Source organism: Lygodium microphyllum, chromosome 18, assembly GCF_053477565.2.
Source record: "Lygodium microphyllum isolate KBCC chromosome 18, Lygodium_microphyllum_v1.1.10, whole genome shotgun sequence".
Classification (NCBI taxonomy): domain Eukaryota; kingdom Viridiplantae; phylum Streptophyta; class Polypodiopsida; order Schizaeales; family Lygodiaceae; genus Lygodium; species Lygodium microphyllum.
Genome location: NC_141152.1, coordinates 83,357,560 through 83,429,648, shown reverse-complemented (window position 1 = coordinate 83,429,648; position 72,089 = coordinate 83,357,560). Strand labels below are relative to the sequence as shown.

Genomic DNA, 72,089 nt, shown 5'->3' with positions numbered 1-72,089 from the left:
AAGCACATATCAGGAACAAACTGTTTGTATCTCCAAAGCCAAAGCAGGGTATTAAATTGTCTTCATCAAAAGATGAGAGTATTTATTTCTGAGAGAGGATAGGCAGGCACTTCTCTTAAGCCACAAACATGGGCTATGGCTCCTGCAAGAGCTCACGAATCGTCTTTGTAAGCTCAGAACTAAGCCAATTAGATTTTTCCTACAGTGTTTCCAAGCCTGCTCGCTGGTCTCTGCATTTGTTCAAATTAATCAGGTGATTCCAAAGGATTTCACTATGGCTGTGGAACTCAGTATATAAGGTATTCCAAGAAGGGTGACTGTATTACTCCTTCCAAAAATTCAAACAGAGGCATCAGAGACTCTGATTCTAACATCATAACTTTACAACTGGTACAGATGTGCATCAGTTTTAAAATGGTCAAAAGTCAAAGTTACCTCCCTCCAGTTGTAAAGAACTGTGACGGTGAACCATAAACCAGTGGGGCCGTGATGGAATTCAAAGACATTAGTAGTCAACAAAGGTTCTATAGATGAATTAATGTACTCTTTCATAGTCACCCAAGCCATGTGACCAAAAACCCTCACACGTTCTTCTTGGAGATCAAAATCAAACCTTTGATTCCAGCTAAAAATCGTCTACCAGTTCTCCATAACATTCTCATAGCCATACAACAGCTCTCCGCTTGGATGGATACATTTAACATAGTCAGACTGTAACCAGATACGGCTCATGCCTTTCAAAGACTGAGCATGAAAGCTTTTGTAAAAGTTTCTGTTGGTTTCCAACACAACCTTAGTAGCAGCATAGTGAGCCTTCCACCCACACGGCACAATGACACCACTCTGTTCAGCTGCAAAGTCCTTGTGAAATAAGGCCTTCCAGGCACTGTCATCATTAGCAGCCCTCTGTTCCCCTTGCCATCATCTTCCACAGTTACAAGCTTGTTTTCATCAATCTGAGGAACAGCTATTCATTCTAAATTGGCAGCGTAAGGCATAGGTACATCTGCACCTGTTATTCACTCGACAGGTGCATCCAAATAATCAAAGCTCTCTTCCACAACTCTAGTGCATATCTCCATACCAATTCCTTGTTGTCCATCCTTCTTCCACGACTCATAACGTCTGTTGATCCCAAGCTCCTCGATAAACTATTAATTATCGTATGCTTCTCTTTCTATTTAGCAAAGGTACCTGAAACCTGTATCTGTCAAAACACCTTGCTTCCTTCTCCACAATCAGAGACCATGTCTTTTGCCTGTCAAACTGTCTCCGCGCTCAATTTTCACTTTCTCGAAGCCAGGCGGCAGATCTATTGCGAACCAATATCTAGGTCCGAAGATATTGAAACTAGGAGTGGAAGACTGTGATGCCAAGAAGCCTTAAAAACTCGTTTTTGATGTGCTTTGATGCTCTAGAAGGGCTCTTTTGAATTGTATTTTATGTCGAAACTGTGAATTTTGGGATCAGCTGAACCAGCGGCAATACAGCGACCAACGGAGGACCAGGTCTGATTTATGAGGGATGATTGTGATTCACTACTATCTTGGGTCCAACCAAAGACATGAAGTTCAGAACGCTGCTTTTGTCGATGATGAAGCTGCTTCTCCATCACCAACTCGAATGATCAACTGTCACCAGCTCAACGCCATATTGTTTTTCCCAGACGAAGCCTTCCTTCAGAAAGAATGCACAACAACAACTCCTTTTTTTGGTAGGCGGCAAAAAAGCATGCAATCCAAACTGTTTGAATCCTTTGAGGTACAGGACGCTGCTGAGTTTTCCCCCCAAAAATGGTTCAGACCCCCAAAATTAGTCTCCCCTTCTCCTCTTTTAGCTGAGCTTTAAAAAAATTCCTCTTTGACAAGAATAACTCTAGTTTCTTTACACCCATAGGAGTTCTATGCACCAACTTTGATTTTAACCTTGAGGACTAACGTAGGGTATCTTTGGAGTCATGAATTGCCCCATTAACAGTCAGCTTTATGATGGGTGATTTGCGCAAAACTTTGACTTTGGCCTTAAGAAGTGGGTGGCATAATGCTCTCTCGGTGCTTCACTGGTGCTTTACTCACTTAAGCAGCTTTTGAGAGACTTCCTTCAACTCTATGTCATGGGAACTTTTGAACTTAGATGATCGGCTTCCACAAAGCTTCCTTTGATTCCATAATTCCCTGCACTTTTCTTAGAGATCATCATTGAAATTATCAGCTTGATAATGTCCTTTGGCATAATTTTTTTCATATTTTTCTAACACACACACATCATGCATCGAAACAGAAACACACACACACACACTAGCGGAATATATACATTGGATGCGGGTACTAAAAAGACGGATTATCGTAATGCATCAATCACACACAATGAAACTCATGCGGAAAAATAACACAAATGCACAACAAAAGAAATGGAGGTGTATACGGCTCGGATGCGTAGCAGCACGACATCCACCCCCTCTAAACTTGTGCATCCTCCGGATGAGCCAACTATCCAGGATCATTCAAGTCCACAAACAGCTGGAGTCCTTCATCAATTTCTAGTAGACCTGTTTCTCCATCAGCTTCATCATCCATATTCTCTGCTTCTTTTGCTTGACTTTCTTCTAGTTGCTCTTCTTCTGCCAATGCTTCAAGTGAATATTCTTCATCTTCTCTTCTCTTGAAAATCTTGACCCATTTTCCAGCAATGGGCACCCTCAATACTGTTCCATCTAATTCAGCCAACTCATAGGTACCATTGTCAAAAACCTGTTTCACCTCATACGGTCCAAACCATCTTTGAACCATTTTTCTCATACTATTATGCTGATTCTCTAGACTACTGTCGTAGACTAGAACCCAATCTCCTTCTTTTATGGCTCTAGGCCTCAAGCGATGCCTCAAATCAAACTTGTCCTTGTTTCTGAGTCGGGCTGCCCTCACACGATCAACTGCTAGCTACACATCTTTTGTCCTTCTCTTTAGTTGACGAATCCGAAGAGCTAGAAGCTCCTCCCTTGATAAATTCTCATGCCATGGAAGAACACTCCACGTGAGAGCACAAATTTCTGTAGGCATGACAAGTTTTTGCCCATACATCAACTCTACAGGCATATATCCAGTAGTCACGCTATGTGTAGAGCGGTCTGCCCACAATGCAAAAGGTAGTAATCTCGGCCAATCCCCAATCCGACCTCTACAAGCTTTTGCCAATGCTTTAACTATCGGCGGATGTCCTCTTTCGCTCTTCCCATTTCCCTCTGGATTATAGGCAGTAGTAAGATCCAACTTAATCCCAAGCCGTGAGAAAAATTCTCTAGCTTCGTCTGCATCTAGCTCTCCACGATCAGCTGTAATCTTGCCTATACATCCATACCTGCAAAATATTTCTTCCAACAAGAATTTACATACTGTAGTGGTGGTCTTCATCCGCAAAGATCTGCCTTCAACATAGTTTGTAAGATCCTCCCTAGCCAAGACAAGATATCTCATCTGCCAAAGTCCCACTGGCAAAGTAACCAAGTCTACCACCCACTTATAATGCATACATATTGGATAGGTCAGATGCAACTCATCACGATGCCGCACTAAAGAGTAAAGCTGACAGTCCCTGCAAGTCTCCACAAAGTCAGAAACATCTTTATACATCCCTTTCCACTAGTATCTTTCTTTGATTTTCTCATAGGTAGCCCAGACATCTCTATGACCAGCCCATGAGCTCTCATGAAACTCTCGCATAATCTGTATTTGCATCGCTACCTCACAAACTACTCTCAATGGTAGGCCACCTCTCTTCTTTGGATGCTTCTAAAGAAAACCATCTTTCAAGAAATACCCATAAGCCTTCCTTCTAATTTTCTTGAATTCATCATTTCTCCAATCAGCTCTTCGAGTCAATGAACTTAGATACTGTCCAATTTGCAGCCACTCGTCAACATAAATCTCTTCAATAAAGGCTTCAACAGTAGATACATGACAATCATGAACAAGGACAGAAGCTGCAAACTCTGTCTCATCATCTTCCATAAGCATTGACTCCTCATCCTCAAATCTCGCTCTAGATAGCATGTCAGCAACTGGATTATCTTTCCCTGCTATGTGTCGAAATTTTGGATTCAATGATTTGATATAGGCAATCCACCGAAGCATCGCTATATCTGGAGTCGAGCAGCTAGTAATCATGCCAAGCAAAGGCAAACAATCTGTTTCCACAACAACTGAAGCTCCAATAAAATACCCTTTATCACACTTCAGTGCAGTGACTACACCCCACAACTCTCTTTTAATCTGTGGATATGTCCTCTGTCACTCATTAAGAACTTTAGTTCCAAAGCGGATTGGATATCTATTTCCATTAGCATCATCCTATCCCACTGCCCAACCTATGCCAATAGGGCTAGTATCAACTATCAACATGATTGGCCGTCCACACTAATAATCCGCCTTGCGAAGAGTAGGAGGTGACTGCAACAGCTTCTTGAGATTACGCATGGCTTTCGAATGCTTCTCATCCCAATGAAATTTCTGCCCCTTTCGAAGCAGCTGATAGAGAACATCTGCTATATGAGCAAAATGAGGAATCCAAATCATGTAAAATACACAAGCTCCCACAAATCTCCGCACCTCTGAAGTAGTCGAGCAATACTCTGCAATCCTCCTTATGGCATCCACCTTTGTAGGTGAAGGCTTCCTGCCATAATAACCAACCATATGCCCAACTATGATGACTTCATTAACACCAAAGACAGATTTCAGTCCTGAAAGAGTCAAGTTTACCTCCTCTAATCCTGTCAATATTTGCTCACAAGCATCCAAGTGTTTAGCCACAAACTGTCTACATCCTCGCAAATCAAGACTTTCATTGTTTTCTTCTTCTGCACAACCCTTAATAGGCACATTATCTAGGAAAGGCATGGTATACTGCGGAATATAGTCTCGTAGAACTCTATGCATAGCATTCATCATATGAGCAACTGAGTTGGTGGCACCTTGAGGCAAGGTACACATCCTCACAAGACCAATAGGTGTCCGCATAGTAGTAATATCCCTGCTTTCCAAGACAAGCTGAAACTGATCATAACCAGAATACAAGTCACCTAGAGAATAGATGGCTCGTCCTACAAAAGCCTTAGCAAATTCATCCACAACTGGACCTGTTCCCACATTCCTGATTGTCACTTTGTTCACGGGCTGCATATCCTGAATAAATCTCAAAGTACCATTCTTCTTTCGTAGAGTAAACCACCTGTTAGAATAGGGCGCAGAAGAGGGTTCCAAAATCCCCATCTTAATCTTCTCATTCAGCAACTCTATCAGCTTTGGCAAGTGTGCTTTAGGCACAGGTATAGGATGTATATTCCATGGTACATGAGGGACAGTGAAGATGACCATAGGCGCAACCAATTCGGGACTAATGCAGCCAATTTCATGAGGAAAGAAAGCAAATGCCTTACCATGACGTCCAAGCATCTCTCTAAAACATTCTTTTTCCACTTGAAGCAAGAAATCATAATTTCCAATCTTCAATTCTCCAAGAGTTTCAGTAGTAAATTTATGTCCAATATTTGCAGGATCTCTCAACATAGGCTACTTCATAGGTTTTTCTATCTGCTCATCACTATCAGGAGGAAGCCGCCCTGCAACCGGCTTAACCTTCTTATCAACTATTTTATACTTCGTGTCAACCTTGGCATCAGTCAAGCTCTCTTTTCTTTGCTGCAATTTCTGCAAATTTTCAGCAACTCTCAACTCTGTTGGCTGAAAGATTTCAGCCCTTTACTCTATGGACTGCATGGGTGCAGCCTGAAACTCTGTATGCTGAAATTTTTCAGCATTAAACTCTCTTGGCTGAATGAATTCAGCCCTCGGCTCTATGGACTGCATGGGTGCAGCCTCATACTCCATATGCAGAATTTTCGAGCATTTAACTCTGTTGGCTGAAAGGTTTCAGCCCTCTGCAACTTTGTAAGTTGATCAAGATCAGCCATAAATTCAGTTTGTTGAGTTATCTTAGCCTCTAACTTTGTTTTCAGCATAAAATTTGAAATTTCCTGAAACATATCCAAGGCTTGCACATGTGTGATCTTTGAACCCTTACATACATCAGTTTTCAGCATTATTCCCATCTCAAACAATGTATCTGCATAAGACATCCCTTCATACAATCCATCTACATGCTCTTCTGCTTGCAAAATACCTGCAATCTTCAACTCTTTCTCCTTACAACCAATGTACTCCCTGGCAGTTTAGGCAAATCTGAAATTCTCTAATATCTCACTGAACTATCTGAAGAAAAACCCACAAAATTAGTGGAGAAAGATTGGCTGTCAGGAGGTGAGATCTCCTCTTTTCTCCGCTCCGTACCACTGGCGTCTCGCAAGACAGCGGTACTTAATGAAAATCCAACTCCTTCGCAGGTAGTGGTGCCTCACGCAAGGAGTCCCTGTTTCTCAGATGATTTACCCCAACAGCCATAAACTGAACAACTCGTATACCATCCTTACTGCGTATTCGTGCATAGGCTGAGCCATCATCCATCACTTTCATCTCCATTCTTTCTTCTGTAATGAAAGGCTGCCCAAGAATAATCGGATAAGAGCAAGAATCCTGAACAAAGCAATGATAATCGTCTTCAACATTTCCAATAGAAATTTTGATGCTCAGACAAGCAGCATACATATCACCAAAAGTATTATTGCTCTCATGCGCCAGCCATGCTCTGCATCCATAGGGCACTTGCCACTCTCATAAACACCTCGAGCAATAAGATTAATGTCGGAACCATGATCGACTAAAGCGACCAAAGGAATTTGTTTCTCTCCAATCCTTACCACCGTCTCAGTGGTTGATCTAGCCCAATGACTTCGTGGAAAATGGCTGCGAGGAATGAGAATAGGGGTATCATAATCTTCATACTGCATAGGCTGAACTATTTTCTCCTATTGCGGATTGACAGAAGCATTCTCAACCATCACTGCATCATCATACTCTTCCCCAAGAGCTCCATGCCATAATCCCTGTAAAGCAAGTCCTTTCATCGCATGTCGTTTCCTCCGCAAAAGATCCTACCTCTGATCCTGTATTTCTCTTCTAGCAATCCCAAGAGCTTCTCCAACAGTAAAAGTGACTTCACTATTCAAAATTCTTTCATGAAAAATCTTACTCATATCCGTCTGCATATCAAGGTCTGACAAGAGCTTGAATCATGGCTCCTTTCTTGGTTGCTTCTTCTCTTTCATCTCCTTGTCTCCCATAGGTTGTTCAGGACCTGATTGAGCTGGAGAACTCGTCATAGGTGGACCTGTAATAGGTGGTGAAACAAAGTCACCCCCTCTAGTCTTTTTGGAGGTGATGAGACCCTCCTCATCTCTTCTTCTCTTTTCCTCAACCATGGCATCTAAACCCTGTGTTTTCACCATATAAGCAAAAATAGAATACCTCTCAACAGGCGAATCCCATCCTGTTTCTCCTCGAATGCTGGAGCCCACACAAGTCATAGTAGATGCCTGAACTTTCCCTCTTCTCGCTATCTCCAAGGCAGAGGACCATAAAGCAGAGTCTCCATATGATTTCTACTCAAGCTGGACTCCATAAGCTGAAGCATCTCCTCTAACACTCACATAAGCTAATCGCTCAGCCATATCATCAACGAGCTTCTTCATCTCTCCCTTACCAAAGTTCGTGTCAAGAGGAGCACCAGTCTCTGTCAACCATATCTTCCCATCTTGTCCCCAGAACACTACATTCTTCTTACGCGCTTCGTGAAAAGCATCACAATCTCTGGAGTGTTGGTGCTCTGTACTCTCGCACCAAATACATCGTCTCCCTTTTCTTTTGCCAGCAAGAAAAGCAGTCGCTGGAGCAGGTGCTACAACAGGTATTGACATAAGTTGCTCTTTTAACTTACCAACTTCAGCTTTGACTGCTTCAATCATCAAATCTGCCAAGCCTTTAATAACATCATCTACAGATAAGGGCATTGAAGCAGCAGAAACTGGTGGATTTACAATAGGAGGAGTAGGCTTAGACATAGAACTTGCAGCAGGGGTAGAAGAAGAAGTCTCCAAGGATTTTTCAGAAGCAGATCCCACATTACGATGCAATTGTACTCTCCTGCGCTGCTTCTTAACAAGAACATTCACAGCATCAATGACATGTCTCCACTCGGTCTTTAAACCTGAATCGGTAGCTTGATCTTCCAAAAGATCATCCAACTTTTCCTGTAAATCAGCATCAGCGGCTTGTAAAAATAATTCCACTTTCTGCATCTCCAAATCGTGCTGCTCAGTTCCATCCAACTGATCATAACGACCCTCAAACTCTGGCAGAAAGGCGGTAACTAAAAGTCCCTTATTAGGCATAGAAACCCATGCTAAGAAATTCCTGCAGTTCATAAGACGTGTATCCTCCAGGAAATATTCATCTTTTAATGCCTTCTTAAACTCTTCCCAACCTGCATGTGTTTCTTGAATTGCTGAAATTCGGACTTCAAGAGCACGCACCACGATCCGCAAGAAGTAGTGGCTCTAAACATCTTGAGAAACCCCAAAAAACTTCATCTTTTCTTCATACAAATGCAGGTAAGTTGACACTTGTTGGCCATTAAACTGCTTCGTCTCCTGTCGGACAACTTTCAAGGCATCCATGGCATCACTATCACGTTTCGCGTGACCTTGCTGCTGCATATAGGTTGTAAATGACTGAAACAGGTTCTTCATGAAATTGTCATCTGTCATCTCTTCTTGCGAGTCTCCCATCTTGCTGAAAATTGACGCAACACTTTCACGTCGGGTTCACCAGAAATGTCGTAGATTTCAGGTAAGGGCTGTTGAACACAGAGTTCAAGTTGCAACAAGTGAAGAGACTAACAAGAAGAAATCAAATTTTTGATGCCAAAGTTCACTATATTCCTTGTCAAGAGAGTTACATGAGGTCCATGTTTAGAAAAAGCTGTACATATCCAGCTTTACATTTAGATGCTTGAGTTGAGTTTTGCCATCGGCACTTGTTAAATTCTGTGGGTAATAATACCTGCGAACAAATTTTCAGGATTCCATACAAACTCAAAACAAAGGAGTTCTGTAGGTAGCAAAAGATGTGTGCCAAGCACATATGAGGAACAAATTGTTTGTATCTCCAAAGCCAAAGCAGGGTATTAAATTGTCTTCATCAAAAGGTGAGAGTACTGAAAAGACGGATTATCGTAATGCATCAATCACACACAATGAATCTCATGTGGAAAAATAACACAAATGCACAACAAAAGAAATGGAGGTGTATACGGCTCGGATGCGCAGTAGCACGACATCCACCCCCTCTAAACCTACGCATCCTCCGGATGAGCCAATTATCCAGGATCATTCAAGTCCACAAACAGCTGGAGTCCTTCATCAATTTCTAGTAGACCTGTTTCTCCGTCAGCTTCATCATCCATATTCTCTGCTTCTTCTGCTTGACTTTCTTCTAGCTGCTCTTCTTCTACCAATGCTTCAAGTGAATATTCTTCATCTTCTCTTCTCTTGAAAATCTTGATCCGTTTTCCAGCAATGGGCACCCTCAATACTGTTCCATCTAATTCAGCCAACTCATAGGTACCATTTTCAGAAACCTGTTTCACCTCATACGGTCCAAACCATCTTTGAACCATTTTTCTCATGCTACTATGCTGATTCTCTAAACTACTGTCATAGACTAGAACCCAAACTCCTTCTTTTATGGCTCTAGGCCTCAAGCGATGCCTCAAATCAAACCTGTCCTTGTTTCTGAGTCGGGCTACCCTCAAACGATCAACTGCTAGCTGCACATCTTCTGTCCTTCTCTCTAGTTGACGAATCCGAAGAGCTAGAAGCTCGTCCCTTGATAACTTCTCTTGCCATGGAAGAACACTCCATGTGAGAGCACAGATTTCTGTAGGCATGACATGTTTTTGCCCATACATCAACTCTGCAGGCATATATCCAGTAGTCACGCTATGTGTAGAGCGGTCTGCCCACAATACAAAAAGTAGTAATCTCGGCCAGACCTCTACAAGCTTTTGCAAATGCTTTAACTATCGGCGGATGTCCTCTTTCGCTCTACCCATTTCCCTCTGGATTATAGGCAGTAGTAAGAGCCAACTTAATCCCAAGCCGTGAGAAAAATTCTCTAGCTTCGTCTGCATCTAGCGCTCCACGATCAGCTATAATCTTGCCTATACACCCATACCTGCAAAATATTTCTTCCAACAAGAATTTACATACTGTAGTGGTGGTCTTCATCCGCAAAGATCTGCCTTCAACATAGTTTGTAAGATCCTCCCTAGCCAAGTTAAGATATCTCATCTGCCAAAGTCCCACTGCCAAAGTAACCAAGTCTACTACCCACTTATAATGCATACATAGTGGATAGGTCGGATGCAACTCGTCACGATGCCGCACTAAAGAGTAAAGCTGACAGTCCCTGCAAGCCTCCACAAAGTCAGAAACATCTTTATACATCCCTTTCCACCAGTATCTTTCTTTGATTTTCTCATAGGTAGCCCACACACCTCTATGACCAGCCCATGAGCTCTCATGAAACTCTCGCATAATCTGTATCTGCATCCCTGCCTCACAAACTACTCTCAAGGGTAGGCCACCTCTCTTCTTTGGATGCTTCCAAAGAAAACCATCTTTCAAGAAATACCCATAAGCCTTCCTTCTAATTTTCTTGAATTCATCATCTGTCCAATCATCTCTTCGAGTCAATGAACTTAGATATTGTCCAATTTCCAGCCACTCATCAACATAAAGTTCTTCAATAAACGCTTCAACAATAGATACATGATAATCATGAACAAGGACAGAAGCTGCAAACTCTGTCTCATCATCTTCCGTAAGCATTGACTCCTCATCCTCATATCTCGCTCTAGATAGCATGTCAGCAACCGGATTATCTTTCCTTGCAATGTGTCGAAATTCTGAATTCAATCATTTGATATAGGCAATCCACCGAAGCATCGCTATATCTGGAGTCGAGCAGCTAGTAATCATGCCAAGCAAAGGCAAACAATCTGTTTCCACAACAACTGAAGCTCCAATAAAATACCCTTTATCACATTTCAGTGCAGTGACTACTCCCCACAACTCTCTTTTAATCTGCGGATATCTCCTCTATTGCGCATTAAGAACTTTAGCTCCAAAGCGGATTGCATATCTATTTCCATCAGCATCATCCTGTCCATCTGCCCAACCTATGCCAATAGGGCTAGTATCAATTGTCAACATGATTGGCCGTCCACACTGATAATCCGCCTTGCGAAGAGTAGGAGGTGACTGCAACAGCTTCTTGAGTTTACACATGGCTTTCGAATGGTTCTCATCCCAATGAAATATTTGCCCCTTTTGAAGCAGCTGATAGAGAACATCTACTATGTGAGCAAAATGAGGAATCCAAATCATGTAAAATACACAAGCTCCCACAAATCTCCGCACCTCTGAAGTAGTCGAGCAATACTCTGCAATCCTCCTTATGGCATCCACCTTTGTAGGTGAAGGCTTCCTGCCATAATAACCAACCATATGCCCAACTATGATGACTTCATTAACACCAAAGACAGATTTCAGCCCTGAAAGAGTCAAGTTTACCTCCTCTAATCGTGTCAATATTTGCTCACAAGCATCCAAGTGTTCAGCCACAAACTGTCTACATCCTTGCAAATCAAGACTTTCATTCTTTTCTTCTTCTGCACAACCCTTAATAGGCACATCACCTAGGAAAGGCATGGTATAGTGTGGAATATAGTCTCGTAGAACTCTATGCATAGCATTCATCATATGAGCAACTGAGTTGGTGGCACCTTAAGGCAAGGTACACATCCTCACAAGACCAATAGGTATCCGCATAGTAGTAATATCCCTGCTTTCCAAGGCAAGCTGAAACTGATCATAACTAGAATACAAGTCACCTAGAGAATAGATGGCTCGCCCTACAAAAGCCTCAGCAAATTCATCCACAACTCGACCTGTTCCCACATTCCTGATTGTCACTTGGTTCATGGGCTGCATATCCTGAATAAATCTCAAAGTACCATTCTTCTTTGGTACAGTAAACCACCTATTAGAATAGGGCGCAGAAGAGGGTTCCAAAATCCCCATCTTAATCTTCTCATTCAACAACTCTATCAGCTTTGGCAAGTGTGCTTTAGGCACAGGTATAGGAGGTATATTCCATGGTACATGAGGGAAAGTGAAGATGACCATAGGCGCAACCAATTCGGGACTAATGCAGCCAATTTCATGAGGAAAGAAAGCAAATGCCTTACCATGACGTCCAAGCATCTCTCTAAAACATTCTTTTTCCACTTGAAGCAAGAAATCATCATTTCCAATCTTCAATTCTGCAAGAGTTTGAGTAGTAAATTTATGTCCAATATTTGCAGGATCTCTCAACATAGGCTGCTTCATCGCTTTTTCTATCTGCTCGTCACTATCAGGAGAAAGCCGCCCTGCAACCGGCTTAACCTTCTTAATAACTCTTTTATACTTCGTGTCAACCTTGGCATCAGTCAAGCTCTCTTTTCTTTGCTGCAATTTCTGCAAATTTTCAGCAACTCTCAACTCTGTTGGCTGAAAGATTTCAGCCCTTTGCTCTATGGACTGCATGGGTGCAGCCTGAAACTCTGTATGCTGAAATTTTTCAGCATTAAACTCTCTTGGCTGAATGAATTCAGCCCTCGGCTCTATGGACTGCATGGGTGCAGCCTCATACTCCATATGCTGAATTTTTCCAGCATTTAACTCTGTTGGCTGAAAGGTTTCAGCCCTCTGCAACGTTGTAAGCTGATCAAGATCAGCCATAAATTCAGTTTGCTCAGTTTTCTCAGTCTCTAACTTTGTTTTCATCATAAAATCAAAAATTGCCTGAAACATATCCAAGGTTTGCACATGTATGATCTTTGAACCCTTACATACATCAATTTTCAACAATTTTCCCATCTCAAACAATGTATCTGCATAAGACATCCCTTCATACAATCCATCTGCATGCTCTTCTGCTTGCAAAATACCTGCAATCTTCAACTCTTTCTCCTTACGACCAATGTACTGCGTGGCAGCTCTAGGCAGATCTGAAATTCTCTGATATCTCACTGAACTATCTGAAGAAAAACCCACAAAATGAGTAGAGAAAGACTGGCTGCCAGGAGGTGAGATCTCCTCTTTTCTCTGCTCTGTACCACTGGCATCTCGCAAGACAGTGGTACCTAATGAAAATCCAACTCCTTCGCAGGTAGTGGTGCCTCATGCAAGGAGTCCTTGTTTCTCGGGCGATTTACCCCAACAGTCATAAACTGAACAGCTCGCATACCATCCTTACTCTGTATCGTGCATAGGCTGAGCCGTCATCCATCACCTTTGTCTCCATTCTTGCTTCTGTAATGAAAGGCTGTCCAAGAATAATCGAATAAGAGCAAGAATCCTGAACAAAGCAATGATAATCATCTTCAACATTACCAATAGAAATTTTGAGGCTCGGACAAGCAGCATACATATCACCAGAAGTATTATTGGCGGCTCTCATGCGCCAGCCATGCTCTGCATCCATAGGGCACTTGCCACTCTCATAAACACCTCGAGCAATAAGTTTAATCTCGGAACCATGATCGACTAAAGCGACCAAAGGAATTTGTTTCTTTCCAATCCTTACCACCGTCTCAGTAGTTGCTCTAGCCCAATGACTTCGTGAAAAATGCCTGCGAGGAATGAGAATAGGGGTATCATATTCTTCATACTGCATAGGCTGAACTATTTTCTCCTATTGCGGATTGACAGAAGCATTCTCAACCATCACTGCATCATCATGCTCTTCCCCAAGAGCTCCATGCCATAATCCCTGTAAAGCAGGTCCTTCCATCGCATGTCGTTTCCTCCACAAAAGATCCTGCATCTGATCCTGTATTTCTCTTCTAGAAATCCCAAGAGCTTCTCCAATAGTAAAATTGACTTCACTAATCAAAATTCTTTCATGAAAAATATTACTCATATCCGTCTGCATATCAAGGTCTGACAAGAGCTTGAATCATGGCTCCTTTCTTGGTTGCTTCTTCTCTTTCATCTGCTTGTCTCCCATAGGTTGTTCAGGACCTGATTGAGCTGGAGAACTCGTCATAGGTGGAGTTGTAACAGGTGGTGAAACAAAGTCACCCCCTCTAGTCTTTTTGGAGGTGTTGAGACCCTCCTCATCTCTTCTTATCTTTTCCTCAACCATGGCATCTAAACCCTGTGTTTTTGCCATATAAGCAAAAATAGAATACCTCTCAACAGGCGAATCCCATCCCGTTTCTCCTCGAATGCTGGAGCCCACACAAGTCATAGTAGATGCCTGAACTTTCCCTCTTCTCGCTATCTCCAAGGCAGAGGACCATAAAGCAGAGTCTCCATCTGATTTCTGCTCAAGCTGGACTCCATAAGCTGAAGCATCTCCTCTAACACTCACATAAGCTGATCGCGCAGCCATATCATCAACGAGCTTCTTCATGCCTCCCTTACCAAAGTTTGTGTCAAGAGGAGTACCAGTCTCTGTCAACCATATCTTCCCATCTTGTCCCCAGAACACTACATTCTTCTTACGCGCTTCCTGAAAAATCATCAACGAGCTTCTTCATGCCTCCCTTACCAAAGTTTGTGTCAAGAGGAGCACCAGTCTCTGTCAACCATATCTTCCCATCTTGTCCCCAGAACACTACATTCTTCTTACGCGCTTCCTGAAAAGCATCACAATCTCTGCAGTGTTGGTGCTCTGTACTATCGCACCAAATACATCGTCTCCCTTTTCTTTGGCCAGCTGGAAAACCAGTCGCTGGAGCAGGTGCTACAACAGGTACTGACATAAGTTGCTCTTTTAACTTACCTACTTCAGCTCTAACTGCTTCAATCGTCAAATCTGCCAAGCCTTTAATAACATCATCTACAGATAAGGGCACTAGAGCAGCAGGAACTCGTGGATTTACAACAGGAGGAGTAGGCTTAGGCATAGAACTTGCAGCAAGGGTAGAAGAAGAAGTCTCCAAGGATTTTTCAGAAGCAGATCCTACATTACGATGCAATCATACTCTCCTGCGTTGCTTCTTAACAAGAGCATTCACAGCATCAATGACATGTCTCCACTCGGTCTTTAAACCTGAATCGGTAGCTTGATCTTCCAAAAGATCATCCAACTTTTCTTGTAAATCAGCATCAGCGGCTTGTAAAAATAATTCCACTTTCTGCATCTCCAAAGCTTGTTGCTAAGTTCCATCCAACTGATCATAACGACTCTCAAACTCTCGCAGAAGGGCGGTAACTGAAAGTCCCTTATTAGGCATAGAAACCCATGCTAAGAAATTCCTGCGGTTCATAAGACCTGTATCCTCCAGGAAATATTCATCTTTTAATGCCTTCTTAAACTCTGCCCAACCTGCATGTGCTTCTTGAATTTCTGAAATTCAGACTTGAAGAGGGCGCACCACGATCCGCAAGAAGTAGTGGCTCCAAACATCTTGAGAAACCCCAAAAAACTTCATCTTTTCTTCATACAAATGCAGGTAAGTTGACACTTGTTGTCCATTAAACTGCTTCATCTCCTGTTGGACAACTTTCAAGGCATCCATGGCATCACTATCACGTTTCGCGTGGGCTTGCTGCTGGATATAGGTTGTAAATGACTGAAACAAGTTCTTCATGACATTGTCATCTGTCATCTCTTCTTGCGAGTCTCCCATCTTGCTGAAAATTGACGTAGCACTTTCACTTCGGGTTCACCAGAAATGTCGTAGATTTCGTGTAAGGGCTGTTGAACACAGAGTTCAAGTTGCAACAAGTGAAGAGACTAACAAGAAGAAATCGAATTTTTGATGCCAAAGTTCACTATATTCCTTGTAAAGAGAGTTACATGAGGTCCACGTTCAGAAAAAGCTGTACATATCCAGCTTTACATTCAGATGCTTGGGTTCAGTTTTGCCATCGGCACTTGTTAAATTCTGTGGGTAATAATACCTGTGAACAAATTTTCAGGATTCCATACAAACTCAAAACAAAGGACTTCTGTAGGCAGCAAAAGATGTGTGCCAAGCACATATCAGGAACAAACTGTTTGTATCTCCAAAGCCAAAGCAGAGTATTAAATTGTCTTCATCAAAAGGTGAGAGTACTGAAAAGACAGATTATTGTAATGCATCAATCACACACAATGAATCTCATGCGGAAAAATAACACAAATGCACAACAAAAGAAATGGAGGTGTATACGGCTCGGATGCGTAGCAGCACGACATCCACCCCCTCTAAACCTGCGCATCCTCCGGATGAGCCAATTATCCAGGATCATTCAAGTCCACAAACAGGTGGAGTCCTTCATCAGTTTCTAGTAGACCTGTTTCTCCATCAACTTCACATCCATATTCTCTGCTTCTTCTGCTTGACTTTATTCTAGCTGCTCTTCTTCTACCAATGCTTCAAGTGAATATTCTTCATCTTCTCTTCTCTTGAAAATCTTGACCCGTTTTCCAGCAATGGGCACCCTCAATACTGTTCTATCTAATTCAGCCAACTCATAGGTACCATTGTCAAAAACCTGTTTCACCTCATACGGTCCAAACCATCTTTGAACCATTTTTCTCATGCTACTATGCTGATTCTCTAGACTACTATCGTAGAATAGAACCCAAACTCCTTCTTTTATGGCTCTAGGCCTCAAGCGATGCCTCAAATCAAACCTGTCCTTGTTTCTGAGTCGGGCTGTCCTCAAACGATCAACTGCTAGCTGCACATCTTCTATCCTTCTCTCTAGTTGACGAATCCGAAGAGCTAGAAGCTCCTCCCTTGATACCTTCTCTTGCCATGGAAGAACACTCCACGTGAGAGCACATATTTCTATAGGCATGACAGGTTTTTGCCCATACATCAACTCTGCAGGCATATATCCAGTAGTCACGCTATGTGTAGAGCGGTCTGCCCACAATGCAAAAGGTAGTAATCTCGGCCAATCCCCAATCCGACCTCTACAAGCTTTTGCCAATGCTTTAACTATCGGCGGATGTCCTCTTTCGCTCTTCCCATTTCCCTTTGGATTATAGGCAGTAGTAAGAGCCAACTTAATCCCAAGCTGTGAGAAAAATTCTCTAGCTTCGTCTGCATCTAGCTCTCCACGATCAGCTGTAATCTTGCCTATATATCCATACCTGCGAAATATTTCTTCCAACAAGAATTTACATACAGTAGTGGTGGTCTTCATCCGCAAAGATCTGCCTTCAACATAGTTTGTAAGATCCTCCCCAGCCAGGACAAGATATCTCATCTGCCAAAGTCCCACTAACAAAGTAACCAAGTCTACCACCCACTTATAATGCATACATAGTGGATAGGTCGGAAGCAACTCATCACGATGCCGCACTAAAGAGTAAAGCTGACAGTCCTTGCAAGTCTCCAAAAAGTGAGAAACATCTTTATGCATCCCTTTCCACCAGTATCTTTCTTTGATTTTCTCATAGGTAGCCCACACACCTCTATGACCAGCCCATGTGCTCTCATGAAACTCTCGCATAATCTGTATCTGCATCGCTTCCTCACAAACTACTCTCAAGGGTAGGCCACCTCTCTTCTTTGGATGCTTCCAAAGAAAACCATCTTTCAAGAAATACCCATAAGCCTTCCTTCTGGCTTTCTTGAATTCATCATCTGTCCAATCAGCTCTTCGAGTCAATGAACTTAGATATTGTCCAATTTGCAGCCACTCGTCAACATAAAGTTCTTCAATAAAGGCTTCAACAGTAGATACATGACAATCATGAACAAGGACAGAAGCTGCAAACTCTGTCTCATCATCTTCCGTAAGCATTGACTCCTCATCCTCATATCTCGCTCTAGATAGCATGTCAGCAACCGGATTATCTTTCCCTACAATGTGTCGAAATTCTGGATTCAATGATTTGATATAGGCAATCCACCGAAGCATCGCTATATCTGGAGTCGAGCAGCTAGTAATCATGCCAAGCAAAGGCAAAAAATCTGTTTCCACAACAACTGAAGATCCAATAAAATACCCTTTATCACATTTCAGTGCAGTGACTACTCCCCACAACTCTCTCTTAATCTGCGGATATCTCCTCTGTTGCTCATTAAGAACTTTAGCTGCAAAGCGGATTGCATATCTATTTCCATTAGCATCATCCCGTCCATCTGCCCAACCTATGCCAATAGGGCTAGTATCAACTGTCAACATGATTGGCCGTCCACACTGATAATCTGCCTTGCGAAGAGTAGGAGGTGACTGCAACAGCTTCTTGATTTTACGCATGGCTTTCGAATGCTTCTCATCCCAATGAAATTTCTGCCCCTTTCGAAGCAGCTGATAGAGAACATCTACTATGTGAGCAAAATGAGGAATCCAAATCATGTAAAATACACAAGCTCCCACAAATCTCCGCACCTCTGAAGTAGTCGAGCAATACTCTGCAATCCTCCTTATGGCATCCACCTTTGCAGGTGAAGGCTTCCTGCCATAATAACCAACCATATGCCCAACTATGATGACTTCATTAACACCAAAGACAGATTTCAGCCCTGAAAGAGTCAAGTTTACCTCCTCTAATCGTGTCAATATTTGCTCACAAGCATCCAAGTGTTCAGCCACAAACTGTCTACATCCTTGCACATCAAGACTTTCATTGTTTTCTTCTTCTGCACAACCCTTAATAGGCACATCATCTAGGAAAGGCATGGTATACTGCGGAATATAGTCTCGTAGAACTCTATGCATAGCATTCATCATATGAGCAACTGAGTTGGTGGCACCTTGAGGCAAGGTACACATCCTCACAAGACCAATAGGTGTCCGCATAGTAGTAATATCCGTGCTTTCCAAGGCAAGCTAAAACTGATCATAAGCAGAATACAAGTCACCTAGAGAATAGATGGCTCGTCCTGCAAAAGCCTCAGCAAATTCATCCACAACTGGACGTGTTCCCACATTCCTGATTGTCACTTTGTTCACGGGCTGCATATCCTGAATAAATCTCAAAGTACCATTCTTCTTTCGTACAGTAAACCACCTGTTAGAATAGGGCGCAGAAGAGGGTTCCAAAATCCCCATCTTAATCTTCTCATTCAGCAACTCTATCAGCTTTGGCAAGTGTGCTTTAGGCACAGGTATAGGACGTATATTCCATGGTACATGAGGGACAGTGAAGATGACCATAGGCGCAACAAATTCGGGACTAATGCAGCCAATTTCATGAGGAAAGAAAGCAAATGCCTTACCATGACCTCCAAGCATCTCTCTAAAACATTCTTTTTCCACTTGAAGCAAGAAATCATCATTTCCAATCTTCAATTCTGCAAGAGTTTCAGTAGTAAATTTATGTCCAATATTTGCGGGATCTCTCAACATAGACTACTTCATTGCTTTTTCTATCTGCTCATCACTATGAGGAGGAAGCGGCCCGGCAATGGGCTTAACCTTCTTATCAACTGTTTTATACTTCATGTCAACCTTGGCATCAGTCAAGCTCTCTTTTCTTTGCTGCAATTTCTGTAAATTTTCAGCAACTCTCAACTCTGTTGGCTGAAAGATTTCAGCCCTTTGCTCTATGGACTGCATGGGTGCAGCCTGAAACTCTGTATGCTGAAATTTTTCAGCATTAAACTCTCTTGGCTGAATGAATTCAGCCCTCGGCTCTATGGATTGCATGGGTGCAGCCTCATACTCCATATACTGAATTTTTCCAGCATTTAACTCTGTTGGCTGAAAGGTTTCAGCCCTCTGCAACTCTGTAAGCTGATCAAGATCAGCCATAAATTCCGTTTGCTGAGTTTTCTCAGCCTCTAACTTTGTTTTCAGCCTAAAATCAGAAATTTCTTGAAACATATCCAAGGTTTGCACATGTATGATCTTTGAACCCTTACATACATCATTTTTCAGCATTGTTCCCATCTCAAACAATGTATCTGCATAAGACATCCCTTCATACAATCCATCTACATGCTCTTCTGCTTGCAAAATACCTGCAATCTTCAACTCTTTCTCCTTACAACCAATGTACTGCCTGGCAGCTCTAGGCAAATCTGAAATTCTCTAATATCTCACTGAACTTTCCGAAGAAAAACCCACAAAATTAGTGGAGAAAGACTGGCTGCCAGGAGGTGAGATCTCCTCTTTTCTCCGCTCCGTACCACTGGTGTCTCGCAAGACAGCACTACCTAATGAAAATCCAACTCCTTCACAGGTAGTGGTGCCTCACGCAAGGAGTCCCTGTTTCTCGGATGATTTACCTCAAAAGTCATAAACTGAATAGCTCGCATACCATCCTTACTGCGTATCGTGCATAGGCTGAGCCGTCATCCATCACCTTCGTCTCCATTCTTGCTTCTGTAATGAAAGGCTCTCCAATAATAATTGGATAAGAGCAAGAATCCTGAACAAAGCAATGATAATCCTCTTCAACATTACCAATTGAAATTTTAATGCTCGGACAAGCAGCATACATATCACCAGAAGTATTATTGGCGGCTCTCATGCGCCAGCCATGCTCTGCATCCATAGGGCACTTGCCACTCTCAGAAACACCTCGAGCAATAAGATTAATCTCAGAACCATGATCGACTAAAGCAACCAAAGGAATTTGTTTCTCTCCAATCCTTACCACCGTCTCAGTGGTTGCTCTAGCCCAATGACTTCGTGAAAAATGGCTGCGAGGAATGAGAATAGGGGTATCATCATCTTCATACTGCATAGGCTGAACTATTTTCTCCTATTGCGGATTGACAGAAGCATTCTCAACCATCACTGCATCATCATGCTCTTCCCCAAGAGCTCCATGCCATAATCCCTGTAAAGCAGGTCCTTTCATCGCATGTCGTTTCTTCCGCAAAAGATCCTGCATCTGATCCTGTATTTCTCTTCTAGAAATCCCAAGAGCTTCTCCAACAGTAAAAGTGACTTCACTATTCAAAATTCTTTCATGAAAAATATTACTCATATCCGTCTGCATATCAAGGTCTGACAAGAGCTTGAATGATGGCTCGTTTCTTGGTTGCTTTTTCTCTTTCATCTGCTTCTCTCCCATAGGTTGTTCAGGACCTGATTGAGCTGGAGAACTCGTCATAGGTGGAGCTGTAACAGGTGGTGAAACAAAGTCACCCCCTCTAGTCTTTTTGGAGGTGCTGAGACCCTCCTCATCTCTTCTTCTCTTTTCCTCAACCATGGCATCTAAACCCTGTGTTTTCGCCATATAAACAAAAATAGAATACCTGTCAACAGGCGAATCCCATCCCGTTTCTCCTCGAATGCTGGAGCCCACACAAGTCATAGTAGATGGCTGACCTTTCGCTCTTCTCGCTATCTCCAAGGCAGAGGACCATAAAGCAGAGTCTCCATCTGATTTCTGCTCAAGCTGGACTCCATAAGCTGAAGCATCTCCTCTAACACTCACATAAGTTGATCGCACAGCCATATCATCAACGAGCTTCTTCATGCCTCCCTTACCAAAGTTTGTGTTAAGAGGAGCACCAGTCTCTGTCAACCATATCTTCCCATCTTGTCTCCAGAACACTACATTCTTCTTACTCGCTTCCTGAAAAGCATCACAATCTCTGCAGTGGTGGTGCTCTGTACCATCGCACCAAATACATCGTCTCCCTTTTCTTTGGCCAGCTGGAAAGGCAGTCGCTGGAGCAGGTGCTACAACAAGTACTGACATAAGTTGCTCTTTTAACTTACGAACTTCAGCTTTGACTGCTTCAATCGTCAAATCTGCCAAGCCTTTAATAACATCATCTACAGATAAGGGCACTAGAGCAGCAGGAACTCGTGGATTTACAACAGGAGGAGTAGGCTTAGGCATAGAACTTGCAGCAGGGGTAGAAGAAGAAGTCTCCAAGGATTTTTCAGAAGCAGATCCTGCATTACGATGCAATCGTACTCTCCTGCGTTGCTTCTTAACAAGAGCATTCACAGCATCAATGACATGTCTCCACTCGGTCCTTAAACCTGAATCGGTAGCTTGATCTTCGAAAAGATCATCCAACTTTTCCTGTAAATCAGCATCAGCGGCTTGTAAAAATAATTCCACTTTGTGCATCTCCAAAGCTTGTTGCTAAGTTCCATCCAACTGATCATAACGACCCTCAAACTCTCCCAGAAGGGCAGTAAACTGAAAGTCCCTTATTAGGCATAGAAACCCATGCTAAGAAATTCCTACGGTTCATAAGACCTGTATCCTCCAGGAAATATTCATCTTTTAATGCCTTCTTAAAATCTGCCGAACCTGCATGTGTTTCTTGAGTTTCTGAAATTCGGACTTCAAGAGCGCGCACCACGATCCGCAAGAAGTAGCGGCTCCAAACATCTTGAGAAACCCCAAAAACTTCATCTTTTCTTCATACAAATGCAGGTAAGTTGACACTTGTTGGCCATTAAACTGCTTCATCTCCTGTTGGACAGCTTTCAAGGCATCCATGGCATCACTATCACGTTTCGTATGAGCTTGCTGCTGCATATAGGTTGTAAATGACTGAAACATGTTCTTCATGACATTGTCATCTGTCATCTCTTCTTGCGAGTCTCCCATCTTGCTGAAAATTGACGTAGCACTTTCACGTCGGGTTCACTAGAAATGTCGTAGATTTTGTGTAAGGGCTGTTGAACACAGAGTTCAAGTTGCAACAAGTGAAGAGACTAACAAGAAGAAATCGAATTTTTGATGCCAAAGTTCACTATATTCCTTGTCAAGAGAGTTACATGAGGTCCATGTTCAGAAAAAGCTGTACATATCCAGCTTTACATTCAAATGCTTGAGTTCAGTTTTGCCATCAGCACTTGTTAAATTCTGTGGGTAATAATACCTGCGAACAAAGTTTCAAAATTCCATACAAACTCAAAACAAAGGAGTTCTGTAGGCAACAAAATATGTGTGCCAAGCACATATGAGGAACAAACTGTTTGTATCTCCAAAGCCAAAGCAGGGTATTAAATTGTCTTCATCAAAAGGTGAGAGTACTGAAAAGACGGATTATCGTAATGCATCAATCACACACAATGAATCTCATGCGGAAAAATAACACAAATGCACAACAAAAGAAATGGAGGTGTATACGGCTCGGATGCGTAGCAGCACGACATCCACCCCCTCTAAACCTGCGCATCCTCCGGATGAGCCAACTATCCAGGATCATTCAAGTCCACAAATAGGTGGAGTCCTTCATTAGTTTCTAGTAGACATGTTTCTCCATCAGCTTCATCATCCATATTCTCTGCTTCTTCTGCTTGACTTTCTTCTAGCTGCTCTTCTTCTGCCAATGCTTCAAGTGAATTTTCTTCATCTTCTCTTCTCTTGAAAATCTTGACCCATTTTCCAGCAATGGGCATCCTCAATATTGTTCCATCTAATTCAACCAACTCATAGGTACCATTGTCAAAAAGGTGTTTCACCTCATACGGTCCAAACCATCTTTGAACCATTTTTCTCATGCTACTATGCACATTCTCTAGACTACTATCGTAGACTAGAACCCAAACTCCTTCTTTTATGGCTCTAGGCCTCAAGCGATGCCTCAAATCAAACCTGTCCTTGTTTCTGAGTCGGGCTGCCCTCAAACGATCAACTGCTAGCTGCACATCTTCTGTCCTTCTCTCTAGTTGACGAATCCGAAGAGCTAGAAGCTCCTCCCTTGATAACTTCTCTTGCCATGGAAGAACACTCCACGTGAGAGCACATATTTCTGTAGGCATGACAAGTTTTTTCCCATACATCAACTCTGTAGGCATATATCCAGTAGTCACGCTATGTGTAGAGCGGTCTACCCACAATGCAAAAGGTAGTAATCTCGGCCAATCCCCAATCCGACCTCTACAAGATTTTGCCAATGCTTTAACTATCGGCGGATTTCCTCTTTCGCTCTTCCCATTTCCCTTTGGATTATAGGCAGTAGTAAGAGCCAACTTAATCCCAAGCCGTGAGAAAAATTCTCTAGCTTCGTCTGCATCTAGCTCTCCACGATCAGCTATAATCTTGCCTATTTATCCATACGTAGTGGATAGGTCGGATGCAACTCATCACGATGCCACACTAAAGAGTAAAGCTGACAGTCCCTGCAAGTCTCCACAAAGTGAGAAACATCTTTATACATCCCTTTCCACCAGTATCTTCCTTTGATTTTCTCATAGGTAGCCCACACACCTCTATGACCAGCCCATGTGCTCTCATGAAACTCTCGCATAATCTATATCTGCATCGCTTCCTCACAAACTACTCTCAAGGGTAGGCCACCTCTCTTCTTTGGATGCTTCCAAAGAAAACCATATTTCAAGAAATACCCATAAGCCTTCCTTCTGGCTTTCTTGAATTCATCATCTGTCCAATCAGCTCTTCGAGTCAATGAACTTAGATATTGTCCAATTTGCAGCCACTCGTCAACATAAAGTTCTTCAATAAAGGCTTCAACAGTAGATACATGACAATCATGAACAAGGACAGAAGCTGCAAACTCTGTCTCATCATCTTCCGTAAGCATTGACTCCTCATCCTCATATCTCGCTCTAGATAGCATGTCAGCAACCGGATTATCTTTCCCTACAATGTGTCGAAATTCTAGATTCAATGATTTGATATAGGCAATCCACCGAAGCATCGCTATATCTGGAGTCGAGCAGCTAGTAATCATGCCAAGCAAAGGCAAAAAATCTGTTTCCACAACAACTGAAGATCCAATAAAATACCCTTTATCACATTTCAGTGCAGTGACTACTCCCCACAACTCTCTTTTAATCTGCGGATATCTCCTCTGTTGCTCATTAAGAACTTTAGCTGCAAAGCGGATTGCATATCTATTTCCATCAGCATCATCCCGTCCATCTGCCCAACCTATGCCAATAGGGCTAGTATCAACTGTCAACATGATTGGCCGTCCACACTGATAATCCGCCTTGCGAAGAGTAGGAGGTGACTGCAACAGCTTCTTGATTTTACGCATGGCTTTCGAATGCTTCTCATCCCAATGAAATTTCTGCCCCTTTCGAAGCAGCTGATAGAGAACATCTACTATGTGAGCAAAATGAGGAATCCAAATCATGTAAAATACACAAGCTCCCACAAATCTCCGCACCTCTGAAGTAGTCGAGCAATACTCTGCAATCCTCCTTATGGCATCCACCTTTACAGGTGAAGGCTTCCTGCCATAATAACCAACCATATGCCCAATTATGATGACTTCATTAACACCAAAGACAGATTTCAGCCCTGAAAGAGTCAAGTTTACCTCCTCTAATCGTGTCAATATTTGCTCACAAGCATCCAAGTGTTCAGCCACAAACTGTCTACATCCTTGCACATCAAGACTTTCATTGTTTTCTTCTTCTGCACAACCCTTAATAGGCACATCATCTAGGAAAGGCATGGTATACTGCGGAATATAGTCTCGTAGAACTCTATGCATAGCATTCATCATATGAGCAACTGAGTTGGTGGCACCTTGAGGCAAGGTACACATCCTCACAAGACCAATAGGTGTCCGCATAGTAGTAATATCCGTGCTTTCCAAGGCAAGCTAAAACTGATCATAAGCAGAATACAAGTCACCTAGAGAATAGATGGCTCGTCCTGCAAAAGCCTCAGCAAATTCATCCACAACTGGACGTGTTCCCACATTCCTGATTGTCACTTTGTTCACGGGCTGCATATCCTGAATAAATCTCAAAGTACCATTCTTCTTTCGTACAGTAAACCACCTGTTAGAATAGGGCGCAGAAGAGGGTTCCAAAATCCCCATCTTAATCTTCTCATTCAGCAACTCTATCAGCTTTGGCAAGTGTGCTTTAGGCACAGGTATAGGACGTATATTCCATGGTACATGAGGGACAGTGAAGATGACCATAGGCGCAACAGATTCGGGACTAATGCAGCCAATTTCATGAGGAAAGAAAGAAAATGCCTTACCATGACCTCCAAGCATCTCTCTAAAACATTCTTTTTCCACTTGAAGCAAGAAATCATCATTTCCAATCTTGAATTCTGCAAGAGTTTCAGCAGTAAATTTATGTCCAATATTTGCAGGATCTCTCAACATAGGCTACTTCATTGCTTTTTCTATCTGCTCATCACTATGAGGAGGAAGCGGCCCGGCAATGGGCTTAACCTTCTTATCAACTGTTTTATACTTCATGTCAACCTTGGCATCAGTCAAGCTCTCTTTTCTTTGCTGCAATTTCTGTAAATTTTCAGCAACTCTCAACTCTGTTGGCTGAAAGATTTCAGTCCTTTGCTCTATGGACTGCATGGGTGCAGCCTGAAACTCTGTATACTGAAATTTTTCAGCATTAAACTCTCTTGGCTGAATGAATTCAGCCCTCGGCTCTATGGACTGCATGGGTGCAGCCTCATACTCCATATGCTGAATTTTTCCAGCATTTAACTCTGTTGGCTGAAAGGTTTCAGCCCTCTGCAACTCTGTAAGCTGATCAAGATCAGCCATAAATTCCGTTTGCTGAGTTTTCTCAGCCTCTAACTTTGTTTTCAGCATAAAATCACAAATTTCCTGAAACATATCCAAGGTTTGCACATGTATGATCTTTGAACCCTTACATACATCAGTTTTCAGCATTGTTCCCATCTCAAACAATGTATCTGCATAAGACATCCCTTCATACAATCCATCTACATGCTCTTCTGCTTGCAAAATACCTGCAATCTTCAACTCTTTCTCCTTACAACCAATGTACTGCCTGGCAGCTCTAGGCAAATCTGAAATTCTCTAATATCTCACTGAACTTTCCGAAGAAAAACCCACAAAATTAGTGGAGAAAGACTGGCTGCCAGGAGGTGAGATCTCCTCTTTTCTCCGCTCCGTACCACTGGTGTCTCGCAAGACAGCACTACCTAATGAAAATCCAACTCCTTCACAGGTAGTGGTGCCTGACACAAGGAGTCCCTGTTTCTCGGATGATTTACCTCAAAAGTCATAAACTGAATAGCTCGCATACCATCCTTACTGCGTATCGTGCATAGGCTGAGCCGTCATCCATCACCTTCATCTCCATTCTTGCTTCTGTAATGAAAGGCTCTCCAATAATAATTGGATAAGAGCAAGAATCCTGAACAAAGCAATGATAATCCTCTTCAACATTACCAATTGAAATTTTGATGCTCGGACAAGCAGCATACATATCACCAGAAGTATTATTGGCGGCTCTCATGCGCCAGCCATGCTCTGCATCCATAGGGCACTTGCCACTCTCAGAAACACCTGGAGCAATAAGATTAATCTCGGAACCATGATCGACTAAAGCGACCAAAGGAATTTGTTTCTCTCCAATCCTTACCACCGTCTCAGTGGTTGCTCTAGCCCAATGACTTCGTGAAAAATGGCTGCGAGGAATGAGAATAGGGGTATCATCATCTTCATACTGCATAGGCTGAACTATTTTCTCCTATTGCGGATTGACAGAAGCATTCTCAACCATCACTGCATCATCATGCTCTTCCCCAAGAGCTCCATGCCATAATCCTTGTAAAGCAGGTCCTTTCATCGCATGTCGTTTCTTCCGCAAAAGATCCTGCATCTGATCCTGTATTTCTCTTCTAGAAATCCCAAGAGCTTCTCCAACAGTAAAAGTGAGTTCACTATTCAAAATTCTTTTATGAAAAATATTACTCATATCCGTCTGCATATCAAGGTCTGACAAGAGCTTGAATGATGGCTCGTTTCTTGGTTGCTTTTTCTCTTTCATCTGCTTGTCTCCCATAGGTTGTTCAGGACCTGATTGAGCTGGAGAACTCGTCATAGGTGGAGCTGTAACAGGTGGTGAAACAGAGTCACCCCCTCTAGTCTTTTTGGAGGTGCTGAGACCCTCCTCATCTCTTCTTCTCTTTTCCTCAACCATGGCATCTAAACCCTGTGTTTTTGCCATATAAACAAAAATAGAATACCTGTCAACAGGCGAATCCCATCCCGTTTCTCCTCGAATGCTGGAGCCCACACAAGTCATAGTAGATGCCTGACCTTTCCCTCTTCTCGCTATCTCCAAGGCAGAGGACCATAAAGCAGAGTCTCCATCTGATTTCTGCTCAAGCTGGACTCCATAAGCTGAAGCATCTCCTCTAACACTCACATAAGTTGATCGCGCAGCCATATCATCAACGAGCTTCTTCATGCCTCCCTTACCAAAGTTTGTGTTAAGAGGAGCACTAGTCTCTGTCAACCATATCTTCCCATCTTGTCTCCAGAACACTACATTCTTCTTACTCGCTTCCTGAAAAGCATCACAATCTCTGCAGTGGTGGTGCTCTGTACTATCGGACCAAATACATCGTCTTTCTTTTCTTTGGCCAGCTGGAAAGGCAGTCGCTGGAGCAGGTGCTACAACAAGTACTGACATAAGTTGCTCTTTTAACTTACCAACTTCAGCTTTGACTGCTTCAATTGTCAAATCTGCCAAGCCTTTAATAACATCATCTACAGATAAGGGCACTAGAGCAGCAAGAACTCGTGGATTTACAACAGGAGGAGTAGGCTTAGGCATAGAACTTGCAGCAGGGGTAGAAGAAGAAGTCTCCAAGGATTTTTCAGAAGCAAATCCTGCATTACGATGCAATCGTACTCTCCTGCGTTGCTTCTTAACAAGAGCATTCACAGCATCAATGACATGTCTCCACTCGGTCCTTAAACCTGAATCGGTAGCTTGATCTTCGAAAAGATCATCCAACTTTTCCTATAAATCAGCATCAGCGGCTTGTAAAAATAATTCCACTTTGTGCATCTCCAAAGCTTGTTGCTAAGTTCCATCCAACTGATCATAACGACCCTCAAACTCTCGCAGAAGGGCGGTAAACTGAAAGTCCCTTATTAGGCATAGAAACCCATGCTAAGAAATTCCTACGGTGCATAAGACCTGTATCCTCCAGGAAATATTCATCTTTTAATGCCTTCTTAAAATCTGCCGAACCTGCATGTGTTTCTTGAGTTTCTGAAATTCGGACTTCAAGAGCGCGCACCACGATCCGCAAGAAGTAGCGGCTCCAAACATCTTGAGAAACCCCAAGAAACTTCATCTTTTCTTCATACAAATGCAAGTAAGTTGACACTTGTTGGCCATTAAACTGCTTCATCTCCTGTTGGACAGCTTTCAAGGCATCCATGGCATCACTATCACGTTTCGCGTGAGCTTGCTGCTGCATATAGGTTGTAAATGACTGAAACACGTTCTTCATGACATTGTCATCTGTCATCTCTTCTTGCGAGTCTCCCATCTTGCTGAAAATTGACGCAGCACTTTCACGTCGGGTTCACTAGAAATGTCGTAGATTTTATGTAAGGGCTGTTGAACACAGAGTTCAAGTTGCAACAAGTGAAGAGACTAACAAGAAAAAATCAAATTTTTTATGCCAAAGTTCACTATATTCCTTGTCAAGAGAGTTACATGAGGTCCATGTTCAGAAAAAGCTGTACATATCCAGCTTTACATTCAAATGCTTGAGTTTCAAAATTCCATACAAACTCAAAACAAAGGAGTTCTGTAGGCAACAAAAGATGTGTGCCAAGCACATATGAGGAACAAACTGTTTGTATCTCCAAAGCCAAAGCAGGGTATTAAATTGTCTTCATCAAAAGGTGAGAGTACTGAAAAGACGGATTATCGTAATGCATCAATCACACACAATGAATCTCATGCGGAAAAATAACACAAATGCACAACAAAAGAAATGGAGGTGTATACGGCTCGGATGCGTAGCAGCACGACATCCACCCCCTCTAAACCTGCGCATCCTCCGGATGAGCCAACTATCCAGGATCATTCAAGTCCACAAATAGGTGGAGTCCTTCATTAGTTTCTAGTAGACATGTTTCTCCATCAGCTTCATCATCCATATTCTCTGCTTCTTCTGCTTGACTTTCTTCTAGCTGCTCTTCTTCTGCCAATGCTTCAAGTGAATTTTCTTCATCTTCTCTTCTCTTGAAAATCTTGACCCATTTTCCAGCAATGGGCATCCTCAATATTGTTCCATCTAATTCAACCAACTCATAGGTACCATTGTCAAAAAGGTGTTTCACCTCATACGGTCCAAACCATCTTTGAACCATTTTTCTCATGCTACTATGCACATTCTCTAGACTACTATCGTAGACTAGAACCCAAACTCCTTCTTTTATGGCTCTAGGCCTCAAGCGATGCCTCAAATCAAACCTGTCCTTGTTTCTGAGTCGGGCTGCCCTCAAACGATCAACTGCTAGCTGCACATCTTCTGTCCTTCTCTCTAGTTGACGAATCCGAAGAGCTAGAAGCTCCTCCCTTGATAACTTCTCTTGCCATGGAAGAACACTCCACGTGAGAGCACATATTTCTGTAGGCATGACAGGTTTTTTCCCATACATCAACTCTGTAGGCATATATCCAGTAGTCACGCTATGTGTAGAGCGGTCTACCCACAATGCAAAAGGTAGTAATCTCGGCCAATCCCCAATCCGACCTCTACAAGCTTTTGCCAATGCTTTAACTATCGGCGGATTTCCTCTTTCGCTCTTCCCATTTCCCTTTGGATTATAGGCAGTAGTAAGAGCCAACTTAATCTCAAGCCGTGAGAAAAATTCTCTAGCTTCGTCTGCATCTAGCTCTCCACGATCAGCTATAATCTTGCCTATTTATCCATACGTAGTGGATAGGTCGGATGCAACACATCACGATGCCGCACTAAAGAGTAAAGCCGACAGTCCCTGCAAGTCTCCAAAAAGTGAGAAACATCTTTATACATCCCTTTCCACCAGTATCTTTCTTTGATTTTCTCATAGGTAGCCCACACACCTCTATGACTAGCCCATGAGCTCTCATGAAACTCTCGCATAATCTGTATCTGCATCGCTACCTCGCAAACTACTCTCAAGGGTAGGCCACCTCTCTTCTTTGGATGCTTTCAAAGAAAACCATCTTTCAAGAAATACCCATAAGCCTTCCTTCTGATTTTCTTGAATTCATCATCTGTCCAATCAACTCTTCGATCAGTCAATGAACTTAGATATTGTCCAATTTGCAGCCACTCGTCAACATAAAGTTCTTCAATAAAGGCTTCAACAGTAGATACATGACAATCATGAACAAGGACAGAAGCTGCAAACTCTGTCTCATCATCTTCCGTAAGCATTGACTCCTCATCCTCACATCTCGCTCTAGATAGCATGTCAGCAACCGGATTATCTTTCCCTGCAATGTGTCGAAATTTTGGATTCAATTATTTGATATAGGCAATCCACCGAAGCATCGCTATATCTAGAGTCGAGCAGCTAGTAATCATGCCAAGCAAAGGCAAACAATCTGTTTCCACAACAACTGAAGCTCCAATAAAATACCCTTTATCACATTTCAGTGCAGTGACTACTCCCCACAACTCTCTTTTAATCTGCGGATATCTCCTCTGTTGCTCATTAAGAACTTTAGCTCCGAAGCAAATTGTATATCTTTTTCCATCAGCATCATCCTGTCCATCTGCCCAACCTATGTCAATAGGACTAGTATCAACTGTCAACATGATTGGCCGTCCACACTGATAATCCGCCTTGCGAAGAGTAGGAGGTGACTGCAATAGCTTCTTGAGTTTACGCATGGCTTTCGAATGCTTCTCATCCCAATGAAATTTATGCCCCTTTCGAAGCAGCTGATAGAGAACATCTGCTATGTGAGCAAAATGAGGAATCCAAGTCATGTAAAATACATTAGCTCCCACAAATCTCCGCACCTCTGAAGTAGTCGAGCAATAATCTGCAATCCTCCTTATGGCATCCACCTTTGCAGGTGAAGGCTTCCTGCCATAATAACCAACCATATGCCCAACTATGATGACTTCATTAACACCAAAGACAGATTTCAGCCCTCAAAGAGTCAAGTTTACCTCCTCTAATCGTGTCAATATTTGCTCACAAGCATCCAAGTGTTCAGCCACAAACTGTCTACATCCTCGCAAATCAAGACTTTCATTCTTTTCTTCTTCTGCACAACCCTTAATAGGCATATCATCTAGGAAAGGCATGGTATACCGCGGAATATAGTCTCGTAGAACTCTATGCATAGCATTCATCATATGAGCAACTGAGTTGGTGGCACCTTGAGGCAAGGTACACATCCTCACAAGACCAATAGGTGTCCGCATAGTAGTAATATCCGTGCTTTCCAAGGCAAGCTGAAACTGATCATAACCAGAATACAAGTCACCTAGAGAATAGATGGCTCATCCTGCAAAAGCCTCAGCAAATTCATCCACAACTGGACGTGTTCCCACATTCCTGATTGTCACTTTGTTCACGGGCTGCATATCCTGAATAAATCTCAAAGTACCATTCTTCTTTGGTACAGTAAGCCACCTGTTAGAATAGGGCACAGAAGAGGGTTCCAAAATCCCCATCTTAATCTTCTCATTCAGCAACTCTATCAGCTTTGGCAAGTGTGCTTTAGGCACAGGTATAGGACGTATATTCCATGGTACATGAGGGACAATGAAGATGACCATAGGCGCAATCAATTCGGGACTAATGTAGCCAATTTCATGAGGAAAGAAAGCAAATGCCTTACCATGACGTCCAAGCATCTCTCTAATACATTCTTTTTCCACTTGAAGCAAGAAATCATCATTTCCAATCTTCAATTCTGCAAGAGTTTCAGCAGTAAATTTATGTCCAATATTTGCAGGATCTCTCAACATAGGCTGCTTCATAGCTTTTTCTATCTGCTCATCACTATCAGGAGGAAGCGGCCCTGCAACCGGCTTAATCTTCTTATCAACTGTTTTATACTTCGTGTCAACCTTGGAATCAGTCAAGCTCTCTTTTCTTTGCTACAATTTCTGCAAAATTTCAGCAACTCTCAACTCTGTTGGCTGAAAGATTTCAGCCCTTTGCTCTATGGACTGCATGGGTGCAGCCTGAAACTCTGTATGCTGAAATTTTTCAGCATTAAACTCTCTTGGCTGAATGAATTCAGCCCTCGGCTCTATGGACTACATGGGTGCAGCCTCATACTCCATATGCTGAATTTTTCCAGCATTTAACTCTGTTGGCTGAAAGGTTTCAGCCCTTGCAACTCTGTAAGCTGATCAAGATCAGCCATAAATTCAGTTTGCTCAGTTTTCTCAGCCTCTAACTTTGTTTTCAGCATAAAATCACAAATTTCCTGAAACATATCCAAGGTTTGCACATGTATGATCTTTGAACCCTTACATACATCAGTTTTCAGCATTGTTCCCATCTCAAACAATGTATCTGCATAAGACATCCCTTCATACAATCCATCTACATGCTCTTCTGCTTGCAAAATACCTGCAATCTTCAACTCTTTCTCCTTACGACCAATGTACTGCCTGGCAGCTCTAGGCAAATCTGAAATTCTCTGATATCTCACTAAACTATCTGAAGAAAAACCCACAAAATTAGTGGAGAAAGATTGGCTGCCAGGAGGTGAGATCTCCTCTTTTCTCCACTCCGTACCACTGGCGTCTCGTAAGACAGCGGTACCTAATGAAAATCTAACTCCTTCGCAGGTAGTGGTGCCTCACGCAAGGAGTCCTTGTTTCTCGGATGATTTACCCCAACAGTCATAAACTGAACAGCTCGCATACCATCCTTACTGTGTATCCGTGCATAGGCTGAGTCGTCATCCATCACCTTCGTCTCCATTCTTGCTTCTGTAATGAAAGGCTATCCAAGAATAATCGGATAAGAGCAAGAATCCTGAACAAAGCAATGATAATCCTCTTCAACATTACCAATTGAAATTTTGATGCTCGGACAAGCAGCATACATATCACCAGAAGTATTATTGGCGGCTCTCATGCGCTAGCCATGCTCTGCATCCATAGGGCACTTGCCACTCTCATAAACACCTCGAGCAATAAGATTAATCTCGGAACCATGATCGACTAAAGCGACCAAAGGAATTTGTTTCTCTCCAATCCTTACCACCGTCTCAGTGGTTGCTCTAGCCCAATGACTTCGTGAAAAATGGCTGCGAGGAATGAGAATAGGGGTATCATCATCTTCATACTGCATAGGCTGAACTATTTTCTCCTATTGCGGATTGACAGAAGCATTTTCAACCATCACTGCATCATCATGCTCTTCCCCAAGAGCTCCATGCCATAATCCCTGTAAAGCAGGTCCTTCCATCGCATGTCGTTTCCTCCGCAAAAGATCCTGCATCTGATCCTGTATTTCTCTTCTAGAAATCCCAAGAGCTTCTCCAACAAAAAAAGTGACTTCACTATTCAAAATTCTTTCATGAAAAATCTTACTCATATCCGTCTGCATATCAAGGTCTGACAAGAGCTTGAATCCTGGCTCCTTTCTTGGTTGCTTCTTCTCTTTCATCTGCTTGTCTCCCATAGGTTGTTTAGGACCTGATTGAGCTGGAGAACTCGTCATAGGTGGAGCTGTAACAGGTGGTGAAACAAAGTCACCCTCTCTAGTCTTTTTGGAGGTGCTGAGACCCTCCTCATCTCTTCTTCTCTTTTCCTCAACCATGGCATCTAAACCCTGTGTTTTCGCCATATAAGCAAAAATAGAATACCTGTCAATAGGGAATCCCATCCCGTTTCTCCTCGAATGCTGGAGCCCACACAAGTCATAGTAGATGCCTGAGCTTTTCCTCTTCTCGCTATCTCCAAGGTAGAGGACCATAAAGTAGAGTCTCCATCTGATTTCTGCTCAAGCTAGACTCCATAAGCTGAAGCATCTCCTCTAACACTCACATAAGCTGATCGCGCAGCCATATCATCAACGAGCTTCTTCATGCCTCCCTTACCAAAGTTTGTGTCAAGAGGAGCACCAGTCTCTGTCAACCATATCTTCCCATCTTCTCCCCAGAACACTACATTCTTCTTACTCGCTTCCTGAAAAGCATCACAATCTCTGCAGTGTTGGTGCTCTGTACTATCGGACCAAATACATCGTCTCCCTTTTCTTTGGCCAGCTCGAAAAGCAGTCGCTGGAGGAGGTGCTACAGCAGGTACTGACATAAGTTGCTCTTTTAACTTACCAACTTCAACTTTGACTGCTTCAATCGTCAAATCTGCCAAGCCTTTAATAACATCATCTACAGATAAGGGCACTGGAGCAGCAGGAACTGGTGGATTTACAACAGGAGGAGTAGGCTTAGGCATAGAACTTGCAGCAGGGGTAGAAGAAGAAGTCTCCAAGGTTTTTTCAGAAGCAGATCCTGCATTTCGATGCAATCGTACTCTCCTGCGCTGCTTCTTAACAAGAGCATTCACAGCATCAATGACATGTCTCCACTCAGTCTTTAAACCTAAATCGATAGCTTAATCTTCCAAAAGATCATCCAACTTTTCCTATAAATCAGCATCAGTGGCTTGTAAAAATAATTCCACTTTCTGCATCTCCAAAGCTTGTTGCTAAGTTCCATCCAACTGATCATAACGACTCTCAAACTCTCGCAGAAGGGTGGTAACTGAAAGTCCCTTATTAGGCATAGAAACCTATGCTGAGAAATTCCTGCGGTTCATAAGACCTGTATCCTCCAGGAAATATTCATCTTTTAATGCCTTCTTAAACTCTGCCCAACCTGCGTGTGTTTCTTGAATTTCTGAAATTCGTACTTCAAGAGCGCGCACCACGATCCGCAAGAAGTAGCGACTCCAAACATCTTGAGAAACCCAAAAAAACTTCATCTTTTCTTCATACAAATGCAGGTAAGTTGACACTTGTTGGCCATTAAACTGCTTCATCTCCTGTTGGACAGCTTTCAAGGCATCCATGGCATCACTATCATGTTTCGCGTGAGCTTGCTGCTGCATATAGGTTGTAAATGACTGAAACAGGTTCTTCATTACATTGTCATCTGTCATCTCTTCTTGCGAGTCTCCCATCTTGCTGAAAATTGACGTAGCACTTTCACATCGAGTTCACCAGAAATGTCGTAGATTTTGTGTAAGGGCTGCTGAACACGGATTTCAAGTTGCAACAAGTGAAGAGACTAACAAGAAGAAATCGAATTTTTGATGCCAAAGTTCACTATATTCCTTGTCAAGAGAGTTACATGAGGTCCATGTTCAGAAAAAGCTGTACATATCTAGCTTTACATTTAGATGCTTGAGTTCAGTTTTGCCATCGGCACTTGTTAAATTCTGTGGGTAATAATACCTGCAAACAAATTTTCAGGATTCCATACAAACTCAAAACAAAGGAGTTTTGTAGGCAGCAAAAGATGTGTGCCAAGCACATATGAGGAACAAACTGTTTGTATCTCCAAAGCCAAAGCAGGGTATTAAATTGTCTTCATCAAAAGGTGAGAGTATTTATTTCTGAGAGAGGATAGGCAGGCACTTCTCTTAAGCCACAAACATGGGCTATGGCTCCTGGAAGAGCTCACGAATCGTCTTTGTAAGCTCAGAACTAAGCCAATTAGATTTTTCCTGCAGTGTTTCCAGGCCTACTTGCTGGTCTCTGCATTTGTTCAAATTAATCAGGTGATTCCAAAGGATTTCACTATGGCTGTGGAACTCAGTATATAAGGTATTCCAAGAAGGGTGACTGTATTACTCCTTCCAAAAATTCAAACAGAGGCATCAGAGACTCTGATTCTAACATCATAACTTTACAACTGGTACACAGGTTTGCATCAATTTTAAAATGGTCAAAAGTCAAAGTTACCTCCCTCCAGTTGTAAAGAACTGTGAGGGTGAACCATATACTAGTAGCCGTGATGGAATTCAAAGACATTAGTAGTCAACAAAGGTTCTATAGATGAATTAATGTACTCTTTCACAGTCACCCAAGCCATGTGACCAAAAACCCTCACATGTTCTTCTTGGAGATCAAAATCGAACCTTTGATTCCAGCTAAAAATCATCTGCCAGTTCTCCATAACATTCTCATAGCCATACAACAGCTCTCCGCTTGGATGGATACATTTAACATAGTCAAACTGTAACCAGATACGGCTCATCCCTTTCAAAGACTGATCATGAAATCTTTTGTAAAAGTTTCTGTTGGTTTCCAACACAACCTTAGTAGCAGCATAGTGAGCCTTCCACCCACACGGCACAATGACACCACTCTGTTCAGCTGCAAAGTCCTTGTGAAATAAGGCCTTCCAGGCACTGTCATCATTAGCAGCCCTCTGTTCCCCTTGCCATCATCTTCCACAGTTACAAGCTTGTTTTCATCAATCTGAGGAACAACTATTCGTTCTAAATTGGCAGCGTAAGGCATCGGTACATCTGCACCTGTTATTCGCTCGATAGGTGCATCCAAATAATCAAAGCTCTCTTCCACAACTCTAGTGCATATCTTCGTACCAATTCCTTGTTGTCCATCCTTCTTCCACGACTCTTAACGTCTGTTGATCCAAGCTCCTCGATACACTATTAATTGTCGTATGCTTCTCTTTCTCTTTAGCTAAGGTACCTGAAACTTGTATCTGTCAAAACACCTTGCTTCCTTCTCCACAATCAGAGACCATGTCTTTTGCCTATCAAACTGTCTCCGCGCTCAATTTTCACTTTCTTGAAGCCAGGCAGCAGATCTATTGCGAACCAATATCCAGGTCGGAAGATATTGAAACTAGGAGTGGAAGACTGCGATGCCAGGCAGCCTTAAAAACTCGTTTTTGATGTGCTTTGATGCTCTGTAAGGGCTCTTTTGAATTGTATTTTATGTTGAAACTGTGAATTTTGGGATCAGCTGAACCAAAGGCAATACAGCGACCAATGGAGGACGAGGTCTGATTTATGAGGGATGATTGTGATTCACTACTATCTTGGGTCCAACCAAAGACATGAAGTTTAGAACGCTGCTTTTGTCGATGATGAAGCTGCTTCTCCATCGCCAACTCGAATGATCAACTGTCGCCAGCTCAACGCCATATTGTTTTTCCCGAATGAAGCCTTCCTTCAGAAAGAATGCACAACAACAACTCCTTTTTTTGGTAGGCAGAAAAAAAGCATGCAGTCCAAACTGTTTGAATCCTTTGAGGTACAGGACGCTGCTGAGTTTACCCCCCCAAAAACGGTTCAGACCCCCAAAATTAGTCTCCCCTTCTCCTCTTTTAGCTGAGCTTAAAAAAAACTCCTCATTGACAAGAATAACTCTAGTTTCTTTACACCCATAGGAGATCTATGCACCAACTTTGATTTTAACCTTGAGGACTAACGTAGGGTATCTTTGGAGTCATGAATTTCCCCATTAACAGTCAGCTTTACGATGGGTGATCTACGCACAAACTTCGACTTTGGCCTTAAGAACTGGGTGGCAAAATGCTCTCTCGGTGCTTCACTGGTGCTTTACTCACTTAAACAGCTTTTGAGAGACTTCCTTCAACTCTATGTCATGGGAACTTTTGAACTTAGATGATCGGCTTCCACAAAGCTTCCTTTTATTCCATAATTCCCTGCACTTTTCTTAGAGATCGTCATTGAAATTATCAGCTTGATAATGTCCTTTGGCATCAGTTTTTTCATATTTTTCTAACGCACACACTTCATGCATCCAAACAGAAACACACACACACACACTAGCGGATATATACATTGGATGCGGGTACTGAAAAGATGGATTATCGTAATGCATCAATCACACACAATGAATCTCATGCAGAAAAATAACACAAATGCACAACAAAATAAATGGAGGTGTATACGGCTCGGATGCGCAGCAGCACAACAACGTATCATAAGGAGGATGGTATATCAAGAACATGCCATTTTCTTTTTAGAGGATCATAAACTAAGGGAAAGTTTTCTTGGATGATCTCCTGCACAAATAAATGCCCAAAGTTGGTACAAGTTGCAAATGGTCCACAAGGAGTCACATCCAAGCGAATGGTGATGGTTCTGAGTTTTCTACGAGTTGCCATATTATTTGGAATATCACTGTATTAACAATATTATTTCTAACAATGTTATTCTTTTTTCTTTGCAGTACTCCATCACAAACCATGATCCCACATGTTTGAAGATTCGATGTGCAAAGAGACACGGTCTAACTACACTTATCGATAGATTGTACACACGTGATGACCCACTAAGTCAATCCTCTTTCTTGTTTGTAGTCACAAGTTTTTTAATGATATATTATATATAGTGGACAAATGTCTGGTATATATATATATTGTAGAGTCAGTTCGATGCTCCTTTTTGTGTCAAGAGGACTCTTTCAAATGGCGAGAATCTATAACACGTGCTTGGATTCGTGGAGCGCACATCATCTTTTTTTGGTCCGTATAGGTCTCTTCAATATAGCATTCCTTAGATATAATTATTATCCTTTGTATAAAACTGCACTTTTGTGATATTTATAGATAGATTTTCATGTTTGTTTTGGCTCTCCACTCCATGGTTCCATGTAATTTCATGAGTTGTCATCACAAAACTTGTACTTATTTTATGATTTATAAATCTTGTGGTTTTAAGCAGTTTTTGAGCCTGTCTTGATGATGATTGCGTATCCAACATATAGTTGCTCTGTAGAATAATATATAGCACATGGTGCTATGGGTGGCAAGGCAGCTTAATGCCCTGCCACCAATTCTTTTTCTCTATATTTGTCACTATTTACATCACTAATTTATTGCACGCAAATAGTGATGCAAATAGCGATGCTATCTGTGATGAACTTGTAGAGACACATATATCGATGCTTTTAGCAACGATGGGGGAAATTTTTTTTATGAATATTTATGCTGCTTTGAACATCAGTATGTTGCCTCTACCAACCAAATATGAAAAATTTATTTGTGTGTATGTATTCCAAGTCTTGGACATTGACAATCCAAAAGCGATGAAATGCAACGTCCAACCATAGCATGACCTAGTTGGAGACAAAACATTAGAATTCCTGTATCCTTCATGAATGTGCTATGTTTGGAACCTAGGGGAAATGTTTTATAGATGTATGTGGAGCTACAAAAGCATAATTAGGGGTGCAGTTATTAACATTATTCTAGACATTTAGAGGATGACTAAAGAACTAGAGAGTAATCTTTATACACACATGCCTATCTTCTGGTGTGAATTCATAAGAGAGAATTTCCACATAGAATCTAAAATGCATGGTATACCAAGTATCATACACACATAAGTACATGCATATACGCATGCAAGTATGTATATGCATGTACATACATGTGTGTGTGCATGCCACAATGTGTGTGTACTAATCTTCGTTGCCAAAGTATTGGGGTGATTATACACTGAGAAAGACCCCCATCATTCATTATGAAGATAATCATTCTACTGTAGAAGTAGCCATTAGTATGTACCTTACGTAAAAGATGTCCATTGTAAAGTAGAAAAAGTAGCTTTTGGTATACACCTTATGTAAAAGAATGATTTCAAAGCAAGGTTCTAAATACAAAGATATTTCCTATAGAAATTACGCTATAGAAAACTTAATTTTCTATCTTGGAAATGCTTCAATTTGTCTATGTGATGGGTATCATTTAAACAAAACAAGTAAGCTCCAACCTTTGTATTAAAAATATGAATGCAATAGCAACAGGAAATGCTATTTGAATTAACAAAAAGACAATTATATGCAAATCAATAATGGGCTAGAGTATGCCATGAAGGAGCCATGAAGAGCACAATATATATTCCTTCTCTTTACCTTTTCTAACTATGAGGTAGGGCTTGGATCTAAAGGACAAAGAATGTCCTCGTACACTTCAAAGGCGACATTCAACCTTTAGAAGAAGGATGAAAATGAAATTATCCTTCAAATTAAGGATACATTCTTCATTCTTTACAAAGAAATTGAGATTTAATAGAGCTTTTTAGAGTACATTTAAGTCTATGCTTAAAAATATAGTAGTGTAATGATTGTCTCATTGATCCTATTTTAACACTACTATATTTAAGTCTATTTTAACATTACTATATTTAAGTCTATTTTAACACTACTATATTTAAGTGAAAATGTACATTTAAGTCTATGCTTAAAAATATAGTAGTGTAATGATTGTCTCAAATGGGAAATCTTGGGCAATGTTGAAGGTAGAACATAGGGCATTACATATCTCCTAAGTAATGATTCTATTTTAAGGCCTTAAGAATGAGAAAGGTAAATTTTTTATTATTTGTGGGGCAAGGAATAATTTCTAGGTTGTTTGTGTTCTTCTTTGAGAATTCAAAAAGTTTCTATTGAGTTCTTTACCTTCAGTAACAAACGACTTTAAAAAAGGCATTGAAAATTACTCTTAGATTATGGAAGGTTCTCATAGGGTCACCTAATTTATTAGAACTCGTAATTTTTAAATAATAAGAATGCCAACCCTTATTCATAAGAAAATCTTACATTCATTATGCTCATAGATTTATGTGTTGTAGTAAATAACTACCATTGCCTAGACCACTTCCTTGAATAGTTGTTTGGTATGTTTTCTTCTTCTAATGAGACCTCCTCATGTGACCTCTAGTGCTTTATTTTTGAGGGCTAAATGCTCTTAAGTCCATGATATTTAGATACTTTTTAGCTTCTCCCTCTCTCTTACACACATACACTCTCTCTCTCTCTCTCTCTCTTTCTCTATATATATATATATATATATATATATATAGTCCCCATTGAGCTCTTCTTTATAGAGTCCAATTTGCATTAAGAGATTCCATGTTGGGCTTCTTTTGAAATCTACTCCTAGAGTTCTCACAAAAAGCTTCTTTGGGAGGCACATTATCTTAGAAATTAATATGGTTTGCTTGATTTTATTATTCATTTTGACATTTTAATGAGCATCTTGGTAAATAGTAGGACAAATAGAACTCGATGCTCAAATAGACGGAGAAGGCTGTAGCACTGAAAGCTAAATTCCTAAGCTTTTCTTGCTTCTCTCGTGGAAGCTGGGGCTCTCTGTTATTTGTGTGCTTCCATGAGTGTTGTAACTTGTAACGCGCTACAAATGTTCAAAAGACGAGTATAATTGTCCTATTCAAGAATGACCTTTTTTCTATCCGCTCTAGGAATTTCCCCACACAAGTCCTCCTTTACGTAAAGAATATAATGTGACCGGTGACATCGTGCCCACCACCATCTTTTTGCCCGTCAATGGCTCCATCTTCTCTCCCGAGTCTCGGCCTGCTGTTTTCCACTAGCACAGTTTTTTCATCGCGTGCGCTTTTCCTCTCCATAAAATTCACTCTCCCTTTCTATAAAAGAGCTGGAGTTCGGGCGGCGGGAGAATGTATTTCCTGAAACTTTGAAGCTTGCTAATGTAGTGTTGTTGGCTGGCTCTGGCGGCAAAACAGTAGCTTACAAGTAAATTCACAGAAAGACCTTCCTTTCTTCCTTTGCTTGGCTTCGAAACGAAAGCTTGCTTCCAAGTCCATGCTGTGAACCATTTTCCTGATCAGACTATTAGGTGTATTCTTAGGGTGCAGAAGTACTCTTCGATAAATAGCACAGTATTCGGCTGTTATCCCTCTTCCGATCAAGGGGCCTCATTACCATGCCTTCTAATTCTGTATCTGCTACCGTCAATGCCGAGGGCAAAGAGTCGCCCACTCAAGCCATCGTCTCTCAAACTTCTGACCTGATCATGAATAACCGCATAGGGACATGTAACCCTCAATTAGAGAGCGATGACACAAGAAAAACCTTTCTCCTGTCAGCTCTATCTCAGTCGAGCGTAGACTCTAGCGACGAAGCAGCAAGCTTCGGGAGCCTGTTCTCTAGGGCAAGCAGCCTGAGCTTTCTGTCATCTCTCTCGATGCCATCATGGCAAGCGAGTATACTCCACAGCTGCTATGTGAATCAGGGCAGTAACTATATTACTGCAACAGGCGGGATCAATAATGCCGCAGCAAACGTATTGCCGCGGGCCGGGAGCTATTCCTGCATCGCGACGATGAGATGCAAGGGGGACGAGGTGGTGCTACCGTGCGTGGCGCTGGCCGGGACTCATTCTCATTGTCATCATCGCGATCAAGATGTTCGCATGCATGATCACAAGGGCCGAGTGCACCGACGTCGTGTTTGCAGCGAGGATGATAAAGATCGTGAGGACTTCTGGTGCCTGGACTGCGCCGGCATGCTGCAGGCGGGAGGAGGGGCCGCGGTGCGGGCCGTGCTTCGGGTGGGAGTGCGGGTAGTCAGTGCACATGCGGACCACAAGATCCGCGTGTGGGCGAACGGTGGATCGAACAGCTGCCGGCTTGTGGCCACCCTGCCGACGCTGCGGCAGTCATTTATGGCTTCCCTGCTGGCGTCCAACTACGTGCAGGTACGGCGGCACCGTCGGCGCCTGTGGATGGAGCATGTGGACAGGGTCTCCACGCTGGCGGTCGCGCTCCGGCCTGACGGCGGCGGGGTGCTGTACTCTGGCAGCTGGGACCGGACCGTCAAGGTGTGGCGGCTGTCGGACTTCAAGTGCATAGAGTCGTTCCGGGCCCACGACGACGCCCTCAACGCAATGGTGGTGTCTGCGGATGGCTCATTCCTCTACACGGGCAGCGCTGACGGCAAGGTGGGCGTGTGGGGTACGACAGCCGGAATATCGTCGTCGTCGACGAAGCACTCCCACGTCGCGGCTCTCGACGGCCACAGATCCGCCGTCAACGCCCTCGCGCTCAGCCCCGATGGTTCCCTGCTGTACTCTGGTGCCTGCGACAAGGCCATCATCGTGTGGCAGAGATCAAGCGAGCAGGCGAGCCCCCACCTGAGCTGCCCCGCCGGCGCCCTACGCGGCCACCGTAGCGCCGTCCTGTGCCTCGCCTCCGTAGCTGCAGCTGCCAGCGGCCTTGTCGACGGCAGCGTCCACAATGATATCCTGTGTAGCGGATCTGCCGACAAGACCATCCGCATCTGGCAGCGCGTAACCGTACCTGCCGACGTAGGCCCTAGCAACTCTGCCCCCCATATCTGCATTGCCGTTCTCCACGGTCACGCCGGCCCTGTCAAATGCTTGACTGTCGTACCTCCTTCTTCATCCGATTGTTCTGCTTCCCAGAGCATGGATTCTCTCACTCTGTACAGTGGCAGCCTCGATCGTCACATCAAAGTCTGGACCGTCTCGTTATGATTACCTGAGTACGATTATTGCGCATGTGTACATTAATCTCCATATTATATTTAGAATTCTTTTATTAGCCCCAATAGATTGGAGCACGAATATCCCCAATCCCCTTTCATGGGGACAAAGTTAAAACTCAATTAGTTTTCTACAGGGCAAAGGGAAGCGGCAAAGCAAGTTAAAAAACATTTCAAACTTTGATGTGTGTACAGTGTTAACAGTGTTAATATATACACTTTTTGCTTTTGATATGCAGCTTTTCAGTGGTTAATTTTAATTAAAGCTGATATTTACAACCTTTGCTTAGAATAACTGCATTAGAAAATGTTTGGTGAAGGGTGGGCACTAATGTTAGGTGAGACAAAGGACCACAAAGATTTCCTTTTGAACATGTCATGACTTGGTCAAGTATAACTTTGTGGTTATTTTACTTTTGAAATATTTGGAAATCTTATTTTTATTACCCTTGTTTCTACTCTAGATATCTGGTCATCATTCAATATCTACAAACCTCTAGCGAACTTTGAGTATCTTGTTGATAACAACATTTGTAATTGTTAATTAGGCGTGTTTTAAGTCATCTCAAGCACATTCCTTATCAAGGTAGAATCTCACCAGAACCTATGTGATTTGGACTTGTTAGATCATAGAGTGCCAATAAACGATGAAGTCATTTGGAAAGACATATTCACACATACACAAATACAAGCACACATACACACGTGCACACACACAGAATCCTTGGATAAGGTTCTTTGTTTCTTCCTTTTGGAGGAGTGGCTTGCTCCAATGGTAGCGTGGGTGTAAGTGGCTGAAGATTGTAAGTTTGAATCCATGCATGTGAGTGGCTCTAAGTATCTTTGACCTTTCAATGAACCACTTAAATCAACTTCCTTAGTATATTAGAGTGAAAAACATGTTTAGAATGGAGTTGCATAGTGGAGAGGCTTACATGTCCATAGGGCATATTGAGTAGAGAGAGAGAGAGAGAGAGTTCATGGACATGGAAATGAAATCAAGCTACATGTGGAATTTCATATTGATCAATATATGGTTAGTTCAAGTATAACAATAGAGATAGATTTGCTTAAAGCATAGAGCTAAGCAAGTATTGTGTCAAAATAGAACTATATGTTTGTAAATTTTACTCATTTGGGTGTTACATAATGGGAGGTTGCAGACATAAAAATGAAATATCTCTAACTATGTAGCTACATGTTAAAAAACTTGGCTAAGGTATATCATATAATATGAGAGGGATTTACGTACTTAACCATCATTGTCTTATTATCAATGATGGTCAAGTGTAATGTATTGCCCTACTGCTTGCAGTTTTTAAAAGTTCATATAATTTACATTCTAGTTCATGTATGTCTTGCACAAACCTTTCCTATTATGTTAAAGTAGAAGGTCTAAGGGATAGAGTCCTTTTGGAATTATGGAGTTGGGGAACCCAATGTTTCTTAAGTTGTATGTTATAGTATTAGGTATGAAAAATGACTTGGAACAATTCTATGTCAATATATTTAGTCTTAAGTTCTTGTTTTCTCATTGCTCACTCATATTCAATTGAGTACCTTATCAAATTTTTCGAGTTTACAATGCATGCAATAAATAAAGTCATTTCATCAAAGAATACTTGTTTTTTGTTAGCTTGTCATGGATATTCCAAAGCTTATCTTTAGGCCAATATTGAAATGACTAACTTTGATGATTATTGTTATGCTTTTGTTTCAATACTACCTTGACCTTACAAGGATATGTATACTAATGAGTGGCTTACATAATTTTAGAATAGCTTTAGCTATAAAGAGATGAGGGAGAGTTTGTCTAATTTTCCCTTGAGAGTAATACATGCTTTCTTAAACAAACTAAGGGGTAAAGACATAGTCGCATACCAAAAATTGAGAGTAGAATTTCGCAAGATAAATACTATCACTTACAATATGATGGTAGGATATAAAAATATTCTTGTTAAGACTATTAAGTGAAAATATGTTTAATAATGAAAGAGAAATTTCTTAATTCTCATTGTTCATCAAAATTTTGGATTCGAATTTTTTTCTTTTCTATTGTAAAACCACGTAAGGATCTAGGTTTGAACATTGATTTCGTAATGATAGGATTTCCTTACATCAATCCTACCACTTTACATTTCATGTACTTATCTCATTTGAAGATTACTAAAGTGGATCCATATTAGTTAATGTTAAAAACCTAATAAAGCTTCAAAATCTTGACATTTGATCCAACTGTATCTATATCATCTAACTTGCAAGAAATCTAATGCTACACCTGGAAGTGTTCAGTTGTATTACATATATTCATGTGTCAATATTGGGGGATAAAGAGAAAAATATCATAATCACAAGGGTTTTAGAATATATGGGTGCAAAGAGTAGACGTTGAAGAGAAGAAGATGAGAGAAAGAATAAATAGTTCACACACCAAATGAGTCTAAAGCCAAGCCTCTATATTACTATCAAGAACGTACAACATTAATATTTGATCAATCCAAAGCTTGTTAAGAAAACTCATCAACTCAAAATCAATTGCCCAACATAAACCCTGAACTTGAGTAAGAAAATATCAAAATCCAAGTGTACATAGATCTTTACAATAGGAAAAAGCATAAAATCTCAAATCATATATAATAAATGGAATATAATCAAACCCTGAGGGCAAAAGTTATATCTTAAGCTTGATTGCAACTTGATTCCACTCTAACTTTTATATCCGAACTCAAAATATGATTGTCCAAGTACTCAAATTGACTAAAACAGACCTAATCTATAAGCCAAGACAAATAGAAATTGCAAAAAGAATGAAACAAACTTGGTCTTCAAGTCAATGTGGATAAAATTTGGACAACCATCTCAAAATAGTCAAAAATTCTACTTTTTGTAAAACATATTATTTTTGGGCTTGGACAACTTGTAGTACCCAAGATAAGTCCTTGCATGAATTTTAATCCTCCTAAACTTTTCATTAAGTTTGTAGAACTTAATAATGAAGACTTATACCATTTGTGTACACTTGATCTGAACCTTGAAATACCTATTCACATTCTGATTAAATCTTCCATAAGCCATCTTGTCATGTGTTGTAGACACTATATTACACTCTATAAGCTAGGTGTAATCATCCAGTTTCAAATCTTAGGTCAAAATTATCTTGACATCCACCTCCTCCAAACCTACACACCCTTCAAATGTACCACACTCTGCAATCCAATAGAGTCAAAAAGCCATATATTCATCTCCGAAAGTATCATGCATAAAAACACATTTATACATCTTTAATAAAAACTTCAAAGTATTTTCCTCCATAGAAACATGTAGCCAATCAAATCATCACCTTTAGATGATAGGGCATCAAAAGGTTAAGTCCAAATAGTATGAACCCACCTACATTCTTCTCCATGAAATGCATAGACCCTCCCACACCAAATGGTAGGCCCTCAATCTAGTATCCATGTTTGTATATCCTGGCATATCTGTAAAAAAGAAGGTGGAATATCATTATCCCTTTAGCTTTGCAATTTACATTGAATTTCATAGCATCTATCTCCATGTTTTATTCATGGAAGACACCTCATTTCCTTGCACAAGCATAAGTGGAGATGTTGTATCAATGTCTTTTTTGCAGTCCTCTTTAACATCAGTATCCTACATATAGACTACCGTAATCAAATTATTATGTACATGCTCTATGAATGCAATGCTAGAAACAATATCTACATCACCAAACAAATTATGCTTACCTTGTATACTTAGAGACAATATATCAATTACTTTCTCAACCAAAGCATCTAGTTCTTCTACCCTTGAGCAATCATATCATCTACATGTCTAGTCAAAGTCTCATTGTATGCACTATCCCTACCGCTTGCATATTTGCATAATCAAGTTAAGCATGTCTATCATTATCACCCTCGGATAGTATATCATCATTTGCCACCACTACATTGGTAATACCATTTTTCAAGTCAACATCTCTCATCAATGCCTTATATTCAATCACTGCCTCTATAGCATCTTCATCTATATGCAAAGTATCAATAGGTATCTTATCCATATCATCAAAGAAGACGTGTGTATCATGTGTATCCTTAAGCAGTATTGCATTTGCAATCATAATCAATACATCTATATCTAAATCATCAACCTATATTTCAAATAGGATAGACGCATCTCTAGTAGAGATCTCTACATGTTTGATATCGTGAGCTTCTACATTTGCACTATCCTCTGTCACTACATATGTACTATCCTTTGTCAAAGCATCTATACTATCTACTATCACTACATCTAGTGAGAGCACATCTCCAACATCCCATAATATATTATGTAAGTCATGTGCATCTGTGGCATCCAAAAGAGGATCCCCAAAGTCCCCATAGTTATCTTGCACACTTTCCCTTAGGAGGTAACTCTAGTCCATAAGTAGCAGCTATACTAGTCCACTTTTCTCTTTGTTTCCATTACTTTCAAAGTGTAGAAAAATCCCTTTGTACTTCTTCCCAATTTGTAGCATCTTTGAGAAGCTCCATAAGACTTGATTGTAGTATGAAATCTACTACATAAGCATTCCAAGCAACGAGTTCCTCTAATAATTTTTGCATACTCCATTTCCAAGTTTCGCTGGAAGAGGTAAACTAGTCTCTTGTGCATGGACTTTTCCACCCTTCTAAAAGATAACCTCTCTTTCTAATGCATCAAAAGACGAGTCACAATCTCACTTCTTATGTTGAGGGATGTCACACCATATACGTCTACACACAAAGCTCTCATGCAAAGTCTTAGGAAAATGTTTCCTACCGTTTCTCATCCAATAGTGTGACTTCAGTTGGAGGTCTCATATTATATTTACCAACTCATCCAACACATCCTCTTTTACTATCAAAACAATAGGTTCAGTATTAGGAACATCGACACAAGGGACTTTTAATCATTTTCTACATAGGAAAAAAAGGGGAATTCCCTAAATAAAAATACATATAAGTAGGAAAAGTAAATAGTAGGGAAAATGGAACATTCCCTAGTTAGAAAAACTAGGGAATCACATTGGGAAATTTTCATAGGACCTAGTTTCTCTATGTAAGGTGCCCGCCCATCAGTTGTCCAGGCACGCTTTTAGTGGTCTATCGAGAAATGAATTTAAGCATCAGCCCGGCACTCCCATGGAATGTTCCAAGTTTTGTCACCTAGGGTTTTTGGAATCCACCTCGCATCGGAACGTTCACGGCCAAAACCCACTAGGACGAACGTGAAATTTGGGCTCCTAGTGGCCATGGTCTCCTATCAACATTCTATTATCGAATCTTGTACATCCTACTTTACGTAGAGATATCTAAGTCGAGCAGACCCATGCCACACTTGGTTCAAAGAGAATGGAAAACGAGAGGGATGCACCGCTCAACCTCTCTACTCGTAGGGCATAGTCCCATTCCGATCCCCTAAAATGGCATGAATCGGGTTCTAACCTAACAATACCTAAATGTCGAATGATGCTAAAATCTTGTAAGGAGCCTCCCAGTTATCCGGGACCACCCTGCCATAGGATGGTGGACCCGTCAAGGGTTCCACCCACCTGCTTCGCTTAATAACTTTAGTTTTCGAATTATGTCCATGTACGACACTTAAAATCAACTTTTTCTATTAAGCCTTTTAGGGAACAGGGTTTGTTCACGTAATTTATAGCACAAACACGAATTTAGAGCAAGCAATCTATTGACAAACAAGTTCAAATAAGTTTCTTAACTTATCTTCAAGTTAATCTTTGTCTTCCACCCATATAGGAGAAATTATGTATCCCTTCTGTCTGACAGAGGTATCCCTTCTGCCCTGCAGAAGTAACTGGTCCAAATCACATGGCACCACAACATCAATCCTTTATCTAGAATAGGATCTCCCAACATGCCCAAATGTTGGTGTCTAGAGCTCTACCTGACCCACAAGCTGTCTAGGAGCGAAACATCATTCCTGTGGTTGGCCTTTTCACCACTTGACCTTCCGCTTGTGAATCAAGTAGTGCCCTCTTTGGGTTGATCCTCGATGCGATCATGGAGGTGATCCACCCGTGCAATATATCCTTCCTTAATTAAGTCCTTTAGGAATCCAGTACAACAAGGCATTCAACCCTGATATCATTTTCGAGGTAAACATTCTTTTATACCCATGGCAACTTGTCATCACAGACCCTTGCCATGCATTTACCATAAATCATAAGCACTTGGAACATCATACAAACAACAACTAACAACCAATTGAATGTAAAAGCATTTAGGATGTTGTTAGATCATCCAATAGAAAAACCAATTGTATTCTTCCCAAACAATGCAAGAATAGTTGCGATAATATTTCCATCGCATATCTGCTCTTCCCCTTGGGATCAAAGAGCAATTCTCTGTAAAATTGATTTAACTCTTGTATGCAGAATTTTTAATGTTATGATTATGCCATCCATAACCCTTGAACGATTCCTCCTTGTAATTGCTCGATCAACAAACAAGCCATATGCATTTAGGTGCAATTAACTTTCCTTAATACATGCAATTTGCAAGCTCGATCTTTTGAATACGTGAGATAAAATTTATCTCTTCTGATGACCTACACTCGTGCATCATAGTGTGAGACCTAATGTATCTCATACGAGAATTAAAACAAGCATCTATCAATTTGGAAATACATTACTTACGATCGGTACCGAAATTGGATCGACGATGATGCCTTTGTTTGAAGCTTCATTGTTGGTTATGGGATTACCATCTGCACGTGACATTATTTGCTTAGGAGCCATCGTCCGCAATTAGACTCAAGAGATAAACAAGGTGGAATAGATTCGAGATAGGAGAGTGTAAGAGAAGATGGTTAAGTCGAGGATCGAGATAGAGGGAATTGAGCTAACTCTTCCCCTTGCAACCTCTCGGGGTAACTTCTCTCTCTCTCTCTCTCAAACTTTCTTTCACAATCAGGCTAAGAAGTGGAGCCCTTTGTGAAGGGGGATCTTGGAAAGATCAATGATCTGATGCTCAGATCATAAATCTAATGGTTCCATTGGCTTCGAAAGGGGGTTAAAAATCCAAGACACTTGGTTAGAGAGCTCTCAGTTTGCTCCTTTTGCTTTACTCTGTTCGAAGTGCTGTTTTCTATCTATAGACTGCGATTGCGGGCGCACACGATTTCGCAAATCCCTCTCTTTATTTTTACTTTTAATAAAACCTCCAAAACTAACTAAAACATCACTTGTCTTTTCTTTTAAATGACATCCAATTCTAGAAATCTCCATATCTTTTTAGGATAATATCTAAAATATTTAAAATATACTAGTTTTGCCCAAAATCTAATATTTTTGGACCATCCAAACTATACACATTAATAATAGTGATTAATATAGCTCATAAGCCTCATTCACATTGTAACTTACGTGAAGGGTATATTTATTATGTTGACTTACAGTTCTCTAAAAATGGAAGGGGCTTATAAATGTGCTCAATGTAAACTCACATTATGGGTCATTTTATTCCAAATTTCTCAAGGGAAAAATGGGGGGGGCAATAGGAAGGGGGGGTATGCCCAAGATGTGTCTATTTGAGAGCACCAAATAAAAGTCCCATCTCCTTTACCACCACTCTCTCTCTTGGTATACAAAGTGTTGGTTTAATTTCAAATCACTAGCCTGTTTGTTTGGGATCTCCCTACTTTATAAGGAGCCTATGCCTCTTTCAACATCTACTGCTAGCTATTAGTTTGTACCTTTCTCATTCAAACAAAAAACATATGGTCTATAAGAAAAAAACTAATGCTTTCTCTTTGTAACATCCTCAATATCAACCCTCAAATAGTGGGAAAATAGCATTGTACCTTCCTTCCACAAAAAGGCAAAATACAAATCTATGCCTACAAAATCCTATCATACAATTTTGTTGACATAGGCCTCACTTTTACCAATGGCTAGGTGCTTTCTCTTCTAATCACCTCATCATCCTCTATATGCCAAGACCACTTTCTTCAACCTATGAGGATACACCCTCCTCCGTGATCTCTTTGCAATGATCAAATCGAAGATTGAGACCCAATATCCTCCTTAATAAGCTAGACTTAGGAGGGGTACAATTGCATCTCAAGCCCCCCTCAAGTCTTTGGGTCCTTGATTTATCTTTTGATCTTATGCATATGTGGAAGATCAAAAGTATGCTTGAGATACGAACTTCATGCTACTCAATCATAATTTTTAGAAGAATATAATATTTGAAAAGAAAAGCATTCATCAAACACTCTTACGTTAGGCCACCAAATATGGATGCCATGAAAAAATTTAGCTAGCTTGGTCATGCGTGCCTCAGCTCGTATGAGGGATTTCATGTCATCCAAACCATTTGTCGCAATGAGCCTTGGCTTCTTTGTCCATCGCTTCGTGCTTATGGGAGTTGCAATTTCACGGGCTCTCCTTCTATTTTGTCTATAGTAGTAGAACTTTTCGTCCTTAGTGGGTGTGTCAAGTTCCCTCTCATGTTCATTGGTTTCTTTATCTTAGTAGTCTTTGCCATCTTGCAGGCATCCACTCATTTTTCTCGCATTTGTACTTTACACAACCCCACGTTGACCCTGTAGAGACCCCTAAACGATAGCCAATACATTTGCAACTTTGATGATAGTACAATTATTCTTCCATCATACTCACTAAAAGAGACTTACACACATAGGTATGACTAACCAAGACTAACTGTGGTTAAGTCACTACACCAACTTATTGAATGTCACACATGTGTACAACTGTATCCAGCTAATGTCTGTCACACACATAAAGATAGACTAACTGAAGAGTAATGGGAGCTTGATATTCTAACACTTCCCCTCAAGCTCAAACCATCTCATAAACTCCAAGTAGTTGTCTGAAGTATATGAGCTTTTCTTTACCAAGAGACTTAGTAAATATATCTACTACTTGGTCTTTAGTCTTCACATGAATTAAGTCAATATGTCTTGTAAGAACCATTTCTCTGATGAAATGGTAGTGAGACTCAATATATTTGGACCTAGCATGGTAGACAGGATTGTTAGCCAATATAACTGCAATCTCACTCTGCTTTCCAATTGTATTTCCAAGTCTTTCTATAGTTTCATCAACCAAACTGCTTCACAAGCCACTAAGGCAGCTCCTCTGTACTTAGCTTCTGTACTAGACAATGCAACAGTAGGTTGTTTCTTAGTCTACCAACTGATCATATGACTACCCAATCCAAATGCATAACCACTGGTTGACCTCTTGCCATAGGCACAACCAGCACAATCATCATCATTAAACCTTGTCAAGTCAAGAGATTTTCCATATGCCTAAAACAACCCTTAATCTGTAGTATCCTTTACATATCTCATGATCCTGCTGACTGCATCTAGATGTGGTTTGTGTTGAGATATCGAGCTCCACTCGTGATACGCCAGGGTGACCGTTGTATATTTATGTCACCGACTTGTCAGTTGCAGACGCGGTTGGTACACCGCCCATGAATAATAGCTACATGATAGCTATCCTTATCTACTCTAGTTCGTGGCTCAGTTAGTATGCCACCTTAGTTAGTTGAGTTTGGTTTGAGACCCATATATAGGGTTCTTCTATTTCTTTGTACTTGAGTTCTTTTGGCTTACACAACTAAGAAGAGGAAAACTGTTTTCAGCCTCCACCCTTGTGTGTCTTCCCCCATTGTGCAAGCAAGAAAGCTTCAAGCGAGACTCCTTCCTTCTCTCCCACAATCTTGACATGGTATCAGAGCCTTGTTCGTGGTAAGGAGCTCAAGAAAGCAAGCCAAGCTCGCGGTGGTCTGGTAAGAGGAGCAGTGTTGCTTTCATTTCCTGTTTTGGGAGCAGATCTCTGCAGGTAGCACAGCCGGAAATTGCAGGAGTGCATTGTCTCAGGTTGAGACGCCCTTCGCGGTGAAGCAAGAGGGCAGTATATGCTGCGGGAGAGGGCTTTGGCCCTTGGCGACCTTGTTTTTTTGATTTGAGGCCATTTCGGGGCTTGTTTTGCAGACGGAAGTTTTCTGCACGCACTCAAGAAAAGGCTCAGTTTTATGCTGTGCGACCACTGTTCTACAGGTCGGTGAAAAGTTACTGTAGAAATTGCATCGTATGCTTGTGCGCAGAGACATTGGGAGTTTCAGAATCCTCCTTGGTTCCTGTTTATGCAAAATCGTCACTAGGAAGTGACTGTGTGGTCAAATACCACTTTCGCCAGTTTTGCAGATTTGCCCTTGTGAGGGTGAAGCTGTGTTTTTTGCAGTGACAGAATTTCTTGCAGTATTCTGTAATGGCGTCTGATTCTCTTTCACAGATTGTCACTGAAAAGCTTGACAAGAACAACTTCCAGGCATGGAAGTTTAGAATGACGAATTTCCTTATGGGAAAAGGATATTGGGAATTTGTTGCAGGAAATGAAGAAGAACCAGTTCTTCCTGATGTTCCAAATCAACAACAAATGCAGGCATTTAAAACATGGCATGAGAGAGCCAGGAAAGTTATGTATTGGCTGTCTATCAGTATTTCAGACTCTATGATTGTGCATATTCAGGATGCAAGTACGCCAAAGGAGGCATGGGATACTTTGTCAAAAATGTATAGCACAAATACGCAAGCCAGGAAAATGCAGCTCAAGCAAGAGTTGCATAATGTGCAAAGAGAAAGTATGAGCATCAACGACTACCACATGAAGGTGAAGAAGATTGCAGATGCACTTGCTTCCATTGGGTCGCCAGTGGAAGATGATGATTTAGTTTTCGTGACCTTGAATGGTCTAGGAAAGGATTATGCACAGTTTCAGACATCCATTTCAGTTCGTGAAAGATTTCCTGATTTTGAGGAGTTGATTGCTCTTCTAATTTCTGAGGAACAGAGAAATGGTGGTGCATCTTCTTCAGGAGGAACTTCAAAAGAAGCTGTCTTCTACTCAAATGCTGGAAGAGGTAGAGGCAGAGGTAGAGGAGGCCGATTTGGAGGCCGTGGCAGAAATCAGAATATGCAGCAAACTCAAGAAAACCAGTCCTATGGAGGAGGACGTGGTAACTCTAGAGGCAGGGGGAGCCAAAGAGGTCGTGGTGGATGGCAAAGAGGCCAAAATGCAAACAGTAATGTTGAATGCTACTATTGTGGTAAAATGGGTCATATGGCTAAAGACTGCTATAAAAAGCAGAATGACATCATGAATGGAAAACTGCAACAAGGGAATTATGCATCTTCTAGTAGACAGGGTGATGACAGAAATGAGCATTTGTTCATGGTGCAGCACATGAACAATTCTATGACAAGTGCAGAAGAAAGCAATGATGTATGGTATGTTGACTCAGGTGCATCAAACCACATGACAGGTCATGCAGAATGGATGGAGGATGCAAGGAAAATGGAAAAACCAGGATTTGTGGAGACTGGTGATGATACTGCACATCCTATTGTGCAGATTGGAAAAATTCCCTTGTCTATGCAGGGTGGGAAAAAGAAATACCTGTCCGATGTATTTCATGTCCCGAATATTACCAAGAATCTGGTTTCAGTTAGTCAAATGGTTGAACAGGGCTTGCAGGTCAGATTTAATCCTCATGGATGCTTTGTTGAGGATATGAAAAATAAAGGTCGCTTGATAGCAAAAGGAAAGAAGAAGGGCAGAATGTTTACATTGGATGCAGACATGTCTGAATTGAGTGCAGCAATGTTTGCATCAAACCACATGACAGGTCATGCAGAATGGATGGAGGATGCAAGGAAAATGGAAAAACCAGGATTTGTGGAGACTGGTGATGATACTGCACATCCTATTGTGCAGATTGGAAAAATTCCCTTGTCTATGCAGGGTGGGAAAAAGAAATACCTGTCCGATGTATTTCATGTCCCGAATATTACCAAGAATCTGGTTTCAGTTAGTCAAATGGTTGAACAGGGCTTGCAGGTCAGATTTAATCCTCATGGATGCTTTGTTGAGGATATGAAAAATAAAGGTCGCTTGATAGCAAAAGGAAAGAAGAAGGGCAGAATGTTTACATTGGATGCAGACATGTCTGAATTGAGTGCAGCAATGTTTGCACATGGGACCGGTGTAGTTGCAGATATTGATATCTGGCATAAACGCATTGGTCATGTTAATGTACAGCGACTTAAATCAATGCAGGCCCAAAATATTGTTGCAGGATTGCCCAAATTCAAGGTTGCAGAAATGCATAAGGTATGTGAAGCCTGTCAGTTTGGAAAACAGGCAAGGAAACCATTTCCTAGACATGTTCAAGAGAGTGAGAAGCCATTGGAATTAATTCACTCTGATGTGTGGACAACTAAAGCTGCATCTCTTGGAGGCTGTCATTATTTTGTCAGTTTTATTGATGACTATAGCAGAAAAGTTTGGGTGTATTTTATGAAAAAGAAAAGTGAAGTTTTTGGGCATTTCAAAACTCTTAAAGCTATGGTTAAAAAAGAAACAGGCTTGCAGATAAAATGCCTAAGGTCAGATGGAGGGGGAGAGTACCTCTCAAATGAGTTTGCAAAGTTCTTGCAGGAGCATGGCATAAAGCAGCAATATTCATGCAGTTATACCCCACAACAAAATGGAATTGCAGAAAGGAAAAACAGGCATATTGGAGAGGTATCTCGTGCCATGCTCAATGAAAAAGACTTGCCAGATTTTTATTGGGCTGAAGCAGTTGCTACAGCAGTCTACATAATGAACAGGACTCCCACTGCAGCAATACATGGAATGACTCCAGAGGAGAGGTATACTGGTAGGAAACCAGATATTTCTCATTTGAAAATTTTTGGTTGCATTGCCTATGTACATGTGCCAGATGAGCTGAGATCCAAGTTGGATCCAAAAGCTGAGAAGTGCATCTTTATTGGTTACTCTCTGCAGCAAAAAGGGTATAGATGCTATAACCCTTCTACTCGTAAGTTTACAGTGAGCAGAGATGTTGTTTTTGATGAGATGAGTAGCTGGTATAGACCAGTAAATGTGATTGATGATGAAGATGCACAAAATGGTAATGCTACACAGAATTCACAGCAGCAGTCACAAAATATTAGTGGACCTGGAGCGTCCTCTAGCAGTGGTTCACATTCTTCGCCATGGACAGGCAGATTGAGATCAGGAGAATCTTCTCAAAGCAATGCAGATAGTGGTATGCAGGTATCACGAAAAGGAAAAGAGAAGGTTGATCAGCCCATGTTTGATGTGAATGCAGGTCACTCTTATGTGGATGGTGAATCCAGTGGCTCAGAACAGAGCATTGATGATGAGTTGGGTATTCCTTCTATTGTTACACCTGGAGTAAGGAAGACCAGGGATGTTTTGAGAGCACCTGGGAGTGAACCTACTTTGTGCAGGTCTACAAGAGCTAGGTATCCTGTGGATAGGCTGAAATATGATGGATTTACAGCCATTCACTATGCATATATGGTCAAAGTGATACAGGAACCAGAACCCACATCTTTTGAGCAAGCCATGGGAAAAGAAAAATGGGAGAAAGCCATGGATGAAGAAATGGATGCCTTGGAAGCAAATGCTACATGGGAGTTAGTACCTTTGCCTAAAGGTAAGAATGCAATTGGCTGTAAGTGGGTTTATAAGGTGAAGCACAATGCTGATGGTTCTGTGAACAAATACAAGGCAAGATTAGTAGTCAAGGGGTATGCACAAACATATGGCATTGACTATGAAGAAACATTTAGTCCAGTTGCAAGGATGGCAACCGTAAGAGCAGTCATTGCTATGGCTGCATCAAAGGGATGGTCTTTACATCAGATGGATGTAAAGAATGCCTTCTTGCATGGTGATTTGCAAGAAGAGGTCTATATGGAGCAGCCACCAGGTTATGTGCATGCTGTTCATCCTGAGTTTGTTTGCAGGTTGAAGAAAGCCTTGTATGGCTTGAAGCAAGCACCTAGAGCATGGTCTGACAAGATAGGACAGTATCTTGTCACTATTGGCTTTCAGATTTCCAAGGCAGATTTCTCACTTTATGTGAGAAAAACAGAGAAAGGTATTATGCTGCTTGTCATTTATGTTGATGATTTGATTATGACAGGTGACAGTGATGAAGATATCCTTCATGTGAAAATGCTATTGAAGCAGAAGTTTGAGATGAAGGATTTGGGAGAGCTGCGTTATTTCTTGGGCATTGAGGTGATTAGATCACCAAGTGGGATACAGCTCTTGCAGAGGCAGTATGGATTGGACATGCTGTCCAAATATGGGATGACAGGCTGTAAGCCTATTTCAGTTCCTTTGGAGCAAAATGTGAAGCTGAGCACAGATGCAGGTGAGCTTCTAGAAGACCCTACTATGTACAGACGCATAGTAGGAAGTTTGATTTATATGACTATTACCAGGCCAGATTTGAGCTATGCTGTTGGATTGGTAAGTCAGTTTATGCAGGCTCCAAGGAAACCACATTTGGATGCGGCTAGACGCATACTTAGGTATGTGAAGTCCACATTGCAGTATGGACTATTTTATGAGACTGGGGTTCAGATACAGTTGCATGGATACACTGATGCTGATTGGGCTGGTAGTATTTCTGATAGACGATCTACCAGTGGATATGTATTCTCTTTTGGGAGTGCTGCAGTCACTTGGAGCAGCAAGAAACAGCCTACAGTTGCCTTGTCGAGCACAAAGGCTGAGTACAGGGGTGCAGCAATGGCTGCATGTGAGGTAGCTTGGTTGCATAAGCTACTTTATGATATGCATCAGTCTACAGATGGGCCAGTTGTCATTTATTGTGACAACATGAGTAGTATACACTTGGCAAATAACCCAGTCTATCATGCTAGAACAAAGCACATTGAGGTGCATTATCACTATGTGCGAGAGAGGGTTTTACTAGGTCTTATTGATCTAGTTTATGTCAGCACAGAGGATCAGGTAGCTGACATATTCACGAAGGCATTGGGCGCAGAGAAGCTGTGCAAGTTCAGAGACCTGCTTGGTGTGCAGGAATTGGGATTGAGCTCGAGGGGGAGTGTTGAGATATCGAGCTCCACTCGTGATACGCCAGGGTGACCGTTGTATATTTATGTCACCGACTTGTCAGTTGCAGACGCGGTTGGTACACCGCCCATGAATAATAGCTACATGATAGCTATCCTTATCTACTCTAGTTCGTGGCTCAGTTAGTATGCCACCTTAGTTAGTTGAGTTTGGTTTGAGACCCATATATAGGGTTCTTCTATTTCTTTGTACTTGAGTTCTTTTGGCTTACACAACTAAGAAGAGGAAAACTGTTTTCAGCCTCCACCCTTGTGTGTCTTCCCCCATTGTGCAAGCAAGAAAGCTTCAAGCGAGACTCCTTCCTTCTCTCCCACAATCTTGATAGTTTGCGAGGCTTCTGCATGAACTAACTAATCAGTCCCACTGCATAATATAAGTTAAGATGGGTAATAGTCAAGTATATCAAGCTGCCCACCATCTATCGATACATGGTCACATTTTCTATGTCATTCCCAACAACAATATGTAGCTTGACATTCTGATCAAGAGGTGTCTCCATAGGCTTGCATTCAACCATACCATACTTCTGTAACATGTCATGAGCATACTGCTTCTGTAGCAGCCATATACCTTAAGGCATAGAGACTATCTCAATCCCAAGAAAATAATTTAGTTCACCAAGGTCTTTGACTCTAAATCCATCATGTAAACATGATTTAATTTTAGCAATGCTCTCTTCATCATCTTCAGTGATGATAAGATCATCTACATAAACCACTAGAAATACATATCCATAATCTGTCATCTTCGTGAATAGATTGTGATCTACATCACCCAATCTAATTCATGTTGCTAAAATAATTTCTAATCCAAGCATTCCATGCTCTAGGTGCCTATTTCAGTTCATATAAAGCCTTTTTCAGCTTACATACATGTGTAGGAAGGTCCGGGTGAATATAGCCTTCACGCTGCTCCATATATACTTCCTCAACCAAATCACCGTTTAAGAAAGCATATTTAACGTCCATTTCCCATAATTTCTAGTCTTTGCATACTACCAACAAAGCAATGACAGTTTTGATTGTTGCCATTTTAGCCACCGGACTAAAAGTCTCCTCATAGTCAAGGCCATAGTGTTGCGCATACCCTTTTGCAACCATCCTGGCCTTATAGTGTTCTCAAAAACCATCTGACTTGCACTTAACCTTGTACACCCATTTGTAGCCAATGGAGGCTTTGCCTTTAAAAAAATAAACCAATTCCCATGTCTCATTTTCAGCCAAGACTGCTTACTCCTCATCCATGGTAGCACACCAGTTATCATCTGTAACTACATCATCAAACTTTGTAGGTTCTTTGTAACCTATCACACTAGCCATATATGCATAATGGCGGGCTGAATAACCAATAAATGTTAACCTGTCAACTGGCTTTCTGACTCTCTCAGATCTCCCTAACTGTGGCTCACTCTAAGCTTTCCTCTCATGAGGTGGTCCATAACAACTCTGCCTTGCTCTAGGTGTCATAATAGATAGAATGCCCAACTCACTATCCAAACTATCATTGTTAGATGGAATGCCCAACTCACTATCCAAACTATCGCTACAAGATGACTCATAACCTGCTATAATTGGACCTGTCACATCCTCAAGTATCTTTTCTTTTCCCTAATCTAATCTTCCCCTCACTGACATATCCTTGTGAGTGGACGTAAGAGTACGACTCTGCAAGCGTCGTGGCCAAGGACTTACTGTAGGTGACCCATCACTTGTAGGACCACTCATAAATGTACTCAATGTAGGTGTGTTTTTAGCATTACTAGTTTTGGTTGATCCATCAGTAGCCAGTACAACATGACTACCGTACCACAATGCTAGCTCATAAAAAACATCTCTGCCAATCAATGTCTCATGTGTAGATGGTACATAACACTTGTAAGCTTTCTGGTCTTGTGCATAACCAAGGAACACACTCCTGAAAGCTTTAGGATCCAATTTCTTCCTCTTTTCATCAGGAACATGCACATATGCAATGCTGCCAAATATCTTCAAGTGTGAAATGTTAGGCTTATGACCATACAACCTCTCATATGGAGTTACATCATGAATCACTACTGTAGGGGTTCTACTCAGCATATAGACATCAGTCACTATTGCTTCAGCCCAATAACCATTTGGCAAACTCTTCTCATTCAACATAGCTCTTGAGGATTCCATCGGTATTCTATTTTTCCTTTTTGCTACACCATTTTGCTGTGGTGTATAGCTGCAAGTTAACTGTCTTCTAATCCTATGTTTAGCAAGGTACTTGTCAAAGTAATTAGAGACATGTTCTCCACCTCCATCTAATCTAAGACATGAAATTTTATTGCTCAACTCATTTTGAGCATGCTTCTTGAAGTCCTTGAATGCATCAAACACATCATCCTTATGTTTTAGTATGTAAAGCCAAGTATACCTACTGTTGAAATCATCAATGAAGGATAGATAGAAATGAGCACCACCAAATGAAGCATTATGAGACGGGCCCCATACATCTGAATGTACCAACATTAAGGGTCGTGAGCTATTCCATACATGTCTCATAAATGGAAATCGTGCTTGCTTTCCAAACTAACATGCATCACATACATGTCCAAAGACATGATACTTGAAGTTAGGTAGTCCAAGCACAATCTCCTTCTGCTGCATAGATTTCAGCTTTTGTACATTCACATGGCCAATCCACTTATCCATATCTCAACATCCCGTATAGTACCATCATCATGTGCAAACATGGCTGCTTTCAATTCTGGAATTAACGCATCAAGAGCAAACATTCTGCCATCTCTTTGGCCGCTAGCAATCAATTTGTAGCCATTACCATATTCTTCAACAAAGCATCTGTCTCTATTAAATCTCACCTACAGATTCTATTCTGCCATCTGTCCAACTGACAAAAGATTCTTGGTTATTGTAGGTACATGTAGTACATCATGCAGGCTCTTTTTCTTGCCATCAGGCATCAACAACGGAACAATTCATGTGTGCTGAATGTCATGTTCGGTGTCATTCCCAATACACACATAACCATGTGAACTTGCAACCATCTCATCAAATCATTCTCCATGGGATGTCATATGATTTGAAGCCCCTGAATCAATGTACCATCTCTCATCTGTGTTCCGTCTAGATGCATTCTTAGACACATGCTGTATGGCAAACAATCTGTCAACATGCTCATCATGAGCACCACTAGAAGATGCATAGTGTCCATGATGTTTGCCCTTTGCCTTCATATCTCCTTGCTTCTTGTAACAATCCTTTGCAATGTGTCCATATTTGCCATAATAATGATAGTCATGATCTCTCCTTGATTGATCATTTGATTGCCATGAACTAGATCTGCAACCTCTACCATGAGGTGATGTCCTACTACCTCTAAAGCTACCAGATCCACACTAGCCTTGTGTATTTGTGCCATGCCATGCATTCTACTAATGCTGTCCATAAGTGTTTCAAGTGTCTCCTTGACCTCGAAAAGAGCCACAGTCTACTATGCTGGCTCGAGTAAAGAACAATGTCTATGCTTTGAGATGTACTAGAACTCAGCCCAAGCATTCAAAACGTGCCATGAGAGGGTTGATGCACATCATTCTCTAAATCATAAGCTGGAACTTGTAACATCATTCTCTATATTCATCATTAAGCATGGAGGCAATATTATTAAACAAAGATCTTGTTATTATCAAATATACATGTAAAGATTGAGGAAGCTCGAAAAAACAAAGAACACAATTCATGCTTCCATATATAGAGAGTTGAACGAGTATACTTTTTCTTTTGGAAAATAAAGTGTGGCTAATTATATTACTTCAAAAAAAACGAAATAAAACAAAGTGCTCATGCTTGACAAACTAGCTTTTGCATCCAAGGAAAAGTGATGTTGTATTCATGCATCTTAGGAACGAGTATACATAAAAAGGGATGATGCAAGGAAAAGGATCACCCTAAGAGAAGTAAAGCATCTAAACTTCAATACAAAGTTGGAGATGCTCTTGCAGGTTTGTGAAATCCATACTTCACCAATATTTCATCACCTGCACACAATGATCTAATGGTATTGACAAGAATATATCTTGCAACACCTCTACTCATGTATCCTAGTTCATGACCATTTTCACATTCCACAAATGTGCAATTGATTCTTGCGCTTCTTCCTCGACTGCTATTAATTAGACTTGTTATGTTTTCTTGTGTGTATGGTCTCCCATCCACATAAAGTCTTTGTCCTTGAGCATGAGTGATGCCTCTATCTGAAAGAGAGGTTGCATTGAGGCACATACCATAAGTGCTTATGCTCAAAGTATACTGCACTAGTTGGTGCCATGGACCCCATCCATATATGGGTTTTCAAAATCACATAAGTGTCACCTCTAAATCGGGTGGAACTTGTGGGCCTTGTGCAATGAAGAGGCCACGTCCTCCATCTGGAATACTAGAAGGAGCTATCATGTAGCAAGCACCCCAAAAGCTAAAAGTCTTTCCATCTCTAGGAAGTGATCCTCCTTGCCATCCTTTGTAGAGCCTGCAATTGTACATCTACCCAAGATATTATAGATGATTAGGAAATGCATAATCACAAGACGTCTCACTCTCAAGGCCAGGACATAGGGGCTATCACAAGATACCAAGTTGCAATTGCTGGATCGCTTGACCAAGCTGTGTATGAGAATGACGACCATCTCAGCCATGGATGTCATCTTCACCATCAAATTAAGTTACATATTTCTAAATGTGTAATGTGATTATTACTAATTTGAACCTTTGAAAAAAATGAAAAAAATGTAAATAGGGTGTAAAGAACACTATCCATAGGTTGATGGAAAAAGAAGAGAGATTATTTAGCCAAAGTAGAGTCAAAGATGTATTAGCTCTTTTTGAGCAGAGATAGCAAGAAGGCATGGAGGAAATTTCATGGGAGACAACCCCCAATTCAATTAACATCACCTACAGTTTGGCATGAACATGCTAGGGCACTGTATGATGTTCCATCACAAGAGCACATACCTTGTACATTAAACTCTAGGCTAACACAATGTGGTTTCTTTACAGAAAAGATGGGGAGATATGCCATTTGGAGGTTGAAGAATGGGAGAGCACATGATCAAGATGGCCTTGTGGCAGAGAATTTTGGACATACATGTTATGTATTAGCCCCTATCATGGTGAATCTCTTCAATAGAGCCATATGTGAGAGGTTTCCAGTAAGTTGGTGTGATCACACAATAGTACCAATTTTTAACAGTGGATATCCATTGGTCGCTAACAACTACCATACTATATGATTGGCCATATGCTAGCAAAGACCTATTGTGGAACATGAGTTGAGTTGGTGGGCTCAAACAAAGAAAATAAGGTCTATAAGACAAGCTAGCTTCTACCGTGGATACAACATGCTAGACCATATATTCATGCTAAGGGCCTTGATTGAGAAGGGACGATCACGGAGACAAAAAAACTATTGTTGCTTTGTGGATTTTCTAAAGGCTTTTGATATTGTACCTCGTGCAATACTCATGCAAATTTTGCAAGCCAATAGGATCCTAGAGGATATACAAGGGTGTATTTATGCATTGTATGAAACTGTAACAGAGAGAGTATGAGTGCCTGGAGGTACAATAAACTCATTGTCTAGCACAGTTGGTGTAAAGCAAGGTTGTCCCCTCTCTCCTCTGCTCTTTGGACTGTACATTGATGAAATTTTTAATTACATACAAAGATGGGGTGGTATGGGAGCTAGCTTGGCTGGGGTATTGATACCAATTTTGTTATATGGAAACGATATGGTGCTCATCTCAAATTCACCCGAGGGACTACAATGACATATAGATGCATTGCAAGGATTCTATGAAGATAAAGGTCTCAATCTTAATCTTGGAAATACTAAAATTATGGACATTAACACCTCGGTATCTTGGGTAACATGTTTGGAGCATTACTTTACGTATGACATTTAGCTTGTGGAAATGGTTAGACAATATGTATACCTTGGGATCACTTTTAAAGGGCCACAGTTTTCATGGAAGGAAAATTTAGAGGCTAGGCTTGGATGGCCATATGTAGCTTTGAGTACCCTAGAGCAATAATATGCACACATACAATTTCAAGAGCCTCGTACAAAATTGTGGTTTTTTGGCACTTTAGTTATGCCCACACTACTCTATGGGGTGGCCATTTGGGGCCCAAGCCTTTATCATACTAGGAAGATGCCAGTTATGGGGACTTTGATGGACCAAGGAACATATGGAAAGACTGGTGGTCATGATGATATCATGCATGATAAGGGAAAAAGCCTCTGTACCATAGGAGATCATCCGAGCAGAATTGAACGCTGCATCCATGGTAGTTGAGGCATTATTCCAAGCAATTACTTTCCTCTAGAGGATATGGCAGCTACCTAAAGATTGATACCCTAGACTAGCCCTGAAGTCTTGAAGACAGCTTGTAGCAGAGGGAGATATAAGACAGTGTTGGAATACACATATGAGTAGTGGTTGAACTTATATGGCATGAGTACAAATAGATTGCCACCATTCGATTACAACCTTGATTTCCCTACTTTGAGTCTCAATTGTGCAAAGATGAATAGTGTGATCAAAGTAGATATCACTAAAGTGAAGACATGAAGGACTTGGTCCAAGCCTCCTTTCCCATTAGGCACGAAAAAGGCACAATACCAATGCCACTTCTTGCAACTCTCTCATGATGGTTTTATAGTGAGGCCGAGATACATGGACACTCAACTCTCCCATGGACTCCAAGTTAATATTGGTAAGATTCGCACCTCATCACATCAATTGTTGATTGAGACATGTCGATGGAGCCATATTGTAGCCAATGAGAGGATGTGCTAGCTTTGTGCATGGGAGCTAGAAATGGAGGAGTACTACATCTATAGATGTACTGTATACTATGATATTCGAGGCTGCTATCATTGCCTCTTTTAAGAGGGCTTTGGACCACTAAGACAAGTGATGCACTATGAGGACCAAAGATGTTTGGGTCTTTTCTTATTGGATCTCCAGTGGCATAGAGTAGTATTGTTACGAGATAGGAGGTGACCCTAGCCTCATCCACCCCTCTAGAGAGCAATTACAGAATTTTTCAGTGTAGCACAACCCCCAGCCACGGCCAACCCAAACACTCCATCTCCTACTAATAGGCATCATCGAGGGACATCATCAAATGGCATCACAGTTGAGAGAGCTACAGCATTACGCAGAGCACGATGCACTAGAGTACCTACTCAACGACACAAGCATACCCATATGCATCACATTTTCATCATGATTGCTCGTCACAGATGCAGATTGGCGCACTAAGGCAGTCAGAGGTAGCTTGCAGAGTCTTGGTGGATTCCATAGACTAAGGAGGAGATACTTTACACTCTTTTAACTTTTGTAAACTAAGTTTTTCCAACTTTTTTCAGCTTTTTCAGTTCTCCATACTTCTCATACCTTTCATCCCAATCCATTATGCAGACCTACTCATTTATCTCTATCTCTTCTTCTCTGATGAGAGATGATGATACTAGTTGTATTGGTTATGGTCTCATAGGCCATTCTGGCCTTTTAGAGACATTAATAGATATTATCTTATCTTTTATATATATTTATATATTTCTCTTCAATTGGTAGTGTCCTGGGGTGTTTGACCATAGTATGTTGCAATGTTCTTATGAGAAGACACTTGCTTGGAATGTCTCTGAGGTGCTCATCGTGACATATGCAGGGTGACATCGGATGCAGGGCATGGCTGGAGCAAGAAGATCTCTCTCTCTCTCTCTCTCTCTCTCTCTCTCTCTCTCTCTCTCTCTCTCTCTCTCTCTCTCTCTCTCTCTCTCTGTGACTAGGAATTGACCCAGCCTATGAAGAAATTAAAATTTATAGATCGTCGCTTAATCACGCCATCCATATTGCAAATGTTGTTTAACGTGTAACAATTATGCATCACTTAAGCAAGTTCATTTGCGATGTGAAATTGCATTGCTTATACAACACTTCAAACATCACTTAAGTGATGCACACCAAAAAGTAAAATGTAAAAAATTGGGCTTTGCATAAGCGAAGCTCTATCATTTTTTGTTGTGTCTCTAATACCCCCTCTTTCTTCTACTGCTAGAAGCAATAGGAAAGGCCCCAACATGCAATCTTTTCCTTCTTCTGTGCTTCTTGACAAATGTATTTATAGCATATTTGGCATGCCCCCATTCAATTTTAAGTCATGTTTCAATAGATTAATTTCTAACATATCATCTAGCTTCTTCTATAAAGCAAGATTTCCAATATGCAAAATATCTCAATTTACTAGGGTTCAAAAGCTTGTTGCTCTACAATATCCAATAGTTTAAATGTACTTTCACTAGTGTCGTAGCTATGATTATTTTATTCAACTTATTAACCTACTCTTGAAACATTATGCACAAAACTAGATTAGCACCTTCTATGTAAAATTTCTCTCTAATTTCCTTCTCAAACACATGCCAATTAGCATCTTGTAAATACAATTCTATAATCTATGTTTTTAATTCCCTCACTATGAGTCATACACAATATTGGCTCCATGCAATTTGAGACACCCTATCTTTAGCATATACAAATGTAGATATTTGGATACTTTCCTACCATTAAACAATTTCATCTCCTACTATGAAGCATGCAAAGCCTTTACCATTTAATTCTCCAATTTTACGAATACATGCATCCTTTGGTGTTGTTTTTCTATTGTTATTGTGCCTACAAAATCATATTTATATTATACATCGATTGCTAAATATCATTACTTAAATCCAATCTAGATGAATCTCCCATCTTGCACCCTATTGATGGCTTTCACATCAGTCATGGAATAAAGAGCGCAAAGCTAGAACCATTGTTAACCACAACACAAGAAAAAGTGAAAAAAGTAAAAAGGTGCAAGTTGGGACCTAACAGAGGTGTCCTAGGAGGAAATCAAACACAATGGAGTTAGAATCAAAAATATTTTATTCGACCTTAAGTTATTGTTGAGATAGCTTTCTCACTACTACTAAGAGTGATTGTTAGTTATTCAACTCTAAACATTGTAATGCTACATTGAATATATAAAAACCTTGAATCATGAATTTCATCATATTGTAGCTAAAGATAGATCACAAGGTTTCCCGGTGGCATACCTAATGTAATACCATAACTTGAGTAAGTCTAAGGATAAGCTCCTTTGTACTTACCATTTTAAGTTAGTTATGATTCTTTACCTAAATCCTAGATTTTACTCCTACGATGGACTCTCATCTTGAAATCCTCTCAATGTGAAGTGCTAGAATCCTAAAAAAACTTTTGGATGTAGTATATGCCCCATCAATTATTTTTGAGGAGTAGTTTTCATGTTGATAACCTCATGTTCGAGATACCTATATGTCACAAAATACTTTAATGACTTCAAAGAACCACCCACTCCAATGTATATGCTATATATTCAGTCACACATTCCAATGTGCATAATATGTATTGGAAGAAGAATAAGGCCCTTCTAAGATGGGATTCATGGTCTCTTGTGTAGATTCCCTATTCTTTGGTATTTTAGGAGCTTGGAGCTCCAAAGTATAAAGGTTTCTTATATGGGTAAAAAGCTACAAAGGTGTGTGCTTCTTGTTTCTATCAAATCCCAACAATGTGATATCAAGGTCTACAATCTCCACATAATCAATGGTCAATGTCTAAGGCATGAGCATCAATGCTATATGGCATTGATGCTTGTGACACCCTTCGCTTACATAGGTATTGTTGATCACAATCAAGGTTCTAACAAATATTCTAGGTATTCATGGCCCCTATGCTCATGCTTCAAATCTCTAGATCATGTATTTTGCTAAAAATCACCAACCTCCCCATCTGTACTGCTTATTAGTCCCAGCCAATAGTTCATATCCTCAACGTTAGAAATGTTTTTTCTATTTCATTTTTAAAGGCACTATCTCTTCCTCCCCCTAGGATGGCTCTTGTGTGGGTTTTCTTTGCCACATTTTATTGCATTGCAAAGCAAGATTTGGCTGCTCATATGCACGTTTTTTGAAGTGGCTTATGATTTCAACTATGCAGGGTAGGTGAATATTGTCAAGAGTACACAAACTCTTTGCCAAGATGACAAAGTGTTCTTTCATGGAAGATGAAGTTGAATACTTAGGTCATGTTGTGGGAGAACAAGGGATTAGAGTGAACCCCAATAAGGTAAAATGTATTAAAGAATGGCCTACTCCTACGAATGCAACCTCTTTGAGAGGATTCCTTGGGTTGTCATCCTTCTATAGAACGTTCATCAAGAATTATGCTCATGTGGCAGCTCCATTGACGGATAGGCTCAAAAGGGAAGCTTTCTTTTGGGATTCCATCGTTGATCAAAGTTTCAATGAGCTCAAATCTCTTCTAATTTCAGCACCCATCCTTGTATGTCCTGATTTCTCTAAGGAGTTTATCATATGTGCGGATGCTAGTGGAAGAGGAATTGGGGTTGTTTTATGCCAAGATCATGGAGTCATAGCTTATGAGAGCCGAAAGCTTGATGATAAGGAGCATGAATTACATGCTTATGAGCAAAAGATATTAGCAATATTTCATGCTATAAAAAAGTTGCATCATTACATCTATGGCAGTCATTTCAAGGTCAAAAGCGATCATCGTGTGCTGAAATATTTTCTTTCACAACCAAATTTATCTCCCAAGCAACGAAGATGGTTAGCTACTCTTCAAGGATATGACTTTGAAATATCTTATATGGCTGGAAAAGACAATGTGGTGGTGGATGCCTTATCAAGAATGTGGGCATGTTCCATTTCTACTATTTCAACCGTGCATAAGGATTGGATCCATGATATTCAAGAGGAGTATTTGCTTGATGAGCAAGCATCAAAGATGATGAAGGAATTTCAACAAGGCAAAGGAGAATAGTATCCAAATTTCAAATGGCACAACGGTCTTTTATGGTATCGTGGTAGAGTATTCTTGACACCACAATTTTCTTTCAAAGACCGTATCTTACATGAGATACACTCTTCACCCTTAACGCGACACCATGGGTTGTTCAAAACATTTGACAATATCCATAAGAGTTTCTATTGGAAGGGCCTTTGGAGGGATGTTAAGGATTATGTTATGCAATGTTTTCCGTATCAACAAAATAAAGGTTCCTCTCTTCTACCCGGTGGTTTAGCTAGCCATTTCCTATTCCTCAAGGCAAGTGGACTTATATTACAATGGATTTTATTGTGGACTTATCTACAACAAAGCTTGGGTGGAATAGCATTTATGTGGTGCTAGACTGGTTGACTAGATCAGCCCATTTTATCCCTACCGAGGCTCAATTTAGAGCAAAGCAGGTGGCTGAACAGTTCATGGAATTTATTTTTAAGCTTCATCGAATGCCATTGAAAATAGTATCAGATCATGATACTAAGTTCATGGGAAGTTTTTGGAGGAATTTATTTACTTCTAATGGAACAATTTTGACTCCTAGCATAGCATAGCATCCCCAAACCGATGGCCAAACAGAGTGTGTCAATAAATGGTTGGAAGTCTATCTTTGTCATTTTTACCATGACACTCAAGCTCTGTGGGATCATTGATTACGTCTTGCTGAATTCTGTTATAGTAACACTCATCATATGAGCATTGATATGTCACCATTTCAAGCGCTTTATGGATACAATGTGCAAATACTTTCTGCCCTTTTTCATGAAGACGTGAATCCACAAGCCAAGGCTGAAGTTGAGAAAATGGAAGCTCTTTTGTATCAATGCAAGGAAAACATTAGGAAGGCACAATATGTTATGAAGGATTATGTTAATGAAAAGAGGAGACCTTTGGAGTTTAAAGAAGGAGATTGGGTATTCCTCAAAGTGCCTAAATCTAGGTATGCTTCTCTCAAAGGTTGTAACATGTCCACTTGTATCTTCAGGACACGTCTTAGCAGTCCATCAGAAAGGATGTCTAGAAAGCTCCGCCCGGCACTCCCATGGAATGTTACAGGGTTTGCGATCTAGGGCTTTCCGCATCTGCCACATAGCAGAAGTATTCCGGCCGTTCCCACTTAGGATCGACCAAAATTAGGGTTTTCCTTATTGGTCATTTCCTAACGGAAACTACCATCGAACCCAAGTGAACTACTTTACGTAGAAACGCGAGGTCTGAAGTGGATTCATGCTGCACTTGGTTCAAGGAGAATGGGAAACAAGAGGGATGTAAAGCTCAACCTCTCTGCCATAAGGCATAGTCCCACTCTGTTCCCCTAAAACAGTGTAAATCGGGTTCAATCATAACTCTAGGTCAATGCTTTTGTTGTTCATGTTCTTTGACGATCTTCCTACTGTCCATCGTGATTTGAGAAAAGTTCCCGGCCAATCGGGACCACCCATCCGTAGGACGGACCTATGGCCCATCCTCCGCACTTTCCTCGGGTTTGTTTTAGTTATTTAATTACCTAACACATTAGTTGGACATGTAACAATCTGCTTCTTTAATTAACCCGTTAGGCACTGGTTCTTTCACATAATCTTATCACTTTGACATAGAAAAACAATATCAGATAAGTTCCTTTTTAACAGGTTATCATATTTATCCATGAAATACAAAGAGTCTGGCCCGTAGGCTTATCCACACTCCACCCGAAAGCTATCCAGCAATCCATAGGGATCACTAATCCAAGTTTTCGCCCATAGACTAGTATGCGGGCCTCGAGATCCAATCGCGAGTCACGTTAGCCTCTTGTGCAAGGCTCGAAAGGCGAGGGATTTACGGCCAGAGCCCCGCCTGGCACCCAAGCGTCCTCCTACTCCAAGTAGCACTCAACAAAGAGACCTCTCGCGACGGGTTCGGTCCACATACCCGGTGCGGTTAACAAACCCCTTGGTTAGGGTCAGACAAGCAATCGGGGGTAACTGAAGCTGCCTCTCCCTTCAGGCCTTCAACCTGAAGTATAGACATCCATTTATCTTTTAATTCATTGATCAAACTAAGCCAAACATTGCTCTAAAATTTGTAGCAAGCACAAACATTTCCATTGATCGTTTTTGTTGGCAAACTGCTAAGGAATGAATCCTTCATTTCGAATGCGTCCAACACTTGATCTGGGATGACTTGCAACTTGGCAAG

At 41.2% G+C, this 72,089-nt stretch overlaps 1 protein-coding gene and 2 pseudogenes across 1 annotated transcript; 1 reads left to right on the top strand and 2 right to left on the bottom strand.

Annotated features, from left to right (window-relative positions):
- Positions 1-418: 418 nt before the first annotated feature.
- On the bottom strand, positions 419-1,612 carry LOC148021095 (F-box protein SKIP8 pseudogene; annotated as a pseudogene).
- Positions 1,613-36,583: 34,971 nt separating this feature from the next.
- On the bottom strand, positions 36,584-37,783 carry LOC148021094 (F-box protein SKIP8 pseudogene; annotated as a pseudogene).
- Positions 37,784-42,131: 4,348 nt separating this feature from the next.
- LOC148021093 (uncharacterized) lies at positions 42,132-44,165 on the top strand. The gene has a single exon (XM_087698093.1). It carries the CDS (start codon positions 42,398-42,400, stop codon positions 43,967-43,969), a length of 1,572 nt encoding a protein of 523 aa, XP_087554219.1. The 5' UTR covers positions 42,132-42,397; the 3' UTR covers positions 43,970-44,165.
- Positions 44,166-72,089: the final 27,924 nt, after the last annotated feature.

Bases quoted from the DNA above. Each gene is read 5' to 3' on its own strand.
- LOC148021093 (XM_087698093.1), top strand. From the start codon at position 42,398: ATGCCTTCTAATTCTGTATCTGCTACCGTCAATGCCGAGGGCAAAGAG.